This window comes from Mobula birostris, chromosome 5 (assembly GCF_030028105.1).
Source record: "Mobula birostris isolate sMobBir1 chromosome 5, sMobBir1.hap1, whole genome shotgun sequence".
NCBI classification, from domain to species: Eukaryota; Metazoa; Chordata; class Chondrichthyes; order Myliobatiformes; family Myliobatidae; genus Mobula; species Mobula birostris.
In genome coordinates, this window is record NC_092374.1 from 204,242,483 (window position 1) to 204,314,571 (window position 72,089).

The window sequence follows — 72,089 nt, forward strand, 5'->3', positions numbered from 1 at the left end:
CAGGAGAGGCGCTAAGGTAGTGCTAGGTGGGGCTATAGCCCCAGCAGAAATTGCAATAGCACCAGCGTAGCACTACCAAGAAATTAACTGAAATTTCACATACAATTTGCAGCTGCTTTGCTTTCTCTGTATAGTTTTGAATACAGCTTGTTTCTCCAGTTGATCTAGTGAAACAGCGCCGCCAATTACCATAGCACCCACGCAGCAATAAAGTTATAAACTCTGTCAGATCCACTCTACACTTCTGCTTATTCGTTCGTTGTTAATGTCTCGCCGTTGCTGTCCTCACATCAGTTAAGCTGATCTCAGATCACTTAAATTGGTGATCTCACTCACTCTCACTCACGCAAGAGATTGATAGTGTACATCCAGATGCAGATCCATGGTCTCGCGAGGCTAACCGATGCCCCCCCCCCGCCCCCACACACACACACACGTTGTGCTTTTACACGCTGACATCGGCCTGGCACGTGCATTATTTGGGCGGCGTGAAAAATGGATCGATTTTTAGTGAGAAAACGACCTCATCCAGAGGAATTTAAAAAAGGAGGGAGAGAGAAACCGGGGAATTATAGACCGGTTAGCCTAACGTCGGTGGTGGGGAAACTGCTGGAGTCAGTTATCAAGGATGTGATAACAGCACATTTGGAAAGTGGTGAAATGATCGGACAAAGTCAGCATGGATTTGTGAAAGGAAAATCATGTCTGACGAATCTCATTGAATTTTTTGAGGATGTAATTAGTAGAGTGGATAGGGGAGAACCAGTGGATGTGGTACATTTGGATTTTCAGAAGGCTTTTGACAAGGTCCCACACAGGAGATTAGTGTCCAAACTTAAAGCACACGGTATTGGGGGTAAGGTATTGATGTGGGTGGAGAGTTGGTTAGCAGACAGGAAGCAAAGAGTGGGAATAAACGGGACCTTTTCAGAATGGCAGGCGGTGACTAGTGGGGTACCGCAAGGCTCAGTGCTGGGACCCCAGTTGTTTACAATATATATTAATGACTTGCATGAGGGAATTAAATGCAGCATCTCCAAGTTTGCGGATGACACGAAGCTGGGTGGCAGTGTTAGCTGTGAGGAGGATGCTAAGAGGATGCAGGGTGACTTGGATAGGTTGGGTGAGTGGGCAAATTCATGGCAGATGCAATTTAATGTGGATAAATGTGAAGTTATCCACTTTGGTGGCAAAAATAGGAAAACAGATTATTATCTGAATGGTGGCCGATTAGGAAAAGGGGAGGTGCAACGTGACCTGGGTGTCATTATACACCAGTCATTGAAAGTGGGCATGCAGGTACAGCAGGCGGTGAAAAAGACGAATGGTATGCTGGCATTTATAGCGAGAGGATTTGAGTACAGGAGCAGGGAGGTACTACTGCAGTTGTACAAGGCCTTGGTGAGACCGCACCTGGAGTATTGTGTGCAGTTTTGGTCCCCTAATCTGAGGAAAGACATCCTTGCCATAGAGGGAGTACAGAGAAGGTTCACCAGATTGATTCCTGGGATGGCAGGACTTTCATATGAAGAAAGAATGGATGAACTGGGCTTGTACTCGTTGGAATTTAGAAGATTGAGGGGGGATCTGATTGAAACGTATAAGATCCTAAAGGGATTGGACAGGCTAGATGCAGGAAGATTGTTCCCGATGTTGGGGAAGTCCAGAACGAGGGGTCACAGTTTGAGGATAGAGGGGAAGCCTTTTAGGACTGAGATTAGGAAAAACTTCTTCACACAGAGAGTGGTGAATCTGTGGAATTCTCTGCCACAGGAAACAGTTGAGGCCAGTTCATTGGCTATATTTAAGAGGGAGTTAGATATGGCCCTTGTGGCTACGGGGGTCAGGGGGTATGGAGGGAAGGCTGGGGCGGTGTTCTGAGTTGGATGATCAGCCATGATCATAATAAATGGCGGTGCAGGTTCGACGGGCCGAATGGCCTACTCCTGCACCTATTTTCTATGTTTCTATGTTTCTATGTAATCAGTGGTGTCTCAGCCTGAGCCTATCTTAATTGAAAGCGACATGCAGAAAGGAGTAAGTGGGGATGAGGACGACAGCAGTTCATCGAAGGAGTGTGAGGGCGAAGTAGAGGAACAAGGAATGGAGCAGGATTCGGAAGAGAACGTTCATGAAGCTGCTCTTAGTGCTAGTGGGAATACTGTTAGCGATGTTAGCCAGCAGCCTGAGGAAGGACCCCGTCGGCCAGCATTGAAAAAGTACCCTTCGCTGCTCGCAACAAGTTTGGCAATTAGCAAAGGAGGCTGGTTTGACTGGCTGGAATATTCGATCACGAAAGATATTATGTTCTGCTTTGCATGCAGGCATTTCCTGTGTGGAGGACATGGGTTCCATTCTGCGTCTACCTTCACTGTCACCGGTTACCGCAACTGGCGGAAAGCTACAACAGCTTTCAAAACCCACCATGTAAGTGCAGCTCAGAAGTTTGCTTTGGAGGCATGGCCCGAATTCAGATTGAGAAAACAAAACGGTTCAAGATTGGGAAATATGCTTGACAAAGGACATGCAAAGATTGTCCAAGAAAATCGTGAGTATATGAGAGCTGTGGTTGAGTCTCTAGCAAGGACAGAGAGTGAATGACACGGTGGAATTTCTAGCTCCAATGAGACCCTACCGCGATGCATTTATAGATTTATACAAACTAATCTGCATATCACTGACTCTACCTGTGACATCTGCTTCATGCAAACGGAGTTTCTCTTGCTTCAGACGCCTCAAAACCTACCTAAGAAATAGCAGTGGCGATGCTCGGAACAGCAACTTGGCCCTGTTGCCATAAACAGCCGGAGGACCAAAGCACTTGACATCCAGAAAATCATTGATGCTTTCGCCACCAATCACAACAACAGACAGATTCTGCTTCTCTGAAAACATCAGTGGTGAGTGCAGTTGATTTTGTTAAAATTTGGGCCAAGGCTAATGCTTATTATTATTATTATTATTTTGTACTGGATATCCCATAGTCCTTATGTTTCCTGCAAATCCTAAACTATTACATTTACTGCTATTAAGCCTACTGGTTTTGCTTAGACTTCCAAGCAGTGATTCTGTTGATTTTTGTTTTAAATTCAGTAGCCGAATTAATTGAGGTATTGCATGGTCAGACTACGATTTGTCCAACTCCAGATAAAGCCTTGCATCAGTTGTTTGCCTTATTTGACTTTAATAACGGTGTATCTTTTGGCATTGTCTGTCTATGTAATGCGAATAGCAGTGGATATTGTGGGTTAGTGTTGTGTTTTTCAGTTGAAAAGTACACATTTGACGCTGATTGCGGGATTGGTGCATGATTCACGTTGTGTGCTGTGGGTCGGATGCTCCGTTGGTTTGTTCGTTTGTGCTCTGTGTAGCCCGGGTTGTCTCCGATGATGTTGACACTGTCACAGTTCACTTCTATATTAGATCTATCAATTGCCGCTGCTTGTGAATCAACAGAGGCATTTATAGTAGGCACATAATGCTTGAAACTGACTTTTGAACGCCACGCGTCTGGCCTTGCGAATACATATTACCATAGGGTAAATCCCTCAGCACCAACACTGAATACTTCTGCCCCACTGTAGCACCAGCAAGAAAAAACCTCTGGCGCCGCCACTGTAGGAACATCCAGGAGCAGGTTTGGACAATAGGCCAACAGTCTGTCTCGCTTTTCAGGAATTGTCCCTGTCAGTTTTGCCTTACACTGAACCAGACTCCGCGCTCCGGGTTCATTTATATTCAGACCTCTTTAATGTGTTTCTGATCCCATCCTGCCGGGGAAATTGCCGTGATTACTTCCCGGAAAACACTTGAAACAACGTTATGTTCATTCCGTGAGCCTGCAGCGCGCCTAGTGAACAATCGCGGTACTGCAGGGGTTCAGCAGCTTCCGAAAGTGAAAGGATCCTGAACCAGGAAGTGCCGGGAGTTAACATGGCTTCGAAACGACAGGTCGAGAGTTTAACCGAGGAGGCAATTTGTCCCATCTGCCTGGATTTCTTCACCGATCCGGTGTCACTGGACTGCGGACACAACTTTTGCCGCTCCTGTATCACACGGTGTTGGGAAAGGAAGGAGAGAAACTCCTGCCCGCAATGTAGAGAGGAGTTTACGGACCGCACCCTCAGGGCCAGTCGGGCCTTGGCAAATCTGTCTGAGAAAGCTCGAAAACTAAACCTGAATCCGAAAGAGAAGGAAAGTAAACTTCACTGCGAGGAACATGAGGAAGAACTGAAGCTGTTTTGTGAGACGGACAGGAAACTGATCTGTCTGATCTGTAGAGATGCACTGGAACACAAGTCTCACAACTTCATGCCGATTAAAGAAGCCGTTAAAACTTACAAGGTAAAAATAACCCGCTCTCGACCGTCTTTTTGTCTAATCCAAAAGTGTCATCTTTTTGTCTAACCCATTCGCTGTTTGATTCCCAGGATCGGGTTAAATCTTCCTTAGACTCTCTCACAAAAAAGAAATCGGACTTTCGGGAAATGGAGCAGCAACAGAAAGAGAAGATTTCTGGAGTTCGGGTGAGGCTCCCTGAGCAGAATTTCCAATATCGTTGTGTAGTTTTGTTCCCTTTAATGCAGAATAGCAGAATATCGCAGCTCCAGTGCCCGGGGTTCGATCCTGACCTCTGGTGCTGTCTGCGTGGAGTTTGCACGTTCTCCCGGTAACCAGTACCTTCTTTTAGCCAACATTCCATGGTTGAACGGTAAATTGGCTACTGTAATTAACCCTGTGAAGGGGGGTTGTGTGTGAATCAGGTGGGAGTTAATGGGTCAGTGAGGAAGACTGAGTTCCAGGGAAATGTCATCGAAGATCTGAGAGCCACTTACTTACTGCCTGTTATGCCACTGGCGTTTAGGACTGCAATGAAGGCCCTCCATCTCTGGCAGTGTTCATGTCTTCATTGAACACGTCAGCAGCTACTTTTCAGTTTTCACTCCTGTCAGTCATGCAGGTCCTGAGTGGAGACTCAGGAATAACATGGCACTCAGATGTAGAAAGACTCTTCATTGTTTCCATAACAATTTTGTTTTACCAGTCAGTATTGTTAGCCCTGAGCTGAACCCATGAACCTGGAGGACCAGTAGACCACTCTTACTCTGGCACTCTGGCCTCTACCCTTTGACCTGTTTGGCATGGGTGACCTGACCAAGAGTCAAAGCATAAAGCCCACATTCCAGCCAGCAGAGTTCTTTGGGTCACTGAGGCTCACAAGCCTCCAAACCCAACGGCAAGGATGTGGTCCTCTTGGATGATGATGGGCTGGATAGACCGTCCATATCATAAGGAAATACATCAGGGCCAAATAATAAACTAGCCTCTCCTTTCATTTGACAGGAACAGTCACAAAGTGTTCAGTCCCACATCACATCCCAGTTTGCTGAACTGCGCCGGATTATCACCGAGAAAGAGCAGCGCGCGCTCCGAGATCTCAGGGAAGAAGAGGAGAGGATTCTAAATCCAATGGAGAAAAATCTTCGAGACATTCAAGAGAATTTAAATTCTATTCAGGAGGAAATCTCTTGGTTACAAACACAGATGGATCAGAAAGATGATGTGATATTCCTCATGGTGAGAGATTTCAGTTTGGTTCTGTAAAAGTGCACAATCACAATATGATGAATTTTAAATCAGTGTGGTATTTACAAATACTGTCATTGTAAACTGATTTAAACCTGGCAGATGTTTTCACTGTTCCGAACTGTTGTCATTCCCCAAACCGGCCTCCCACAACATTTGTACATCACAGGACAGTCTGCAACCTTCTCGGGAATGAGTTACTCTGATCAGAGCACTGAGCTGGTGATCGTTTCTGTGACTCCCACATATTCCCCTGATACTCAGAGTAACAACCAGTTACAGTCAGAGGCTGTGAGTGTGTCTGGTGTGGTGGGTTTGGAGGGTCTCTCTGTCGATCAGTGGGAACTGAGGTTGAATCGCAGGATGTGACCCACACATCAGATTTACCAGCAATATCTGGTTTGTATCAGGTTCATTGTTTCAGAGAATTTGTACCATCTGTTTTGTTTTTCAGATATATTCTTTTTTGGATTATATCCCATTTTCCATCAAAGACAGGTCTTTCAGCCCTTCTTCCCTTATCAACTTCCCTGCTTCACAAGCAACCTCCCACACAGAGCAACAGTGCCCCGAACTCTATGGTCCCTCATGTGTTTATGCAGCTTCCCCATTACATTCAATCTCTGCTGTTCCACTTCAGCCACTCCTGTGACAGTGAGTCCACGTTCTCTTCACCACATTTCTTGTGGCATTTGTTTTTTTTTTCTGTCATTTATTTTTTATTGAAGTTCATCATCAAACAAATATTTCCATAAGATGTATTTCAGATACTGTACATAAATATGATATAATCATGTTTGTCACAAATCTCCACATAATATTTATAGAAACATAGAAACATAGAAAATAGGTGCAGGAGTAGGCCATTCGGCCCTTCGAGCCTGCACCGCCATTTATTATGATCATGGCTGATCATCCAACTCAGAACACCGCCCCAGCCTTCCCTCCATACCCCCTGACCCTCGTAGCCACAAGGGCCATATCTAACTCCCTCTTAAATATAGCCAATGAACTGGCCTCAATTGTTTCCTGTGGCAGAGAATTCCACAGATTCACCACTCTCTGTGTGAAGAAGTTTTCCCTCAACTCGGTCCTAAAAGGCTTCCCCTCTATCCTCAAACTGTGACTCTGAGGTATACACTTATAGAAAGGAGAGGAAAGAAAGAACAATCGAAAGAAGAAAACTATGTACAGAGTAGAGAGTGATCATTTTTTACAACATATTCATTGACTTGTGAGAATAAAATCAGGCCTATGAGGTTTTGTATAGTTAAACCATTTTCCCAGTATGAATAAAATTGTTCCAACTTATGATCAGCAGATGCTGTTATTTTCTCCGTTTTGTAAACGTCCATTGTAATTTCCATCCATACATTTAAAGTTGGGCTCTCCTGTGCTAACCATTTCCTGGTAAGGGTCTTTTTACCAACCACCAGCAGTATATTCATTAGATATTTATCTTTTTTCAAGCATTCTTGAGGTACATACCCAAAATATATGGTCTTACTTTCTAAGGGTATTTCACATTTAAAGATGTCTTGTAGGGCATTACGAAACCCACTCCAACAGTCTTTGATAATGGGGCATTCCCAGAACATATAATAATAGCTTGCATTTTGATTTCCACAATTTTTCCAGCAAATGGGGGGGGGGGTGGGGTTGGTGCAGTACCTACCTACCATAAACGGATTTCTGAGAGGGTGTAATAAAGTATCTTATCAAGTTTTTCCACCCAAACTCCCTCCATTTCTGTGAACTGGTACACTTCCATTGATACCTCCATATTATTGTCCAGTCTCCCTCACTCATTATTATCCCTCCTTCCTTCTCCCATTTGTTTTAATGTATGAAGTCGAATGTGTTTTAAGAATTGACAAACCCTTAAACACGCTTGAAATGATTCTATTACCATTGTCTGAATTATATGCTTTTCTAAATAGCTCTATCAGACATGTACTTGCCTTGGTTACATTTTTAACCGTCCTATTAACATAGTGTCACATCTATAAATACCGGTAAAAGTCTTGTTTTTCTAATAAGTGTTTCTCTTTGAGCATTTCAAAACTGAACAGTGTTCCTTCTTTCATTATATTGCAAATAACTGTTTTTCCTTTTCCTGTCCAGTCTTTAATTCTAGCACCCAGTTTAGCCGGCGTAAAATCCGAGTCACATGCACACCATTTAAGAATTACAATGACTCTCTCTAGTTTATGTTCTTTTATAATAGTTTTCCATATTTTAAGAGCCCATTTCACCCACGGGTTATCAGTAGCATTTATGTAACTTTGTAGGTTGTTATCAGGCAAAATTGCCTGTATGGGGATGGAAAGTATCCTCTTCTCAATGTTTTTCCATTGAGCGTCATATGATGGGTTGCACCAGCATATCACAGCTCTCAACTGGGCTGCAAAATAATAATCTCTAAGAGAAGGTAGGCCCCATTCCCCCCCGCCCCCACTTTTTCTTGGCCAATTGCAATGTTTTGAGCCGAACCCTAGGCCTTTGACCTTGCCATATATATCTTCATAGCACCTTGTTCCGTTCATTGAATTGAGTTTGTTTAATCTCTATTGGTAGGGTCTGAAACTGATATAGTAGTCTGGGCAGTATATTCATTTTAATAGATTCAATCCTTGAACTGAGACCAAGAAAAGGAATTAGGCTCCATCTTGTTATATCTTCCTTAATTTTTTATATATAGGCTGATAATTACATTCTGATAATTTTGCCAAATCTTTTGACAGACTGTTGGCCATGCCCAAGGATATCATCTTTCAATTTCTCTTGGTGGGCGATAGTTATATGAAAGAAGTTGGGTTTTATCTATGTAAACACGAGGAATTCTGCAGATGCTGGAAATTCAACACCTGCTGCGTTCACCAGCAACTTTGATGTGTGTTGCTTGGGTTTTATCTATGTTGATCTTGTATCCTGATAATTGGCCATATTGTTCAAATGATTGCATCAAATTAGGTAAAGAGTATGTTGGTTGCCCTGGACATAGATCAAGATGTCATCCGCATACCAGGCCAACTAATGCTCTGTCCCTTTAATTGTAATTCCCCTGATATATTCATTTTGTCTGATGTATTGAGGTAATGGTTCCAGATATATTCCGAAGAGTAGCGGTGACCATAGAATATAGAACATAGAATAGTACAGCACAGTAAAGGCCTTCGGCCCACAATGTTGTGCCGACCCTCAAACCCTGCCTCCCATATAACCCCCTACCTTAAATTCCTCCATATACCTGTCTAGTAGTCTCTTAAACTTCACTAGTGTATCTGCCTCCACCACTGACTCTGGCAGAGCATTCCACACACCAACCACTCTCTGAGTAAAACACCTTCTTCTAATATCCCCCGTGAACTTCCCACCCCTTACCTTAAAGCCATGTCCTCTTGAATTGAGCAGTGGTGCCCTGGGGAAGAGGCGTTGGCTATCCACTCTATCTATTCCTCTTATTATCTTGTACACCTCTATCATGTCTCCTCTCATCCTCCTTCTCTCCAAAGAGTAAAGCCCTAGCTCCCTTAATCTCTGATCATAATGCATACTCTCTAAACCAGGCAGCATCCTGGTAAATCTCCTCTGTACCCTTTCCAATGCTTCCACATCCTTCCTATAGTGAGGCGACCAGAACTGGACACAGTACTCCAAGTGCGGCCAAACCAGAGTTTTATAGAGCTGCATCATTACATTGCGACTCTGAAACTCTATCCCCCGACTTATAAAAACTAACACCCCATAAGCTTTCTTAACTACCCTATCCACCTGTGAGGAAACTTTCAGGGATCTGTGGACATGTACCCCCAGATCACTCTGCTCCTCCACACTACCAAGTATCCTGCCATTTACTTTGTACTCTGCCTTGGAGTTTGTCCTTTCAAAGTGTACCACCTCACACTTCTCCAGGTTGAACTCCATCTGCCACTTCTCAGCCCACTTCTGCATTCTATCAATGTCTCCCTGCAATCTTTGACAATCCCCTACACTATCTACAACATCACCAACCTTTGTGTCGTCTGCAAACTTGCCAACCACCCTTCTACCCCCACAATCAGGTCGTTAATAAAAATTACGAAAAGTAGAGGTCCCAGAACAGATCCTTGTGGGACACCACTAGTCACAATCCTCCAATCCGAATGTACTCCCTCCACCATGACCCTCTGCCTTCTGCAGGCAAGCCAATTCTGAATCCACCTGGCCAAACTTCCCTGGATCCCATGCCTTCTGACTTTCTGAATAAGCCTACCGTGTGGAACCTTGTCAAATGCCTTACTAAAATCCATATAAATCACATCCACTACACTACCCTCATCTATATGCCTGGTCACCTCCTCAAAGAACTCTATCAGGCTTGTTAGACACAATCTGCCCTTCACAAAGCCATGCTGACTGTCCCTGATCAGACCATGATTCTCTAAATGCCCAGAGATCCTATCTCTAAGAATCTTTTCCAACAGCTTTCCCACCACAGACGTAAGGCTCACTGGTCTATAATTACCCGGACTATCCCTACTACCTTTTTTGAACAAAGGGACAACTTTCGCCTCCCTCCAATCCTCTGGTACCATTCCCGTGGACAACGAGGGCATAAAGATCCTAGCCGGAGGCTCAGCAATCTCTTCCCTCGCCTCATGGAGCAGCCTGGGGAATATTCCGTCAGGCCCTTGGGACTTATCCATCCTAATAGAAACTACAGCACAGAAACAGGCCTTTTGGCCCTTCTTGGCTGTGCCGAACCATTTTCTGCCTAGTCCCACTGACCTGCACACGGACCATATCCCTCCATACACCTCCCATCCATGTATCTGTCCAATTTATTCTTAAATGTTACAAAAGAACCCACATTTACCACCTCGTCTGGCAGCTCATTCCATACTCCCACCACTCTCTGTGTGAAGAAGCCCCCGCTAATGTTCCCTTTAAACTTTTCCCCCCTCACCCTTAACCCGTGTCCTCTGGTTTTTTTCTCCCCTTGCCTCAGCGGAAAAAGCCTGCTTGCATTCACTCTATCTATACCCATCATAATTTTATATACCTCTATCAAATCTCCCCTCATTCTTCTACGCTCCAGGGAATAAAGTCCTGACCTATTCAGCCTTTCTCTGTAACTAAGTTTCTCAAGTCCCAGCAACATCCTTGTAAACCTTCTCTGCACTCTTTCAACCTTATTTATATCCTTCCTGTAATTTGGTGACCAAAACTGAACACAATACTCCAGATTCGGCCTCACCAATGCCTAATACAACCTCATCATAACATTCCAGCTCTTATACTCAATACTTTGATTAATAAAGGCCAATGTACCAAAAGCTCTCTTTACGACCCTATCTACCTGTGACGACACTTTTAGGGAATTTTGTATCTGTATTCCCAGATCCCTCTGTTCCACTGCACGCCTCAGTGCCTTACCATTAACCCTGTATGTTCTACGTTGGTTTGTCCTTCCAACGTGCAATACCTCACACTTGTCAGTATTAAACTCCATCTGCCATTTTTCAGCCCATTTTTCCAGCTGGTCCAAGTCCCTCTGCAGGCTCTGAAAAACCTTCCTCACTCTCTACTACACCTCCAATCTTTGTATCATCAGCAAACTTGCTGATCCAATTTACCATATTATCATCCAGATCATTGATATAGATGACAAATAACAATGGACCCAGCACTGATCCCTGTGGCACACCATTAGTCACAGGCCTCCACTCAGAGAAGCAATTCTCTACCACCACTCTCTGGCTTCTTCCATCGAGCCAATGTCTAATCCAAATTACCACCTCTCCATGCATACCTAGCGACTGAATTTTCCTAACTAACCTCCCATGCGGGACCTTGTCAAAGGCCTTACTGAAGTCCATGTAGACAATATCCACTGCCTTCCCTTCATCCACTTTCCTGGTAACCTCCTCGAAAAACTCCAATAGATTGGTCAAACATGACCTACCACGCACAAAGCCATGTTGACTCTCCCTAATAAGCCCCTGTCTATCCAAATGCTTGTAGATTCTGTCTCTTAGTACTCCCTCCAATAACTTAACTACTACTGACATTAATCTCACCGGCCTATAATTTCCTGGATTACTTTTCGATCCTTTTTTAAACAACGGAACAACATGAGCCACTCTCCAATCCTCCGGCACTTCACCCGTAGACAGCAACATTTTAAATATTTCTGCCAGGGCCCCCGCAATTTCAACACTAGTCTCCTTCAAGGTCCGAGGGAACCAATGTATTTTAACAACTCCAACACCTTCTGTGTCACCTTATGCTGCCTTCTTCCACCTGACTAGATTTTCCACCTCACTTGTCACCCATGGTTCCTTCACCCTACCATTCTTTATCTTCCTCACCAGGACAAATTTATCCCTAACATCCTACAAGAGATCTCTAAACATCGACCACATGTCCATAGTACATTTCCCTGCAAAAACATCATCCCAATTCACACCCGCAAGTTCTAGCCTTATAGCCTCATAATTTGCCGTTCCCCAATTAAAAAATTTCCTGTCTTCTCTGATTCTATCCTTTTCCATGATAATGCTAAAGGCCAGGGAGCGGTGATCACTGTCCCCCAGATGCTCACACACTGAGAGATCTGTGACTTAATCCGGTTCATTACCTAGTACTAGATCTAGTATGGCATTCCCCCTGGTCGGCCTGTCTACATACTGTGACAGGAATCCATCCTGGACACACTTAACAAACACTGCCCCACCTAAACCCTTGGAACTAATCAGGTGCCAATCAATATTAGGGAAGTTAAAGTCACCCATGATAACAACCCTGTTATTTTTGCACCTTTCCAAAATCTGCCTCCCAATCTGTTCCTCTATATCTCTGCTGCTACCAGGGGGCCGATAGAAGACCCCCAATAGAGTAACTGCTCCCTTCCTGTTCCTGACAGGAATAGACCATGCACAACCCTATCTCATGCCACTTTCTAGGGTAAAACGATTAGATAAATATCCATTGATTTTAATCCTAGCAGTAGGATTGTCGTATAGTGCCTGCATAGTTTTAATAATTGTGTCATATAGACCAAATCTATTCTTGTGGCATTTATTAAAGACCAATTGATGTTTTACCTTTGACTTTTGGTCTCGGCCCAAGCAGAAATATTTTCTCCGCTCCCACCCCATCAAATCCATTCGCAATCTTCAATTCCTCCATCTGATCCTCCCTGACATTGTATCCAGATAAAAATGCACAACCTGTCCAGTCTCTCCTGTAAGTTCCATCCTCTCAGTTATGGTGTAATTTTCATAAACATTCCTTGTACTTTCTCCTGTGCTTCCGTGTCCCTCTTTCATGCCTTATGAAAACAGGTTGAGTGCACTCGGCCTTTTAGTCATAGTCATAGTCATAGTCATACTTTATTGATCCCGAGGAAAATTGGGTTTTGTTACAGTTGCACCAACCAAGAATGGAGTATAAATATAGCAATATAAAAACCATAAAAAATTAAATAATAATATGTAAATTATGCCAGGAAATAAGTCCAGGACCAGCTTATTGGCTCAGGGTGTCTGACCCTCCAAGGGGGGAGTTGTAAAGTTTGATGGCCACAGGCAGGAATGACTTCCTATGATGCTCTGTGTTGCATCTCGGTGGAATGAGTCTCTGGCTGTATGTACTCCTGTGCCCAACCAGTACATTATGTAGTGGATGGGAGACATTGACCAAGATGGCATGCAACTTGGACAGCATCCTCTTTTCAGACACTCTTTTCAGACTCTTTTCTCCTTGGAGTAACGGAGGATGAGAGGTGACCTGATAGATGTGTATAAGATGCTGAGAGGCATTAATCGTGTGGATAGTCAGAGGCTTTTTCCCAGGGATGAAATGGCTGCCACAAGAGGACACAGGCTTAAGGTGCTCGGGAATAGGTACAGAGGAGATGTCAGGGGTAGGTTTTTTCACTCAGAGGGTGGTGAATGCGTGGAATGGGCTGCTGGCAATGCTGGTGGAGGCGGATACGATAGGGTCTTTTAAGAGACTTTTGGATAGATACATGGAGCTTAGAAAAATAGACGGCTATGGGTAAACCTAGTAATTTCTAAGGTTGGAACATGTGCGGTACAACTTTGTGGGCCCAAGGGCCTGTATTGTGCTGTAGGTTTTCTATGTTTCTATGTTTCTTTCTCCAGGTGTGTCAGTGGGAGTAAGCAGGAATTTTCAGCAGTTTTTAATAACTTGCTTCAGATTCCTGCTGTTCGGATGCCGATGGTCAGTCTCAGTCAATTGAGATCTGTGTTTTATTTATTTCAGGAGGAAGCTCGTCGGAAGAGGAGGTAGGACATGGTCTTGACTGAAACTCTGGATGGACTTGTAAAATAGTTCAAATATCACTGATGCTCAGTTTATGACCAGTTGTATAATATTTACAGGATCAGTGATGACGCCAAGAGATTGTCAGTGACAGATGGTGCCCTACTGGTTGAAAAATTTGATCATCCCTATTTGCTCGACTTAGCGTCGGAAGAAGTGCTTGACAAATTTAAGCGAGGTAAAACATATTGATTCATTTGTCCTTGTTTATGAGACACAATTAAGTTATAATTCGACGCAAAATATGGTTGTAATAATAGGGCTGAAGGGGAACGAGAGACAATGAGACATAGGAGCAGAATTAGTCTACTTGGCCCATCTTTGAACCTCCTTTGAACCCTCTCCAATGCCATCACATCTTTTCTCAGATCAGGAGCCCTGAACTGTTCACAATACTCAAGGTGAAGCCTCACCAGTACCTTATAAAGCCTCAGCAACACATCCCTGCTCTTGTATTCTAGATCTCTTGAATCGAATGCCAACATTGCATTTGCCTTCCTCACCACTGACTCAACCAGCAAGTTAACCTTCAGGTTGTTCTGCACAAGGACTCCCAAGTCTCATTTGCATCTCTGATTTTTGGATTTTCTCCCCACTTAGAATACAGTCTGCAGATTTATTTCTACAAACAAAGTGCATGAACATGCATTTTCCAACATTGTATTTTATTTGCTCCTTTCTTGTCCATTCTCCTAATCTGTCTCAGTCCTTCTACAGCCTACCTGCTTCCTCAACACCACCTGCCTCTCCACCAATCTTCATAACATCGGCAAACTTGGCAACAAATCCATCTATTCCATCACCTTAATCATTGATATACAGCATAAAAAGAAGTTGTCCCAATACCGACCCCCGCAGAACACCACTAGTCACTGGCAACAATCAGAAAAGGATACTTTTATTCCCAGTCGCTGCCTCCTACCAATCAGCCAACTCTCTAAACATGTCAGTAACTTTCCTGTAATACCATGGGCTCTTAACTTGGTCACAGCCTCGTGTGGCACCTTGTCAAAGGCCTTCTGAAAGTCCATTTATACAATATCCCCTTCATCTATCCTATGTGTAATCTCGTCAAAGAATTCCTGCAGGTTCGTCATGCAAGATTTTCGCTGAAGGAAACCATTATGACTTTGTCCTATCTTGTCCTGTGTCACCAAGTACTCCATAACCTCAACCTTAACAATTGACTCCAACATCTTCCCAACCACTGAGGTCAGGCTAACTGGTCATAATTTCCTTTCTGCTGCCTTTCTCTTTTAAAGAATGGAGTGACATTTGCAATTTTCCAGTCGTCTGAAAGATAATTTCTAATGCCTCCACAACCTGTACCGCTATCTTTTTCAAGCCCCGAGTGTGCAGTTCATCTGCTCTGGGTGACTGATGTACCCTTGGGTCTTTCAGCTTTTTGAGCACCTTCTCCCTTGTAAAATTAACTGCACTCACTGAGTTCATCTGCCACCTCCTTCGCCTCCGTTATTATCTCTCTGGCCTCATTTTCTAGCGATCCTACATCCACACTAATCTCTCTTTTATTTTTACATACAGTACTTGAAAAAGCTTTCACTATCCACTTTGATATTGCTTGCTAGCTTGCTTTCATATTTCATCTTCTTCCTCCTAATGATTCTTTTAGTTGCGCTCTGTAGTTTTTAAAAGCTTCTCAGTCCTTTCTTCCCACTAATTTTTGCTTTGTTTTATGCCCTTTCCTTTGCTTTTACATTAGCTTTGACTTCCCTTGTATTATTTTTCCATTTGAGTATTTCTTTGTTTCTGGAATACATCCATCCTGCACCTTCTCATTTGTTCCCAGAAACTCTCTCCATTGCTGCTCTGCTGTCATCCCTGCCAGCATCTCCTTCCAAATTATTTTGTCCAACTCTTTTCACCTATCACTGTAAATACCCTTATTCCACTGTATTACTGCGATGTCAGACTTACTTTCTCCCTGTCAACTTTCAAGTTGAAGTCAATCATTTTGTGATCACTGCCTCCTAACGGTTCTTTTACCTTAAACACCCCAATTGCTCCCAGTTCATTCCATAACACCAATCCAGTATTGCTGATCTCCCAGTAGGCTCAACGACAAACTGCTCTAAAAAGCCATCTCACAAGCATTCAGCAAACTCACTCACTTGAGATCCATTTCCAACCTGATTTTCCCAATTGACCTGCATGTTGAAATCTCCCACCACTATCATAACATTGACCTTTTGACACTCCTTTTCTATATCCTGTTGTAATCTATGGTCCACATCCCAGCTATTATTGGGAGGCCTGGAAATACCCTTGCAGTTTCTTGACTCAACCCAGAAGTCTTCAACATCTTCCAATCCTATGTTACATCTTTCTTCTGATTTAGAAACATAGAAAACCTATAGCACAATACAGGCCCTTCTGCCCACAAAGCTGTGCCGAACATGTCCTTACCTTAGAAATTATATCATTCTTTACCACCAGAGCCACGCCACCCCCTCTGCCTGCCTTCCTATCCCTCCGATACAACGTGTAACCTTGCACGTTCATCTCCCAACTGCAACCATCCTTCAGCCACGATTCAGTGATGGCCACGACATCATACCCAACAATTTGTAATAGTGCAATAAGATCATCCACCTTATTTCTTATCCACTGTGCATTGAGATATAACACTTTGGGTACTGTATTTGCTACCCTTTTTGATTCTGCATTCCTAAAGTACTGATACTCACCCTGTTGGCTGAGACTATGTCCCATCACTTGCCTGCCCTTCCTGACAGTCTGACTGTAGGCTCTCTTTGGGTTTTTACCATACTTCCTATCCTGTCCCTTCACTCTGGTTCCCAACTCCTGCCAAATTAGTTTAAACCCTCCCCAACAGCTCTAACAAAGCTGCCCGTGAGAATATTGGTCCCCCTCGGTTCCAGGTGCAACCTGCCCCGTTTGAACAGGTCATACCTCCCCCAGAAGAGATCCCAATGATCCAAGAACCTGAAGCCCTGTCCCTGCACCAGCTTCTCAGCCACACATTAATTTGCCAAATCACAAACAAGAGAAAATCTGCAGACGCTGGAAATCCGAACAACAGAAACAAAATACTGGAGGAACTCAGCAGGCCAAGCAAAATCTATCGAAAAAAGTACAGTCGACGTTCCGGTCTGAAATCCTTCGGCAGGACTGGAGGAGAAAAGCTGAGGAGTAGATTTGAAAGGTGGGCTGAGGAGAGAGAGAAACGCCAGGAGATACATGATGGAGGGATGCAGCAAAGTGCTGGGAAGTTGATTGGTGAAAGAGACAGAAGGCCATGGAAGAAAGAAGATGAAGGGGATGGGGAGGAGCACCAGAGGGAGGCGATGGGCGGGCAAGGAGATAACATAAGAGAGGGAAAGGGGATGGGAAATGGTGAAGTGGGGGAGGTAGAGGCATGACTGGAAGCTTGAGAAATCGACGTTCATGCCATCAGGTTGGAGGCTACCCAAACAGAATATAAGGTGTTGTTCCTCCAACCTAAGTGTGGCCTCATCATGACAGTGGAGGAGGCCATGGGGGGACATTTGGGAATGGGAAGTGGAAGTAAAATGGGTGGCCACTGGGAGATCCTGCTTTTTCCGGCAGACGGAGCATAGATGCCTGGTGAAGCAGTCTCCCAATCTACGTCAGGTCTCACCGACATACAAGAGGCCACACCGGGAGCACCGAACACAGCATATGACCCTAACAGACTCACAGGTGTATTGTCACCTCACCTGGAAGGACTGTTTGGGGCTCTGTATGTAAGTGAGGGAGGAGGTATAAGGGCGGGTGAAACACCTTTCTGCTTGCAAGGATGTGACAGGAGGGAGATCAGTGGGGAGGGACGGATGGATGAGGATAAGTGTCAGGAGGGAGATCAGTGGGGAGGGACGGATGGACAAGGATAAGTGACAGCAGGGAGATCAGTGGGGAGGGACGGATGGACAGGGATAAGTGTCAGGAGGGAGATCAGTGGGGAGGGACGGATGGACAGGGATAAGTGACAGGAGGGAGATCAGTGGGGATGGACGGGTGGACAAGGATAAGTGTCAGGAGGGAGATCAGTGGGCAGGGACGGATGGACAAGGATAAGTGTCAGGAGGGAAATCAGTGGGGAGGGACGGATGGACAGGGATAAGTGACAGGAGGGAGATCAGTGGGGAGGGACGGATGGACAGGGATAAGTGTCAGGAGGGAGATCAGTGGGGAGGGACGGATGGACAAGGATAAGTGACAGGAGGGAGATCAGTGGGGAGGGACGGATGGACAGGGATAAGTGTCAGGAGGGAAATCAGTGGGGAGAGGCAGATGGACAAGGACTCGTGTAGGGAGTGATCCTTGCAGAAAGCAGAAATGGCGGGGGTTGGAGGGGGAAGATGTGTTTGGAGGTGGGATCCCGTTGGAGGTGGCAGAAGTTGCAGAGAATTATGTGCTGGACACGGATACTGATGGGGTGGTAGGTGAGGACAAGAGGAACACTATCCCTGGTAGCGTGGCGGGAGGATGGGGTAAGAGTAGACGTGAGTGAAATGGAAGAGACGTGGTTGAGGGTAGCGTTGATGATGGAGGAAGGGAACCGATGTCTATTATAAACCAACAGACTCTCACAGCCCACATCACGCACTTCCCGTTTCAACCCCCTACCCAAAATCCACAAACCTGCTTGTCCAGGTAGACCCATTGTTTCAGCTTGTTCCTGCCCCACTGAACTCATATCCACCGATGTCTATTATAAATCAACAGACTCTCACAACTACCTGGACTATACCTCGTTCCACCCTGCTACTTGTAAAAACGCCATCTCCTTCTCTCAATTCCTCTGTCTTCACTGCATCTGCTCTCAGGATGAAGCTTTTCATTCCAGATTGAAGGAGATATCCTCCTTTTCCAAAGAAAGGGGCTTCCCTTCCTCCACCATCAACGCTACCCTCAACCACATCTCTTCCATTTCACACACGTCTGCTCTTACCTCATCCTCCACCACACTACCAGTGATAGGGTTCTTCTTGTCCTCACCTACCACCCCACCAACCTCTGCATCCAGCATATAATTTTCCACAACTTCCACCATGTCCAACTGGATCCCGCCACCAAACACATCTTTCCATCCCCCGCCTCTCACTTTCTGCTTTCCACAGGGATTGCTCCCTACATGATTCCCTTGTCCATTCGCCCCTCCCCACTGGTTTCCCTCCTGGCTCTTATCCTTGCAAGCAGAACAAGTGCTACACCTGCCCTTACACCTCCTCCCTCACCACCATTCAGGGCCACAAACAGTCCTTCCAGGTGAGGTGACACTCCAGGTGACTGGAGACCACTTCGCCGAGCATCTACGCTCCATCCGCCAGAACAAGTGTGAACTCCCAGTGCCACCCACTTTAATTCCATTTCCCGTTCCGATATGTCTGTCTGTATTGTGCTGTAGGTTTTCTATGTTTCTATGTCTCCAATTCCACTTCCCATTCTGATATGTCTGTCCTTGGCCTCCTCCACGGTCAGGATAAGGCCACACTTATGTCAGAGCAACAACACCTTATATTCCATTTGGGTAGACTCCAACATGATGGCATGAACATCGATTTCTCAAACTTCCAGTAATACCTGCACCCCCCACTCTTCACCATTTCCCATTTCCCTCTCTCATGGTATCTCCTTGCCTGCCCACTGCCTCCCTCTTGGGCTCTCCCCCTCAACCCCCAGCCTTCTTTCTTCCATGGCCTCTGTCTCTTTCACCAATCAACTCCCTAACTCTTTGCTTCATCCCTCCCCTGCCGAGTTTCACCTATCGCCTGGCATTTCTTTCTCTCCTTCCCGCACCTTCCAAATCTACTCCTCAGCATTTTTTCTCCAGTCCTGCTGAAGGGGTTCGGCCCGAAATGTTGACTGTATTTTTTTGCATAGATGCTGCCTGGCCTGCTGAATTCCTCCAGAACGTGCTGAATCATCCTGTTTCTACACTCACTGGTGCGTGACAGAGGCAGCAATCGAGAAATTGCTTCCTGGGAGGTCCTGCTTCTCAGCTTTCTACCTAGATCTCTACATTCTCTCTTCAGGACCTCTTTGCTCTGCGCTAACTGCCTATTCACATTTCCATTTCTCCTGACAGTCTCCCAGCTACTCGCCTCCTGCAGCTTCGGGGTGACTACTTCCTTGTAACTCTGATCAATTATCTCTTCACTCTCCTCTACAACCCAAAGGTCATCCAGCTGCTGCTACAGATCCCTAACATCCCCGAGGACTTGAGAGTCCTTGTGCAGAACACCTCAAGGTTAACTTGCAGGTTGAGTCGGTGATGAGGAAGCCAAATTCAATGTTAGCATTCATTTCATTCAATACAAGAGCAAACGATGTGATGCTAAGGATTTATAAGGCACTGGTGAGGCCTCACTTTGAGTATTGTGAACAGTTTTGGGCCCCTCATAGAAAAGTTGTGCTGGCATTGGAGATGGTCCAGAGGAGGTTCACATGAATGATTCAGGGAATGAAAAAGTTATCACACGAGTAACACTTGATGGCTCTGGGTCTGTACTCGCTGGAATTCAGAACGATGCGGGTGGATCTCATTGAAACCTTTTGAATGTTGAAAGGCCTAGACAGAGAAGATGCAGAACAGATGTTTCTCATAGTGGGAGAATCTGAGACTTGAGGGCACAGCCTCAGGATAGAGGGGCACCCTTTCAAAACACAAATGAGGAGAAATTTCTTTCACCAAAGGGTGGTGAATTTGTGGAATTTGTTGCCACATGCAGCTGTGGACACCAGGTCGTTGGGTGTATTTAAGGCGGAGATTGATAGGTTCTTGATTGGACGTGGCATCAAAGATTACGGAGAGAAGGCCGGAACCTGGGGTTGAGGAGGAGAAAAAAAACTGATCAGTCATCATTGAATGGTGGAGCAGACTCGATGGGCCAGATGGCCTAATTGTGCTCCTCTGTCTTATGGTCTTGTGCTCTAATATGGTCTTCAGGGAGCTGGAGCCAGATGTACTTCACACAGATGGTGTTCACTGGGAGACTCTGGGTCTCCCAGGACTCCAACATCCAGCATGAAGAACACACAACAGCCAGTTACTACGCGAGGTACACTAAGAGGAAAGAAAAGGGAACTTTAACAGAAGCTTACCCAGAGCCAACGCCTCTTTGGAGTTGAAGTTTCCTTTGAGCCAAAGCCAGACATTCCTACTCTCACCACTGACCTATTTCCAACACTGGTCACCCCAACAATGGCCGCTCCACTTGTCCCTTCTGTACCTGTAAACAAGTGTCGCCAACCTGCTGGAACCTCGTCACTGTGGCCTGTTCCTGCCTCTAATTGGGTCATTGGAATTGAAGTTCATTCCGGCACCAACCCCACCTGTCGGGAAGCATCACTGTCACATGGTCAGCTGGAAATGTCAAATCCCTGAACAGACTGACACAGGGGTAACATATAACCAACACACGGCACTGTTATGTGAACCACTGCATCCTGATCCCATTCACACTAGACAAATACGCCAATGCATGAGTTTGAATCCCAACACAGTCGCTCTGGAATTAACATTCAATGGATGACATTAAAGGGGATAAAATCTGGTATCACTGTGGTGACAGGGATTGTCAGAAAAATTCACAAGTCCTTCGAGCCACTCACCGTGTCTGACCTGTCCGTGACCGCGGTCTGACTGACTCAGCTCTGCCCCCTGCTGGACTCGCGAGTCTCACTGTTGTTATCAAACCACCACATTGAAGCAACGTCAGACTGAGCCCGGACACACCGATCAGCATTGACCTCGGTGAATGATGGGAGAAGATCATGTAACCAGCCTGGCAAATCTCCCTCACACACATGCACAAGCACGATTGATAGATTGTAGTCAGAGCCTCAGCATTGCACAGCATTACACACACACACACACACACTCTCTCTCTCTCTCTCTCTCACACACACACACACTCACATACACACACTCTCTCTCACACACACACACTCTCTCTCTCTCTCTCACACACACACACACACTCTCTCTCTCTCTCTCACACACACACACACACACACCAACAACGTGATAAATACCCAAACACACCAGCAGACTGGGACACCGTCAGAGACACAGACACAAACTTACATTTAAGAATGAAATCTGCCACCTTTATCCAATCTGCCTGTTTTTGTGGCACTGAACTGCCCTCTGGACTGATGTCACACCAACAGTTCACAGACAGACTCCAGGGTGAGATTCCTCAGGAGGATGATCTGGGAAGGGGTTTGGTAGATGTTGAACCCATGGCCCAACTCATCCATCCGGGCTAAGATGTCTTCCTGTGTAAGTCCCATTTCCGTGTGTTTGTCCCATATCCCTCTAACCATTTCCTATCAGTGTTCCTGTCTAAATTTATTTGAAAATATTTTAATTATACTATAGACCATAAGACTAAGATATAGGAGCAGAATTAGGCCATTTGGCCGATCGAGTCTGCTCCATCTCATCATAGCTGATCCAATTTTCCTCTCAGCTCGAATCTCCTGCCATCTCCCCATATCCCTTCATGCCCTGACCAGTCAAGAATCTATCAACCTCTGACTTAAATATATAAACGTTTGTAGATAAGGGGCCTCCACATCAGCTTGTGGCAAAGAATTCCACAGATTCACCACTCCCTGGCTAAAGAAATTCCTCCACATCTCTGTCCTGAAAGGATGCTTCCCCATTGTGAGACTGTGTCCTCTGGTCTTAGACTCTCCCACCATAGGAAACATCCTCTCCATATCCTATCAAAGCCTTTCAATGATAGGTTTCAATGAGATCACCCCTCATTCCTCCAAATTCCAGTGAATACAGGCCCAGAGCCATCAAACACTCTTCATATGACAAGCCATTCAACCTGGAATCATTTTCATGAACCTCATTTGAACTCTCTCCAGTTTCAGCTCACCCTTCCTGAGATAAAGGGCGCAAACCTGCTCACAATACTCCAAATAAGGCCTGACCAGTGTTTTATAAAGTTTCAACAATACATCCTTGCTTTTATGTTCTAATCTTCTTGAAATGAATCCTAACATCACATTTACCTTCCTCATCACAGACTCAATCTGCAAATTAACATTTAGGGAATCCTGCACAAGGACTCCCAAGTCCCTTTGCACCTCAGTTTTCTTTATATTTTCTCTCCATTTAGAAAATAGTCAAGCCTTACATTTCTTCTACCAAAGTGCATGACCATTCACTTTCCAACACTGTATTAAATCTGCCATTTCTTTTCCCATTCTTCAAAACTGTCAAATTCCTTCTGTAGCTTCGCTACTTCCTCAAAAATGCCTGCCTTTCCACCAATCTTCAGATCGTCTGCAAACTTTTCAACGAAGCCATAAATTCTATCATCCAAATAATTGACATACAATGTAAAACGAATCCGTCCCAACACAGACCCCTGTGGAACGCCACTAGCCACTGGCAGCCAGCTAGAAAGGGCTCCCTTTATTTGCACGCTTTGCCTTCTGCCAATCAGCCACTGCTTTGTCCATGCTAGGATCTTTCCTGTAATACCGTGAGCTTGTAGCTTGTTAAGTAGCCTCATGTGTGGCATCTTGTCGAAGGCCTTCTGAAAATCCAAATATACAACATCAACTGATTTTCCTTTGTTTATCTGGCTTGTTATTTCTTCAAAGAATTCCAACAGATTTGTCAGGCAAGATTTTCCCTTGAGGAAACCATGTTGTATACGGCCTATTTTATCATGTGCCTCCAAGTACCCTGACAAGTCCGCTTTAATAATCAACTTCAACATCTCCCCAGCCACTGTCAGACTAACTGGCCCAGAGCTTCCTTTATTCTGTCTCTCTCTTCTTGAACAGTGGAGAGACATTTGCAATTTTCCAGTCTTCCAGAACCATTCCAGAATCTAGTGATTCTTGAAGGGTCATTACGAATGCCTCCACGATCTCTTCAGCCACCTCTTTCAGAACTCTGGCATGTACACCATCTGGTCCAGGTGACAGCTACCTTAAGATCTTTAAGGTTCTCAATAACTTTCTGTCTAGTAATGGCAACTTCACACACATCAATCCCCCTGACATCTGGAACTTCCACCATACTGCTCGTCTCTTCCACAGTGAAGACTGATGCAAAATATTTCTTTAGTTTGGCCACCCTTTCATTGTCCCCCATTACTACCTCTCCAGCCTTGTTTCCCAGCAGTCTGATATCCACTCTTGCCTCTCTCTAATCCAGAAATTAGGACCTCCCGGGTACTAATTTCTGGATTGCTGTCTGTGGATTGCTGCCAGTGAGGGTAGAAACAGGATGATTTGACGGATAGATGTGTGGCTGAGAAGCTGGTGCAGGCACAGGGCTTCAGGTTCTTGGATCATTGGGATCTCTTCTGGGGGAGGTATGACCTGTTCAAAAGTGACGGGTTGCACCTGAACCCGAGGGGGACCAATATTCTCGCGGGCAGCTCTGTTAGAGCTGTTGGGGAGGGTTTAAACTAATTTGGCAGAGGGGTGGGAACTGGAGTGAAGGGACTCAGGATAGGACGGATGGTAAAAATGTAAAGACAGCGTGCAGTCAGACTGTCAGGAAGAGCAGGCAGGTGATGAGACTCAGTTGCAGCCAACAGGCTGAGTATCAAAACATTAGGGATGCAGAATCAGAAAGGACAGCAAATACGTCCTCAAGGTGTTGTATCTAAATGCACGTAGTATAAGAAATAAAGTGGATGATCTTGTTGCACGATTGCCGGGTATGATGTTGTAGCCATCACTGAATTGTGGCTGAACCATCACTGAATTGTGGCTGAAGGATGGTTGTAGTTGGGAGCTGATTGTCCAAGGTTACACGTTATATCGGAGTGATAGGAAGGTAGGCAGAGGGGGTGGTGTGGCTCTACTGGTAAAGAATGGCATCAAATCAGTAGAAAGATGTGACACAGGATCGGACGATGTTGAATACTTGTGGGTTGAGTTAAGAAACTGCAAGGGTAAAAGGACATTGATGGAAGTTACAAACAGGCTTCCCAACAGAGCTGGGAGGTAGACCACAGATTACAACAGGAAATAGAAAAGGCGTGTCAAAAGGGCAATGTTGTGGTAGTCATGGGAGACTTTAACATGCAGGTCAATTGGGAAAATCAGGTTGGTAATGGATCTCAAGATAGTGAGTTTGTTGAAAGCCTAAGAGATGGCTTTTCAGAGCAGTATGTCATTGAGCCTACAAGGGGATCAGCTGTACTGGATTGGCTGTTATGTAATGAACCAGAGGCGATCAGGGAGCTTGAGGTAAAATAACCATCAGGAACCAGTGATCACAGTATGATTGAGTTCAACTTGAAACTGGACAGGGAGAAGGTAAAGTCTGATGTAGCAGTATTCAGTGGAGTAAGGGAAATCACAGTGGTATGAGAGAGGAGTTGGCCAAAGTAAATTGGAAAGAGCTGCTGGCAGGGATGTCAGCAGAGCAGCAATGGTGTGTGTTTCTGGGAAAAATGAGGAATGTGCAGGACATGAGTATTTCTTCATTTCTTTCAACAGTGAAGAAATACTCAAATGGTAAAATAGTCCAACCATGGCTGACAAGGAAAGTCAAAGCTATTGAAAAAGCAAAAGAGAGGGCATACAACAAAGCAAAAATTAGTGGGATGATAGTGGATTGGGAAGTTTTTAAAAACCTACAGAGAGCAACTAAAAAAATCATTGGAAGGGAAAAGATGAAATGTAAAAGCAGGCTCGTAAATAATATCAAAGTGGATGGTAAAGATTTTTTTCAAGTATGTTAAAAATAAAAGTGAAATAGGTCCTAGAGTGGATATAGGACCGCTAGAAAATGAGGCAGGAGAAATTACAACAGGGGACAAGGAGATGGCTGGTGAACTGAACGACTATTTTGCATCACTCTTCTCTGTGGAAGACACTAGCAGTATGCCTGATGTTGTTGTGTGTGAAGGAAGAGAAATGGGTGCAGTTACTATTACAAGAGAGAAGGTGCTCAAAAAGCTGAAAGACCTAAAGGTACATAAGTCACCCAGCCCAGAGGAACTGCACCCTAGGGTTCTGAGTGAGGTAGTGTTAGAGATTGCAGTGGCATTAGAAATGACCTTTCAGAAATGATTGGACTCTGGCATGGTGCCAGAGGACTGGAAAATAGCCAATGTCACTCCACTCTTTAAGAAAGGAGGAAGGCAGCAGAAAGGAAATTATAGACCAGTTAGCCTGACCTCAGTGGTTGGGAAGATGTTCAAGTCAATTGTTAAGAATAAGGTGATGGGGTACGTGATGACACAGGACAAGATAGTATAAAGTCAGCACAGTTTCCTTTTGGGAAAATCCTGCCTGACGTACCTGTTGGAATTCTTTGAGGAGATTACAAGAAGGATAGATAAAGGGGATGCAGTGGATGTTGTATATTTGGACTTTCAGAAGGCCCTTGTCAAGGTGCCACACGTGAGGCTGTTTCCCACGTTAAGAGCCTGTGGTATTACAGGAAAGTTACTAACATGGTTAGAGCATTGGCTGATTGGTAGTAGGCAGTGAGTGGGAATAAAAGGATCCTTTTCTGGTTGGCTGCCAGTGACTAGTGGTGTTCTGCAGGGGTCGGTGTTCAGCCCACTTCTTTTTATACTGTGTATCGATGATTTAGATGATGGAATAGATGGCTTTGTTGCCAAGTTTGCAGATGATACGAAAATTGGTGGATGGGCAGATAGTGTTGAGGAAACAGGTAGGATGCAGAAGGGCAGATTAGGAGAATAGGCAAGAAAGTGGCAAATGAAATACAGTGTTGGAAAATGCATGGTCATGCACATTGGTAGTAGAAATAAATGTGCAGACTATTTTCTAAACGGAGAGAAAATCCAAAAATCTGAGATGCACAAGGACTTGGGAGTTCTTGTGCAGAGCACCCTAAAAGTTAACTTGCAGGTTGAGTCAGTGGTGAGGAAGGCAAATGCCATGTTAGCATTAATTTCAAGAGGTCTAGAATACAAGAGCAAAGATGTGACGCTGAGGCTTTATAAGGCACTGGTGAGGCCTCACATTGAGTATTGTGAACAGTTTTGGACTCCTCAAGATGTATGGCATTGGAGAGGGTCCAGAGGAGGTTCACAAGGATGATTCCAGGAATGAAAGGGTTATCATACAAGGAACGCTTGATGGCTCTGGGTCTGAATTTCAGAAGGATGAGGGCGGGATCTCATTGAAACCTTTCGAATGTTGAAAGGCCTAGACAGAGTAGGTGTGGAAAGGATGTTTCCCACTCTGGGAGAGTCCAGGACTAGAAGGCACAGCCTCATGATAGAGGAGCACCCTTTCAGAACAGAGATGCGGAGAAATTTCTTTCGCCAAAGGCTGGTGAATTTGTGGAATTTGTTGCCACATGCAGCTGTGGAGGCCAGGTCGTTGGGTGTATTTAAGGCAGAGATTGCTAGGTTCTTGAATGGACATGGTTTCAAAGGTTACAGGGAGAAGGCTGGGAACTGGGGTTGAGGAGTAGATAAAAAAAAAAGGATCAGCCATGAGTGAATGTCGCAGCAGGATTGACGGGCAGATGGCCTAATTCTGCTCCTGTGTCTTATGGTCTTTCACTCTTTATGTATCTGAAGAAACATTTGTTAATCTTTTTAATATTATTGGCTAACTTAATTTTGTATTCCATCTTTACCTTCCTTATTACTTTTTAGTTGCCTTCTGTTGGTTTTAAAAGTTTCCCAATCCTCCAACTTCCCACAAAATTTTTTTGCTCTTTTATGTGCCCTTTCTTTGGCTTTTATGTTGGCTTTGACTTCTCTTGTTAGCCACAGTTATATCATCTTTCCTTTAGAATACTTCTTCTTTGGGATGTAGAAACATAGAAAGCCTACAGTACAATACAGGCCCTTCAGCCCACAAAGCTGTGCCAAACATGTCCTTATCTGAGAATTAACCGAGGGTTGCCCATAGCCCTCTATTTTTCCATGTACCTGTCCAGGATTCCCTTAAACAACCCTATCTTATCCACCTCCACCACTGTCACTGGCAGCCCATTCCATGTACTCACCACTCTCTGCTTAAAAAAAACTTAGCCCTGACATCTCCTCTGTACCTACTTCCAAGCACTTTAGAACTCTGCCCTCTCGTGTTAGCCATTTCAGCCCTGGGAAAAAGCCTCTGACTATCCACACGATCAATGCCTCTCATCATCTTATACACCTCTATCAGGTCACCTCTCATCCTCCGTCACTCCAAGGAGAAAAGGCCGACTTCACTCAATCTGTTCTCATAAGGCATGCTCCCCAATCCAGGCAACATCTTTGTAAATCTCCTCTGTAACATTACAATGGTTTCCATATCCTTCCTGTAGTGAGGCAACCAGAACTGAGCACAGTACTCCAAGTGGGATCTGACCAGGGTCCTATATAGCTACAATATTACTTCTCTAGCTCCTAAACTCAATCCCTTTGTTGATGAAGGCTAATGCACCGTATGCCTTCTTAACCACAGAGTCAACCTGCACATCAGCTTTGAGCATCCTATGGACTCGAACTCCAAGATCTCTCTGATCCTCCACACTGCCAATAGACTTACCATTAATACAGGTTTCCCCTGCCATCCGAAGGTAAAGCGTTCCCAAGAAATGGTTCGTAAGCCGAAATGTCGTAAAGCGAAGAAGCAATTACCATTTATTTATATGGGAAAACTTTTGTGAGTGTTCGCAGATCCAAAAATAACCTACCAAATCATGCCAAATAACACATAAAACCTAAAATAACAGTAACATATAGTAAAAGCGGGAATGATATGATAAATACACAGCCTATATAAAGTAGAAATACTTTTCCACAATCATTACTGAACTGTTCTCCGTAGTGAAAATCTCACGCAAGCGCCGTCGACAGAAAATCTCATGCAAGCGCTGTTGGCAAAAACACTCTCTCCAGTAACCTTTAAGCTATGAAGCTGCCAAATCATACCAAATAACATGTAAAAATACTCAGCCTATATAAAGTAGAAATAATGTATGTACAGTGTAGTATCAGAAGATAACTTGCCGAGCACACGGATGATGGTGTGTTAGACTGAGTTGTCGCAGGTTGGGTGGTGCAGTGGTCCCCACCCTCCAGGCCGCCGAGCGATACATTGCCGCGAGGCACGCAGGGGTCCAGTGGTAGCCGAGAGGTACACAGCACATATGTCAATATGAGTGGAAGTCAGGAACAGGAAGGGAGCAGTTACTCTATTGGGGGTATTCTATAGGCCCCCTGGTAGCAGCAGAGATACAGAGGAGCAGATTGGGAGGCAGATTTTGGAAAGGTGCAAAAATAACAGGGTTGTTATCATGGGTGTCTTTAACTTCCCTAATACTGATTGGCACCTGATTAGTTCCAAGGGTTCACATGGGGCAGAGTTTGTTAAGTGTGTCCAGGACGGATTCCTGTCACAGTATGTGGACAGGCCGACCAGGGGGAATGCCATACTAGATCTAGTACTAGGTAATGAACCGGGTCAGGTCACAGAACTCACAGTGGGTGAGCACCTTGGGGACAGTGACCACCGTTCCCTGGCCTTTAGCATTATCATGGAAAAGGATAGAATCAGAGTGGACAGAAAAATTTTTAATTGGGGAAAGGCAAATTATGAGGCTATAAGGCTAGAACTTGCGGGTGTGAATTGGGATGATGTTTTTGCAGGGAAATGTACTGTGGACATGTGGTCAATATTTAGAGATCTCTTGCAGGATGATAGGAATAAATTTGTCCCGGTGAGGAAGATAAAGAATGGTAGGGTGAAGGAACCATGGGTGACAAGTGAGGTGGAAAATCTAGTCAGGTGGAAGAAGGCAGCATACATGAGGTTTAGGAAGCAAGAATCAGATGGGTCTATTGAGGAATATAGGGAAGCAAGAAAGGAGCTTAAGAAGGGGCTGAGAAGAGCAAGAAGGGGGCATGAGAAGGCCTTGGCGAGTAGGGTAAAGGAAAACCCCAAGACATTCTTCAATTATGTGAAGAAAAAAAGGATGACAGGAGTGAAGGTAGGACCGATTAGAGATAAAGGTGGGAAGATGTGCCTGGAGGCTGTGGAAGTGAGTGAGGTCCTCAATGAATACTTCTCTTCGGTATTCACCAATGAGAGGGAACTTGATGATGGTGAGGACACTATGAGTGAGGTTGATGTTCTGGAGCATGTTGATATTAAGGGAGAGGAGGTGTTGGAGTTGTTAAAATACATTAGGACAGATAAGTCCCCGGGGCCTGACGGGATATTCCCCAGGCTGCTCCACGAGGCGAGAGAAGAGACTGCTGAGCCTCTGGCTAGGATCTTTATGTCCTCGTTGTCCACGGGAATGGTACCGGAGGATTGGAGGGAGGCGAATGTTGTTCCCTTGTTCAAAAAAGGTAGTAGGGATAGACCGGGTAATTATAGACCAGTGAGCCTTACGTCTGTGGTGGGAAAGCTGTTGGAAAAGATTCTTATAGATAGGATCTATAGGCATTTAGAGAATCATGGTCTGATCAGGGACAGTCAGCGTGGCTTTGTGAAGGGCAGATCGTTTCTAACAAGCCTGATAGAGTTCTTTGAGGAGGTGACCAGACATATAGATGAGGGTCGTGCAGTGGATATGATCTCTTTGGATTTTAGTAAGGCATTTGACAAGGTTCCACATGGTAGGCTTATTCAGAAAGTTAGAAGGCATGGGATCCAGGGAAGTTTGGCCAGATGGATTCAGAATTGGCTTGCCTGTAGATGGCAGAGGGTGGTGGTGGAGGGAGTACATTCAGATTGGAGGATTGTGACTAGTGGTGTCCCACAAGGATCTGTTCTGGGACCTCTACTTTTCATGATTTTTATTAACGACCTGGATGTGGGGGTAGAAGGGTGGGTTGGTAAGTTTGCAGATGACACAAAGGTTGGTGATGTTGCAGGTACTGTGGAGGATTGTCAAAGATTGCAGAGAGACATTGATAGGATGCAGAAGTGGGCTGAGAAGTGGCAGATGGAGTTCAACCGGGAGAAGTGTGAGGTGGTACACTTTGGAAGGACAAACTCCAAGGCAGAGTACAAAGTAAATGGCAGGACACTTGGTAGTGTGGAGGAGCAAAGGGATCTGGGGGTACATGTCCACAGATCCCTCAAAGTTGCCTCACAGGTGGATAGGGTAGTTAAGAAAGCTTATGGGGTGTTAGCTTTCATAAGTCGAGGGATAGAGTTTAAGAGTCACGATGTAATGATGCAGCTCTATAAAACTCTGGTTAGGCCACACTTGGAGTACTGTGTCCCGTTCTGGCCACCTCACTATAGGAAGGATGTGGAAGCATTGGAAAAGGTACAGAGGAGATTTACCAGGATGCTGCCTGGTTTAGAAAGTATGCATTATGATCAGAGATTAAGGGAGCTAGGGCTTTACTCTTTGGACAGAAGGAGGATGAGAGAAGACATGATAGAGGTGTACAAGATGATAAGAGGAATAGATAGAGTGGATAGCCAGCACCTCTTCCCCAGGGCACCACTGCTCAATACAAGAGGACATGGCTTTAATGTAAGGGGTCAGAAGTTCAAGGGGATATTAGAGGAAGGTTTTTTACTCAGAGAGTGGTTGGTGCGTGGAATGCACTGCCTGAGCCAGTGGTGGAGGCAGATACACTAGTGAAGTTTAAGAGACTACTAGACAGGTATATGGAGGAATTTAAGGTGGGGGCTTATATGGGAGGCAGGGTTTGAGGGTTGGCACAACATTGTGGGCTGAAGGGCCTGTATTGTGCTGTACTATTCTATGTTCACATCTTTAAGAAAAAAGCCGAAATAAACAAGCTAATTAATTAGGTGCCACCCGACACGTAATTGTCGGCCCAGATCAGTGTCAATTTCCAATTGCGTCATCTCTGCTTGTATAATCTCGCTTGTTCTGGCCTCACCAGCACGTGGCACAGAGAGCAATCCTGAGATCACAACCCTGGAGGTCCTGCCCTTTAACTCAGCACCTAACGCCTTAAACTCCCTTTGCAGAAACTCGTCACTCATCCTACCCATGTCAGTGGTACCAATATGGAGCACGACTTCTGGCTGTTCACCCTCACACTTAAGAATGCTGAGAACTCAATCCGAGATATCCCAGACCCTGGCACCCGGGAGGCAACATCCCATCCGGGAATCTTGTTCTCACCCACAGAGCCTCCAGTCCTTTTCCCCAACTAACAAATCCCGTCACCACAGCATGCCTCTTCTCCCCCTTCCCTTCTGAGTCACAGAGGCCGACTCAGTACCAGGGACCTGACCAGTGTGACTTTCCTCTGTTAGGTCATCCCCCACCCCAGACAGTATCCAAATTGATATACCTGTTGTTGAGGGGGATGGCCACAGGGGTACTCTGCACTGGCTCCCTAAACCCTTTCCCCTTCCTGTCACCCAGTTTCCGTGTCCTGCACCCTGGGTGTAATTACCTCTCTGTATGTCCTCTCTCTCATCCCTTCAGCCTCCTGAATTATCCAGAGTTTATCCAGTTCCAGCTACAACTCCTTAACGTGGTTTGTTAGAAGCTGCAGCTGGATGTACATCTCACAGTTGTAGTCCTCCGGGACACTGGAGGTCTCCCTGCCTTCCCACATTCAGCAAGAGGAGCATTTGTCTATCCTGCCTGGCATCTCTACCGTCCTGGCTGAGCAGATAAAAAGAAGAGAAGTAAAAAATTTGAGCTTTTCTTTCCTTTACTTTCTCTGTGCGAAGCCTCTTTTCACTGAAACCTCGAAGAGCTGAAGCCTCCAGATCACCACTCTGACGATGTCCACGATGGCTGCTGTGTTTGCCCGTCTTCCTTTAATTTGCTCTTCCTAATCAATCCCAGATGCCGATCGGTCACTGGTTGTCCTGCAGCCCCCTTAAAAAACCTTCCCCTCTCACCTTCCCTCTCTGCCCTCTGGTTTTGGACTCCCCTTTCATGGGAAAAAGACCATGACCCTGATTTTATATTCCTCGGTAAGTGGTCACCCCTCAACATCCATCGCTCCAGGGAAATGTCCCCAGCTTATCCAGTCTCTCCTTTTAACCCCAGTCCTCCAGCCATTGTTCCAGCCTCCTGAAGCTTCCTGACCAGCGTAATGACATCTTCCCACAGTCGGGCAACCAGAAATGCACACAATACTCCAAGTGTGGTCTATGATCAACATCAAAGGCCTTGGTGAAGTTCATGTGGACAATACTACCACCCTGTCCTGGCCAATCCTCTCCGTCACCTCTTCAACAAACTGGAATTCGTGAGGCGTGATTTTCCATGCACAACGCCGTGCTGACTGTCCCTGATCAACCCTTGTCTTTCCAAATGCAGCAGGCAGGATGCAGGGAGGATGTTTCCCCTATCTGAGGAGTCGAGGGTCAGGGGTCACTGTCTCAGGATGGGGTGGACCCTCAGAGGATGGTGTGTCTGGAATTCTCTGCACCGGAGGCTGTGGGGTCTCAGTCATTCAGTTCATTTAAAATCACAGGGTCATCACTGTACAATATTGAAATCAGCCCTTCGGCCCATCAGCTCTGTTCTGACCTATTTAGATCAGTCTCCTTCTGTGCCTTGTCTATTGAAGCATCTGTCTGAGTGTCTCGTAAACACAGTGATTGTATCTGATTCCATCACCTCCTCTGGCAGCAAGTTCCAACATCAAACACTCACTGTTCAAATACTCACCTTTAAACTCCTTCCTCTCACCTCAGAGCATGTGATCTGCCATCTGCTCAATCTACACCCTTCATTACATTATATATTTCTGTCAGATTACCCCTCGGCCCATCTACCTGCATTTAGCTCGTACCCTTCTAAACCTTCCCTATTATCATTTCTCTGTCGCAGGCCTCAACTTCTCTTCTGTGTCAGTTCCACAGGGCCCTCAATTCCCCCGTGTTACAGAAGCTGATCGATCTCATTTTCTACCACATTACAGAAGCGAATGTGCTGCAGGTCCTAAAATGCAGAAAGGTCGATAAATCCCCAGGTCCTGATCAAGTGTATCCCAGGACATTGTGGGAAGCTCAGGACAAAAGTGTGGAGCCCTTTTGGAGATATGTGTGTCATTGATACCTGTGGGTGGGGGGCTGAAAGACTGGAGGGTGACTAATGTAGAAACTTTATTGAAGGTAGGTGTTGGGAAAAGCCTGGGAAGTACAATGATTTACAGTACCAGTGACCCACGTTCACGTCTCATCACTGTCTGTCAGGAGTTTGTACATTCTCCCCGTGTCTGTGTGGATTTCCTCCGGGTTCTCCAGTTTCACAGTCCAAACCCGTCCCGGTTGGCAGGTTAATTGGTCATTGTAAGTTGTCCCATGGTGAGGCTCGGATTAAATCAGGGGTTGCTGTGTGGTGGGGGTCAAAGGGCCGGAAGGGCCTATTCCGTGCTGTATCTCAATAAATAAATTACAGCTGGTGAACGTGCAGTAGACATCGTCTCCATGGAGTTTAGCGAGGGATTTGACAAGGTAGCAGAGAGTTAGATCACATGGGATACAGTACGATCTGGAATAGGATACAGAATTGTCTGGGTGGAGTCCTGTGACCAGCGGTTGTGCTGCAGGGATCGGTGCTGGGTCCACTGTTTTTCATCATTCATATGAATGATTTGGAGAGAAGGTGACATGTTTAGTAGGTTTGTGAAGGACTCTAAAATTGGTGGTTTCGTGGACAGTGAAGAGGTTATTTATTTATTTAGATACAGTGTGAAACAGACTGTCCCAGACCAATGACCTGCTCCACCCAGCACCCCAACTATTTAAAACTAGCCTAATCACGGGGCAATGTACAATGACCATTTAACCTACAAACCACTATGTCTCTGTACGAGCGTCACAGAGTGATAGAAACTAACAGCACAGGCCCTTCAGCCCACCTGGTCTGTACCAAAACATTTACACTACCTGCTCCCATCGACCTGCACCGGGACCATCGTCCTCCAACTCCTGCCATCCATGTACCTGTCCAAACTTCTCTTAAATGTTTAAATCGAGCTTGCATGCACCACTTGCACTGGCAGCTCGTTCCACCTTCTCACAACCCTCGAAATGAAGAATTTTCCCCTCATGTTCCCCTTAAACTTTTCATCTTTCACCCTTAACCCATGACCTCTGGTTGTAATCCAACCCAACCTCCGTGGAAAAAGCCTGCTTGCATTTATCCTATCTATACCCCTCATAATTTTGTATACCTCTATCAAATCTCCCCTCAGTCTTCTATGTTACAGGAATAAAGTCCTAAACTATTCAATCTTTCCTTATGACTCAGGTCCTCCAGTCCCAGCTACATCCCTGTAAATTTTACCTGTAACACCACTTTCGATGTACTCTGGACCTGTGTCCCCAAATCTGCTGTAGAACAGAGTCCTCAGTGCCCGACCATTCACTGTGTAAGACCTACACTGGGGTCCTACAGAAGTGCAACAGCTCACACTTGTCTGCATTAAATTCCAGCTGCCACTTTTCAGCCCATTTTTCCAGCTGCTCCAGATCCCACTGCAAGTAATGATGGTCTTCCTCGTTGTCCACTCCTCCCCAATCTGAGGGATGAATCAAGAGGACCCAGAGGAAATGCATGACGTCACAGGGAGACCGTACAAACTCCTAACAGATGGTGTCGGAATTGATCTCTGAACTCCAGAAGGCCGCGAGCTGCAACAGTATTGTGTTATCCACTACATAACCCTGTTGCTCATGGTTTAGTCAAGGTTACAATGAGATCTTGATGAATTGGGTTTCTGGGCCATTGGATGGAAATTGATTTTCATTCAGAGAGATGTGGGTGTTGCATTTTGGAGGGTAAACCAGGACAGGATTACACAGGAATCATTGGGGCCCTGGAGAGTGTTGTGGAACAGAGAGACCAGGAGGTGATTGCCTTCATCAGTCAGAATACTGAGTACAGGAGCTGCGACGTTACGTTATGAGTGTACAAGACATTGGGAAGGCCACATTTGGAGCAGAGTAACACACACAAACTGCTGGAGGAACTCAGCAGGGCAGGCAGCATCTATGGAAATGAATAAACACTCAATGATTTGGGCCAAGGTTTTGTGTGTGTTGCTTTGGATTTCCAGCATTGTCAGACTTTCTTGTCTTTATGATTTGGATCACTCTGTACAGGTCTAGTTATCTTTCTACAGGAAGGATCTCATTAACCTGAGAGGATATAAAACGGATTTATAAGGATGTTACTGGGACTGGAGGGTTTGGGTTATAACGAGAGGCTGGACATTCTGGGTCTTTTCTCCTGGAGCTCAGGAGGCTGCCAAAGGAAACTGTAGAGGTGGATACAGTTACAATGATTTAAAAGATGTCTGGACAGGTATGGGGGGTGGGAAAGGGTTAAAGGAATGATGGATAAAAACAGGCAAATGGATCTAGTTCATTAAAGTGAGTTGGTCGGCACGAATGAATTCTGCCTGACCTCCTCTTTAAATGCCTCCAGTGTTCACTCACCCCATCCTCATCTGGATCCAGTTGTTGCTCCACCCCTTCCTCATACCCGTTTCCACTGCTCTCTCCCGTCTTTCTTTCCGATCTTGAGGTAAGGTCTCGGCTGAAACATCGACTGTACATCTCCCTTAAGACATGCTGCTTGACCCGCTGAGATCCTCCAGAATTTTGTGTGTGTTGATCGGGGAAAACTGCGCTCTCCATCACGGAGTAAAAATCTCGGAAAGATGCTGGTTGTCCATCCGCTGTGTTTGGGTAAAACCCCGGGAAAAGGGTCCTGTCGGCCACCCGACTGTGCCTGAGGCCGAGCGGCCTCTCCCCCGGTCCCGGGGCCGCGCTGCCCGAGTCTCCCCGCGATCCCCGGGGACTCTCTAATTCTCTGCTTCTCCCCCCAGTCTCTGTCACCCTGGATGTGGAAACGCGCATCCGCGGCTCCAGGTGTCTGAGGATCGGAAGAGTGTGAGATACACCGGGACCCGGAGGGATCTCCCTGACACCGGGAAGTGGTTCACATACTGGGCTTGTGTGCTGGGATCGGAGGGATTCACATCGGGGAGACATTACTGGGAGGTGGAGGTGACGGGGAATCGGCGCTGGGGTCTGGGAGTCGCCGCAGAGTCTGTGGAGAGGAAGAGATGGGTCACACTGAGTCCGGAGACCGGATTCTGGATCATCGGGCGGATTAATGACGAGATGTGGGTTTACACCTCCCCTCAGTCCCGTCTCCCTGCCGGTCCCATCCCCGGGAGGGTGGGAGTTTATCTCCGTTACCAGTCCGGGACAGTTTCATTTTACAACGCGGAGACCAAGTCCCATCTCCACACCTTCACTGGGAATAAATTCACGGAGAAACTTTATCCTTTTTTCTGGATTTGGCATGAAAACGAGTGGCTGAGAATCTGCTCCGGTTCCGCTCCGGGTCTGTAAACGGGTCGGGTCCCGGGACCGGCGTCAGGAGGAAGTCAGTGTAAATATAAATGTGCGGAGACTGAAATAAACACGATGTGAGAATTATCGATCCATTAATTTTAACTCGTTCACCGCATCCGTCAACGGGACAGAAACACCGCGGATTCAGCAGCAGCCGCGGGCGGCGGGTCCTGAGCTCCCCGGCTCCCCCGGGTGCTAAAGTCCACCCGCACCGGGACAGGTGAAGTGGGACAAGTGGCGGTGGTGCTGACTGGGAGAGGGAGGTCAGGGCGACTCTTGCGGAGCCGGGACATGTGATGGTAACAGGCTGGAGAATCTCAGCGTGTCGGGCAGCATCTATAGAGGGAAATGGATAATTGATACGTTGGTTTTGCGCCCTTCAGTTGGGCTGAAAAGAAAAGGAGAGGTGACCGGTGTGGAATGATGAAGAGAAGGGTGGGGTAAGAGCTGGCGGGTGATGGGTGGATCCATGTGAGGGGGTGATAGACAGAGGAGGGAGGGGTAGAGGGTGGACATGTGTCAGAAGCTGGGAGGTGGGAGGTGGCAGTGACAAAGATGATGGAATCTGTTAGGAGAGGAAAGTAGAGCCCAGAATAAAGGGAAGGAGGTGGGGGGAGTGTTTGGGGGATGGGCAGACAGGGAGTGTGGGGAGGAGGGGGAAGAGACAGGGTGATGGGGGTTGGTGGATCAGGAGGACAGAGAGAATTAAAAAGGAAAAGTGACAGAGAGGGTGAGGGAGTAAATACGGGAAGTTTCAGAATTTGATGTTCATGCCGCTAGGTTGCAGGCTGCCCAGATGAATGAGACAAATAGAACCAGGATCCCAGAAGGGATCAGTTAGTTGGTTCAAACCTATTTTTGTTTGAGGAAATGCAGGAAACGTGCATCACATCAGTCTGAATCCCTGGAGTTCGTATTCCATGCCAATTCCCTCTCCTGGAATCTCCACCTATCACCTGCCACCTTGTACATCTTCCTCACATTCCCCCACCTTCTCACTCTGACTTCTCCCCTCCCCTTCCAATCCTGCTGAAGGGTTTCAGCCTGAAACACTGACTGTATTCCCTTCCATAGATGCCGCATGGCCTGCTGACTTCCCCACACAAAATGCTGGAGGAACTCAGCAGTCCAGGCAGCATGGATGGGAAAAAGCACAGTCGAGGTTTTGGACCGAGACTCTTCAGCAGGACTGGAGAAAAAACAAAGCTGAGGAGTAGATATAGAAGTTTGGGGGGAGGGAAGAGAGAAACACCAGGTGACAGGTGAAATCTGCAGGGAGAGGGATGAAGTAAAGAGCTGGGAAGAGATTGGTGAAAGAGACAGAAGGCCACGGAAGAAAGAAAAAGGGGGAGGAGCACCAGAGGGAGGTGATGGGTGGGCGAGGAGATCAGCTAAGGGAGAGAAAATGGTGAAGGAGGAAGGGTGGAGGGCATTACTGGAAGTTGGAGAAATCGATATTCATGCCATCAGGTTGGAGGCTATGCAAACGTAATATAAAATGTTTAACTTAAGTGTTGCCTCATCAGGACAGTGGAGGAGGTCATTGGTGCACATGTCGGAATGGGAAGTGGAATTAAAATGAGTGGCCACTGGGAGATACCGCTTGTTCTGGTGGACGGAGTGTAGGTGCTCGCTGAAGTGGTCTCCCAATCTACGTCGGGTCTCACAGATATACAGGAGGCTACACTGGGAGCACAGAACACAGTAAATGACCCCAACAGAAGTGTCACCCATTTTAATTCCACTTCCCATTCCCATTCCAGTACGTCATCTCCCAGTGGCCACCCATTTGAATTGAGAGAGAGAGAGATATTAATTATTCTATGGTCGCCAACCAGTCGATCACAATCGACCAGTCGATCTTTGAGACTTTCCCAGTAGATCCCGAAGAAAAAAAATGAAAAATGTGCACTGGGCAGAAAAGACCAGAAATAAAACCCCACAACCCCAGAAACAACCTCTCTTTACAAACAGCGGGAGTATTGCTATATTACCAATATCCTCATTGGTGTTAACTTACCTTTATAATGCTCACATTACCACATTTCTCCCCCTTTAAATTCCAACATTCCCCAAATGTAAAAGAACTGGGAAACAAAAAGCAGTGGTGTCATTAGCTTGCGTACCCCTGAAACTTATACTAGTATCTCAGTAACAGTTTACCAATACAAAACACCTGCAAAATGTGGCAGATTCAACATTCAGTCTAACAAAGGAAACTGTCCATTGAAATATTCAGTCTGTCAGGAGGTTTGCGAGGGCGCTGTGCTGCAACAGATGAAAATTATTAAATCTTCTATTTGTAAGTACGGAGCTGTCTTACTGACAGACACCTCACAGACTGGATGTCTGTAGTTATGAGCCAAATTTCAGGGAACTAGCAGAAAGTATTCAGCCCCAGAAATCACACTGAGTGCAACAGTCAATTTTTATTGCTTTATTTTTATTCCAAGGGGGAGGGGGGGGTAAAAAACCCAGAGGATGGGTAAGGGGATTAGTCCAAGGGACAGAGGGAGAAAAATGAGAGAGAGAGAAAGAATGTGTGTATATAAATAAATAACGGATGGGGTACGAGGGGGAGGTGGGGCATTAGCGGAAGTTAGAGAAGTCAATGTTCATGCCATCCTTAGCGGAAGTTGAACATTGACTTCTCTAACTTCCGCTAATGCCCCACCTCCCCCTCGTACCCCATCCGTTATTTATTTATACACACATTCTTTCTCTCTCTCTCCTTTTTATCCCTCTGTCCCTCTGACTATACCCCTTGCCCATCCTCTGGGTTTCCCCCCGCCCTTGTCTTTCTCCCCGGACCTCCTGTCCTATGATCCTCTCATATCCCTTTTGCCAATCACCTGTCCAGCTCTTGGCTCCATCCCTCCCCCTCCTGTCTTCTCCTATCATTTTGGATCTCCCCCTCCCCCTCCTGCTTTCAAATCTCTTACTAACTCTTCCTTCAGTTAGTCCTGACGAAGGGTCTCGGCCTGAAACGGCGACTGTACCTCTTCCTGGAGATGCTGCCTGGCCTGCTGCGTTCACCAGCAACTTTGATGTGTGTTGAGGGTATATATGTGTGTGTGATTGGGTGAAGGGATTTGGAATGTAAGTCTCTCGCTTATTCCGGAGCAGGAGGTGGCGGTAATGCACCATTAAGCTGGGTGTCAACCGCCGTAAAACAAGACGGAGAAGAAAAGGAAGAAAGGGTTGTGGGATTTTACTTACAGTCTTTTCTGCCCGGTGCGCTTCCGTGAGTCGAGGTCGATCTTGCTTTTCACTAAGGCCGAGGTAGGGGATCTTGGGCTTAAAAAGGTTGGCGACCACGATGTTAATAGAATACTAACCTTAATAAACAATGTTTAACAATATTGTTAAGAACAAATTTATATGGATGACACCACACGGTATGTAGTAGCTTAAGTCGCTCATTTTTCAAGGACATTCGGTGGCAGTAAATGTTGGTCCTGCTGTTGGAGCCCACATTCCGTAAACAATAAATTCTTGCCCCTGTCCCCCACCGCCACTGAGAGTTGCCTCATTTTCTTCCCGCTCCTCCTGCTGTACCAGTTCCCGCCAGCAGGTGGGGGCCCTGCTCCGTGAAACTGCGCAGGTCTCTGGGCCGCCCGTCACCGCCACCCTGTGGTTAAATGTGGCACTGCAATGAACTGAACTCCAAACATCCATCATTAATGAAAACTATGTACAGTAATGTCATTTCCAGTACACAAGCGTAAACGAGAGCGAAATAATTGTCACTCCGGATCCGATTCAGCTAAGAAAAAGCACAAAACATAAAGAACGATTGAGCAACGGCCAATCGGAGATCCGAAGCATGAGAAATCGTTCAGTGACGTGAGGCTTCAGTCAGAGAAAGTGAAAAGCTGTAGGTAGATTTTTTTCCCTTCACAGTTTATTGATTGTTTTTCCTTTATATTTGTTCAGTTAGGATTGCTGGGCAGGATAGTACAATGCTCTTCTTGCTAGTTTGTGGGAAGGCAGGGAGATCTTTAGTGTCCCTGACAACTTCACCTGAGAGAAGTGCATCCAGCTGCAGCTTCTAGCAATCCACGGTAAGGAGTTGAACCTGGAACTGAATGAACACCGGATCATTCAGGAGGCTGAGGGGGTGACAGCTAGGACGTATAGACAGGTAGTTACACCCAGGCTGCAGAATACAGGAAACTAGGTGACTTCCCTCAAGAGTATCACCGTGGCAATCCCCCTCAAGAGTACCACTGTGGACATCCAAAATATCAACTTTGGATATCGTTCAGAGGTGGGGGGATTACCATAGAAACTACAGCACAGAAACAGGACTTTTGGCCCTTCTTGGCTGTGCCGAACCATTTTCTGCTTAGTCCCACTGACCTGCACATGGACCATATCCCTCCGTACACCTCCCATCCATGTATCTGTCCAATTTATTCTTAAATATTAAAAAAGAACCCGCATTAACCACCTCACCTGGCAGCTCATTCCACACTCCCACTACTCTCTGTGTGAAGAAGCCCCCCCAATGTTCCCTTTAAACTTCCCCCCCCTCACCCTTAACCCATGTCCTCTGTTTTATTTCTCCCCTTGCCTCAGTGGAAAACGCCTGCTTGCATTCACTCTATCTATACCCATCATAATTTTATATACCTCTATCAAACCTCCACTCATTCTTCTACACTCCAGGGAATAAATTCTAATCTATTCAACCTTTCTCTGTAACTCAGTTTCTCAAGTCCAGGCAACATCCCTGCAAACCTTCTCTGCACTCTTTCAACCTTATTTATATCCTTCCTGTAATTTGGTGACCAAAACTGAACACAATACTCCAGATTCAGCCTCACCAATGCCTTATACAACCTCATCATAACATTCCAGCTCTTATACTCAATACTTTGATTAATAAAGGCCAATATACCAAAAGCTCTCTTTATGACCCTATCTACTTGTGACGCCACTTTTAGGGAATTTTGTATCTGTATTCTCAGATCCCTCTGTTCTACTGCACTCCTCAGTGCCTTACCATTAACCCTGTATGTTCTACCTTCATTTGTCCTTCCAACATGCAATACCTCACACTTGTCTGTATTAATCTCCATCTGCCATTTTTCAGCCCATTTTTCCAGCTGGTCCAAGTCCCTCTGCAGGCTCTGAAAACCTTCCTCACTGTCTACTACACCTCCAATCTTTGTATCATCGGCAAATTTGCTGATCCAATTTACCACATTATCATCCAGATCATTGATATAGATGACAAATAACAATGGACCCAGCACTGATCCCTGTGGCACACCACTAGTCACAGGCCTCCACTCAGAGAAGCAATTCTCTACCACCACTCTTTGGCTTCTTCCATTGAGCCAATGTCTAATCCAATTTACCACCTCTCCATGTATACCTAGTGACTGAATTTTCCTAACCAACCTCCCATGCGGGACCTTGTCAAAGGCCTTACTGAAGTCCATGTAGACAATATCCACTGCCTTCCCTTCATCCACTTTCCTGGTAACCTCCTTGAAAAACTCCAATAGATTGGTCAAACATGACCTACCACGCACAAAGCCATGTTGACTCTCCCTAATAAGTCCCTGTCCATCCAAATGCTTGTAGATTCTGTCTCTTAGTACTCCCTCCAATAACTTACCTTCTACTAACGTTAAACTCACCGGCCTATCATTTCCCGGATTACTTTTCGATCCTTTTTTAAACTTCGGAACAACATGAGCTACTCTCCAATCCTCCGGCACCTCACCCGTAGACAGCGACATTTTAAATATTTCTGCCAGGGTCCCCGCAATTTCAACACTAGTCTCCTTCAAAGTCCAAGGGAACATTGTCAGGTCCCGGGGATTTATCCACCTTAATTTTCCTCAAGACAGCAAGCACCTCCTCCTTTTCAATCTGTACAGTTTCCATGATCTCACTACTTGATTCCCTCAATTCCATAGACTTCATACCAGTTTCCTTAGTAAATACAGACGCAAAAAACCTATTTAAGATCTCCCCCATTTCCTTTGGTTCCGCACATAGCCGACCACTCTGATCTTCAAGAGGACCAATTTTATCCCTTACAATCCTTTTGCTCTTAATATACCTGTAAAAGCTCTTTGGATTATCCTTCACTTTGACTGCCAAGGCAACCTCATGTCTTCTTTTAGCCCTCCTGATTACTTTCTTAAGTATTTTCGTGCACTTCTTATACTCCTCAAGCACCTGATTTACTCCCTGTTTCCTATACATTTCATACAACTCCCTCTTCTTCTTTATCAGAGTTGCAATATCCCTTGAGAACCAAGGTTCCTTATTCCTATTCAATTTGCCTTTAATCCTGACAGGAACATACAAACTCTGCACTCTCAAAATTTCCCCTTTGAAGGCTTCCCACCTACCAATCACATCTTTGCGAGAGAACAATCTGTCCCAATCCATGGTTTTTAGATCCTTTCTCATTTCTTCAAATTTGGCCTTTTTCCAGTTCAGAACCTCAACCCTAGGGCCAGATCTATCCTTGTCCATGATCAAATTGAAACTAATGGTGTTATGATCACTGGAACCAAAGTGCTCCCCTACACAGACTTCCGTCACTTGTCCTAACTCGTTTCCTAAAAGGAGATCCAATATTGCATCCCCTCTAGTTGGTCGCTCTATATATTGATTTAGAAAACTTTCCTGAACACATTTTACAAACTCTAAACCATCTAGACCCCTAACAGTATGGGAGTCCCAATCAATGTATGGAAAATTAAAATCCCCGACCACCACAACTTTATGTTTCCTGCAGTTGCCTGCTATCTCTCTGCAGATTTGTTCTTCCAAGTCTCGTTGACTATTGGGTGGTCTGTAATACAATCCCACTAATGTGGCCATACCTTTCCTGTTTGTCAGCTCCACCCATAACATAGAAACAAAGAAAATAGGTGCAGGAGTAGGCCATTCGGCCCTTCGAGCCTGCACCACCATTTATTATGATCATGGCTGATCATCCAACTCAGAACCCAGCCCCAGCCTTCCCTCCATGCCCCCTGACCCCCATAGCCACAAGGGCCATATCTAACTCCCTCTTAAATATAGCCAATGAACTGGCCTCAACTGTTTCCTGTGGCAGAGAATTCCACAGATTCACCACTCTCTGTGTGAAGAAGTTTTTCCTAATCTTGGTCCTAAAAGACTTCCCCTCTATCCTCAAACTGTGGCCCCTCGTTCTGGACTTCCCCAACATCGGGAACAATCTTCCTGCATCTAGCCTGTCCAATCTCTTTAGGATCTTATACGTTTCAATCAGATCCCCCCTCAATCTTATAAATTCCAACGAGTACAAGCCCAGTTCATCCAGTCTTTCTTCATATGAAAGTCCTGCCATCCCAGGAATCAATCTGGTGAACCTTCTTTGTACTCCCTCTATGGCAAGGATGTCTTTCCTCAGATTAGGGGACCAAAACTGCACACAATACTCCAGGTGTGGTCTCACCAAGGCCTTGTACAACTGCAGTAGTACCTCCCTGCTCCTGTACTCGAATCCTCTCGCTATAAATGCCAGCATACCATTCGCCTTTTTCACCGCCTGCTGTACCTGCATGCCCACTTTCAATGACTGGTGTATAATGACACCCAGGTCTCGTTGCACCTCCCCTTTTCCTAATTGGCCACCATTCATATAATAATCTGTTTTCCTACTTTTGCCACCAAAGTGGATAACTTCACATTTATCCACATTAAATTGCATCTGCCATGAATTTGCCCACTCACCCAACCTATCCAAGTCACCCTGCATCCTCTTAGCATCCTCCTCACAGCTAACACTGCCACCCAGCTTCGTGTCATCCGCAAACTTGGAGATGCTGCATTTAATTCCCTCATCCAAGTCATTAATATATATTGTAAACAACTGGGGTCCCAGCACCAAGCCTTGCGGTACCCCACTAGTGACCGCCTGCCATTCTGAAAAGGTCCCGTTTATTCCCACTCTTTGCTTCCTGTCTGCTAACCAATTCTCCACCCACACCAATACCTTACCCCCAATACCGTGTGCTTTAAGTTTGTACACTAATCTCCTGTGTGGGACCTTGTCAAAAGCCTTTTGAAAATCCAAATATACCACATCCACTGGTTCTCCCCTATCCACTCTACTAGTTACACCCTCAAAAATTTCTATGAGATTCGTCAGACATGATTTTCCTTTCACAAATCCATGCTGACTTTGTCCGATCATTTCACCGCTTTCCAAATGTGCTGTTATCACATCCTTGATAACAGACTCCAGCAGTTTTCCCACCACCGACGTTAGGCTAACCGGTCTATAATTCCACGGTTTCTCTCTCCCTCCTTTTTTAAAAAGTGGAGTTACATTAGCCACCCTCCAATCCTCAGGAACTAGTTCAGAATCTAAAGAGTTTTGAAAATAATCACTAATGCATCCACTATTTCTTGGGCTACTTCCTTAAGCACTCTGGGATGCAGACCATCTGGCCCTGTGGATTTATCTGCCTTCAATCCCTTCAATTTACCTAACACCACTTCCCTACTAACATGTATTTCGCTCAGTTCCTCCAAGGACTCAGTAGACAAGCCCTCTAATCTGTCCAGCCTGAGCACTGCTGTAATATTTTCCCTAACAAGCAATGCTACTCCCCCACCTTTCATTCCTCTGCCTCGATCACATCTGAAACATCAGAACCCTGGAATATTAAGCTGCCAGTCCTGCCCCTCCTGTAGCCAAGTTTCACTAATTGCTATAACGTCATAATTCCATGTGTCAATCCACGCTCTCAACTCATCCGCCTTCCCCGCAATACTCCTAGCATTGAAATATATACACCTCAGAAGATTTTTACCACCACTCACAACCTTTCTATCAGCGGATTTGCTTGAACTTTCAGCATCATTTATTTTCACCCCAGCCACACTGTCAGCTCTGGCACTCTGGTTCCCATCCCACTGCAAATCTAGTTTAAATCCTCCCCAATAGCACTAACAAACCTTCCTGAAAGGATATTGGTCCCCCTGTAGTTCAAGTGTAACCCGTCTCTCTTGTACAGGTCCCACCTGCCCCAGAAGAGGTCCCAATGATCCTGAAATCTGAAACCCTGCCCCCTACACCAGTTCCTCAGCCACTTGTTCATCCTCCAGAGCATCCTATTCCTACCCTCACTGGCACCTAGCACAGGTAGCAATCCTGAGATTACCACCCTCAGGGTCCTGCTTTTCAACTTCCTACCAAGCTCTCTATACTCACTCTCCAGGACCTCCTCACTCTTCCTTGCTATGTCATTGGTACCGATGTGCACCACGACATCTGGCTGGTCACCCTCCCACTTCAGAATGTCATGCAAGCGATCAGAGACATCCTTGACCCTGGCACCCGGGAGGCAACAAACCATCCTGGATTCTCTGTCACGACCACAGAACCTCCTATTTGCACCTCTAACTATCGAATCCCCTATCACTACCACTCTCCTCTTCTTCCACCCTCCCTGCTGCACTGCAGAGCCAGACCCAGTGCCAGAGATCCAGCTGCTGCAGTTTATCCCAGGTGAGTCATCCCCCCCAACAGTATCCAATGCGGTATACTTGTTGTTGAGGGGAATGGCCACAAGAGAACCCTGCTCTGCCCGCCCTTTCCTCTTCCCTCGCCTGACAGTGACCCAATTTCCTGTCCTCTGCTCCTTTGGCGTAACTACCTCCCTGTAGCTACGATCTATAATCTCCTCATTCTCCCGAATGATCCGCAGGTCATCCAGCTCCTGCTCCAGTTCCCTAACGCGGTTTGTCAGGAGCTGCAGCTGGATGCACTTCCTGCAGGCGTCGTTGTCAGGGACACCGGAGGGCTCCCTGACTTCCCACATCCTGCAAGAGGAGCATTCCAACATCCTGCCTGGCATTCTCTCTACTCTAAACAATCTGAACAAAAAAACTTACCGGAACCTACCCTGGCCTCTGCCTGTTCTCACTGAAGCCTGTTGAGCCAAAGCCGTCCCACTCTGACTCAGTCCACTCCGACGATGGCCGCTGTATATGGAGGTCTGCTTTTAAACCTTGGCGCGCTACGTCACGCGCCTGCGCAGTGCAGACCCTTCTCCCCGAGCAGCGTTTTAAAAGAAAATGACTTTTTCTACCCGATTTCTTCCACTCTTCTTCTCAGCTGCTTGCTTCGACTGAAACTTCGCAGAGAAACGTCAAAGCGGTCATGTCTCTGGCACAGAGTCTGGCTCTGACTCAGAAGGGAATGGGAGAGAAGAGGCAGACTGTGGTAACAGGGAATCATTAGTTAGGGGAACAGAAAGAGGTCGAAAGACAAGAACAAGGTTCCCAGGTGATATGTTGCCTCCTGGATGCCGGGGCCTGGAACATCTCAGATTGAGTGGGAGGGTGAGCAGCCAGAGGCCGTGGTCCATGTAGGTACCAGTGACATTGGCACAAGGAGTGACGAGGTTCTGCCAAGTGAGTTCAGGGAGGTAAAGGGCAGGAACTGCAGGGTTGAGATCTCAGGAATGCTACCTGTGCCATGGGCTAGAGAGGGCAGACAGGAAGATTGTACAGTTTAACATGTGGCTAAGGAGTTTGTGCAGGAGGGAGGCCATCAGGTTTTTTGATCAATGGGCACTCTTACAGGGAATGTGGGACTGTACAGAAGATACGCTTTGCTCCTGAACTGGAAGGGGACTAATATCCTCGTCGGGAAGTTTTCTCATGCTGCACGGGGTGGGGTGGGTGGGTAGTTTAAATTAGAGTTGCAGGGGAATGGGAACCAGATTATGGAGACAGATGTTCTTAAGCCCTCAGACAAGGTCAGGAATCAAAAGGTTGAGCATGGTGCGTCTGATGTCCTGAGCTGCGTATATTTCAATGCAGGAAGTACCGTAGGAAAGGCAGATGAGCTCAGGGCATGGATCAGCACATGGAATTACGATATTGTAGCCGTTAGTGAGACTTGGTTGCAGGAGGGACAGGACTGACAGCTCACTATACTGGGGTTCCATTGTTTTACACATGACAGAGCGAGATGGATTGAAGGAGGAGGAATGGTGTTATTAGTCAGGGAAATTGTCCTGCCAGTGCTCAGCCAGGACAGACTGGAGAACTGTTCGAGTGAGGCTTTGTGAGAGGAACTGAGGAATAAGAAAGATCGCAGATTGTTACAGGAAACATAAGGTTGTTAGAGTAGATTATTTTAATTTTCCACATATTGACTGTGGCTCCCATACTGTTAAAGGACTAGATGGGATAGAGTTTGTCAAATGTGTTCGGGAAAGTTTCCTTTATCAGAATAGAAGTCCCAACGAGAGAGTGTGCAATACTGGATCTGCTATTTGGGAATGAGACGGGGAAGTGATGGGTCTTTGTGCAGGGGAAGACTCTGCATCTATGACTCATAATGCCATTAGTTTCAAAGTAAATATGGAAATATATAGGCCTGGTCCTCGGATTGAGATTCTAAATTGGTGAAAGAGCAATTTTGATGCTATCAGAAAGGATAGGGCAAGTGTGGATTGGGACAGACTGTTTTCTGGCAATGGTGTACTTGGTGAGTGGTAAATCTTTAAAAGTGAAATTTTGAAAGTATAAAGCTTGTGTGTGCCTGTCAGAATAAAAGGTAAAGATAATAACCGTCGGGCAGTGAGAATCGGAGCGGGAGTGCGGAGGAAGCCATTTTTGAATTTTTCATTTCCACCGGCGTTCAGAGAGGCGGGGCTGCGCAGGCGTGTGACGTCGGGCAGTGCAGCGCGGCAGATTTAACAGAAACAGAGCCTCATACAGCGGGCAGTGTAGTTTGCGGGCGGCGAAGTGAGCCGGGAGCTGAGTGAAGGCTTAAGGGCTTCGGCTCAACGGGATTAGGTGGAAACGGGCGAGGCGAAGAGGGTTTGGTATTCATTTTTTGTTCTTATTTGAGGAGAGGGGCAGTATGAGTGTGAGGGCAGTTTGTTGTTCTTGGTGCTGGATGTGGGAAGTCCTGGCGTCTCCAAGCCTCCCGGACATCCAAATCTGTGCCAGGTGCGCTGCGATGCAGCTCCTAAGGGACCGCATTAGGGAACTGGAGCTGCAGCTCAATGACCTTTGTCTGGTCAGGGAGAGTGAGGAGTTGATAGAGAGGAGTTACAGGCAGGTGGTCACACCGGGGCCACGGGAGGCAGACAAGTAGGTCACAGTTAGCAGGGGGAAGAGGAAGAGTCAGGTAATAGAGAGTACCCCGGTGGCTGTGCCCCTTGACAATAGGTACCCGTTTGAGTACTGTTGTGGGGGGGGACAGCTTACCTGGGGGAAGCGACAGTGGCCGTGCCTCCGGCACAGAGTCCGGCCCTGTAGCTCAGAAGGGTAGGGGAAGGAAGAGGAGGGCAGTTGTGATAGGGGACTCGATAGTGAGGGGGTCAGATAGGTGATTCTGTGAACGCAGTCCAGAGACCCGGATGGTAGTTTGCCTCCCTGGTGCCAGGGTCCGGGATATTTCTGATTGCGTCCAAGATATCCTGAAGTGGGAGGGTGATGAGCCAGAGGTCGTGGTACATATAGGTACCAATGACATAGGTCGGAAAAGGGAAGGGATCCTGAAAAGAGAACATAGGGAGTTAGGAAGGGAGTTGAGAAAAAGGACTGCAAAGGTAGAAATCTCGGGATTACTGTCTGTGCCACGCGACAGTGAGAGTAGGAATGCGATGAGGTGGAGGTTAAATGCGTGGCTGAGGGATTGGAGCAGGGGGCAGGGATTCAAGTTTTTGGATCATTGGGACACCTTTTGGCGCAGGTGTGACCTGTACAAAAAGGACGGGTTACACTTGAATCCTAGGGGGACCAATATCCTGGCAGGGAGATTTACAAGGGCTACTGAGGTGACTTTAAACTAAAATGATTGGGGGGTGGGAATCAAATTAAAGAGACTAGGAGAGAGGAGGTCAGCTCACAACAGGGGGATGGGAACAAGTGCAGAGAGACAGAGGGGTGTAAAATGAGGATAGAAGCAAAAAGTAGTACGGTGAAAAGTAAAAGTGGCAGGCCGGCAAATCCAGGGCAAAAATCAAAAAGGGCCACTTTTCAACATAATTGTACAAGGGCCAAGAGTGTTGTAAAAGCAAGCCTGAAGGCTTTGTGTGTCAATGCAAGGAGCATTAGTAATAAGGTGGATGAATTAAAAGTCCAGATTGTTATTAATGAATATGATATAGTTGGGATCACAGAGACATGGCTCCAGGGTGACCAAGGATGGGAGCTCAACATTCAGGGATATTCAATATTCAGGAGGGATAGACATGAAAGAAAAGGAGGTGGGGTAGCATTGCTGGTTAGAGAGGAGATTAACGCAATAGAAAGGAAGGACATTAGCCGGGAGGATGTGGAATCGATATGGGTAGAGCTGCATAACACTAAGGGGCAGAAAACGCTGGTGGGAGTGGTGCACAGGCCACCTAACAGTAGTAGTGAGGTTGGGCATGGCATTAAACAGGAAATTAGAAATGTGTGCAATAAAGGAACAGCAGTTATAATGGCTGACTTCAATCTACATATAGATTGGGTGAACCAAATTGGTAAGGGTGCTGAGGAAGAGGATTTCTTGGAATGCATACGGGGTGGTTTTTTGAACCAACATGTCGAGGAACCAACTAGAGAACAGGCCATTCTAGACTGGGTATTGAGCAATGAGGAAGGGTTAATTCGCAATCTTATTATGAGAGGCCCCTTGGGTAAGAGTGACCATAATATGGTGGAATTCTTCATGGATGGAGAGTGACATAGTTAATTCAGAATCAAAGGTTCTGAACTTAAAGAAGGGTAACTTTGAAGGTATGAGACGTGAATTAGCTAAGATAGACAAGCAAATGATACTTAAAGGGTTGACGGTGGATTTGCGATGGCAAGCATTTAAAGATCACATGGATGAACTACAACAATTGTTCATCCCAGTCTGGCAAAAGAATAAATCAAGGAAGGTTGTGCACCCATGGCTGACAAGGGAAATTAGAGATAGTATCAATTCCAAAGAAGAAACATACAAATTAGCCAGAAAAGGCAGCTCACCTGAGGACTGTGAGAAATTCAGAGTCCAGCAGAGGAGGACAAAGGGCTTAATTAGGAAAGGGAAAGAGGTTATGAGAGAAAACTGGCAGGGAACATAAAAACTGACTGTAAAACCTTTTATAGATATGTGAAAAGAAAAAGATTGGTTAAGACAAATGTAGGTCCCTTACAGACAGAAACAGGTGAATTGATTATGGGGAACAAGGACATGGCAGACCAATTGAATAACTACTTTAGTTCTGTCTTCACCAAGGAGGACATAAATAATCTTCCGGAAATAGTAGGGGACAGAGGGTCCAGTGAGATGGAGGAACTGAAGGAAATACATGTCAGTAGGGAAGTGGTGTTAGGTAAATTGAAGGGATTAAAGGCAGATAAATCCACAGGGCCAGATGGTCTGCATCCCAGAGTGCTTAAGGAAGTAGCCCAAGAAATAGTGGATGCATTAGTGATTATTTTCAAAACTCTTTAGATTCTGAACTAGTTCCTGAGGATTGGAGGGTGGCTAATGTAACCCCACTTTTTAAAAAAAGGAGGGAGAGAGAAACCAGGGAATTATAGACCGGTTAGCCTAACATTCGGTGGTGGGGAAACTGCTAGAGTCAGTTAACAAAGATGTGATAACAGCACATTTGGAAAGCGGTGAAATCATCGGACAAAGTCAGCATGGATTTGTGAAAGGAAAATCAGGTCTGACGAATCTCAGAATTTTTTGAGGATGTAACTAGTAGAGTGGATAGGGGAGAACCAGTGGATGTGGTATATTTGGATTTTCAAAAGGCTTTTGACAAGGTCCCACACAGGAGATTAGTGTGTAAACTTAAAGCACACGGTATTGGGGGGTAAGGTATTGATGTGGATAGGGAATTGGTTGGCAGACAGGAAGCAAAGAGTGGGAATAAACAGGACCTTTTCAGAATGGCAGGCAGTGACTAGTGGGGTACCGCAAGGCTCAGTGCTGGGACCCCAGTTGTTTACAATATATATTAATGACTTAGATTAGGGAATTAAATGCAGCATCTCCAAGTTTGCGGATGACACGAAGCTGGGCGGCAGTGTTAGCTGTGAGGAGGATGCCAAGAGGATGCAGGGTGACTTGGATAGGTTGGGTGAGTGGGCAAATTCATGGCAGATGTAATTTAATGTGGATAAATGTGAAGTTATCCACTTGGGTGGCAAAAAACAGGAAAACAGATTATTATCTGAATAGTGGCCGATTAGGAAAAGGGGAGATGCAACGAGACCTGGGTGTCATTATACACCAGTCATTGAAAGTGGGCATGCAGGTACAGCAGGCGGTGAAAAAGGCGAATGGTATGCTGGCATTCACAGCAAGAGGATTCGAGTACAGGAGCAGGGAGGTACTACTGCAGTTGTACAAGGCCTTGGTGAGACCACACCTGGGGTACTGTATGCAGTTTTGGTCCCCTAATCTGAGGAAAGACATTTTTGCCAAAGAGGGAGTACAAAAGAATGTTCACCAGATTGATTTCTGGGATGGCAGGACTTTCATATGAAGAAAGACTGGATCGACTAAGCTTATACTCGTTGGAATTTAGACGATTGAGGGGGGGAGCTTATTGAAACGTATAAAATCCTAAAGGGATTGGACAGGCTAGATGCAGGAAGGTTGTTCCCGATGTTGGGGAAGTCCAGAACAAGGGGTCACAGATTGAGGATAAAGGGGAAGCCTTTTAGGACCGAGATTAGGAAAAACTTCTCACAGAGAGTGGTGAATCTGTGGAATTCTCTGCCACAGGAAACAGTTGAGGCCAGTACATTGGCTATATTTAAGAGGGAGTTAGATATGACCCTTGCAGCTAAAGGGATCAGGAGGTATGGAGGGAAGGCTGGTGCAGAGTTCTGAGTTGATCAGCCATGATCATACTGAATGCCGGTGAGGCTCAAAGGGCTGAATGGTCTACTCCTGCACCTGTTTTCGGTATTTTTATCAATGTAAATAAATCACACATGTTAGCAATTATATATATATATATATATAAAGTAAGTGTGGAATACATATATATATGAAAACCAAGCTTCTTTAAGTCTAGGGGTAAAAAGATACAGTCTTACGATGTTGAGTAAAGTTTGGGGGAGAGAGGGGGAGAGAAGAGTCTTCAGGTGAGCTGATGCCGTCGATCTCCTCGCCGTCCTCCGAAATCCTTTACAAGTCACTGACTGTGACTTTAACCAGGGGGACTGGTTTTCCTGTGGTGGAGCTATCACCCCGGCAAGGGTGGAAACATAGACAACTCCCCACCAGTCAACCCCTTCTTCACCGCTGGAATAGCAGTTTGGAATCGATCCTCCAAACCCTCTTTCTCTGCGGGCAAAACAATACTCATTCAGTGTCCAGATCATGTGTCTGAGGTCTCTATCATCTGACCGCCCATTTCACCAGGCTGAGCATCAACTGTCATTCAAAGAGTCCCTCCTTCCTTTGTCTGTGAAGAAATGCACAAGGAGGCAACAAGTCCTTGAAAAAATATCCACAACCTGCTGAAAATCATAACATCAAGTGTCCAGTAAATAACACCGCCTGCGGTCACCATATCAACTTACGAGCTGCTCGGTGCTGTCTCCAACTCCAAACTCAGTAAAAATCCAAAGTTACTTCCAATGTCTTAAAGTGACAGTCCAACCGTTAATCTTCGTCTCTCTCTCCTTTCCAAAAGGAACATATCAGTGGTAAATAACTCTCTCTCTCTCTCTCCCCTCTCCAAACAAACCATCAATGATAAATGTCTCTCTCCAAACAGTTAATAGGGGCGCTCCTGCATCCCCTAACACCCCAAAACCAGGCAAGGATATGACATGGCTTCAGGACAGGACGTGACTGGGGTCCAGAGCACTGAACTTGGAGACAAGACAATTCTCGGACTCCGAGCCCGAGACTGGACAAGGACCCAGAACCTGGGTCTTGCCTCGGGCTCGAGCCCCAGAATCAGGCAAGGACATGACATGGCTTAAGGCTGGTGTCTTGGGTCTTGAGCTCGGCTGCAGGATCCTCGAGGCTTGGGTTCTTGGAGCTCGGCTGCGGGATCCTCGAGGCTTGGGGTCTTGGAGCTTGAGCTTGGCTTGGGATCCTCGAGGCTTGGGGTCTTTGTCTTCAAATGCGGAGGCTGATAACTCAGAGGCTGGAACTGAAAGACACACTGGGAACTGAACATTAGCATAGAGCTGGGACTTATCCTTCGACAAGCCAGGACTCATCTTTAACACAACACTAACATGAAACAGGACAGAACATAGACATAGAGCCGGGACTTATCCTACAACAAGCCGGGACTCAACTTCATCTCCACACCAAGGTGGGACAGGTCCACCTCTTGGGTAATGGCAGGACAGCCAGACATCCAACAGAGGCAAAGACAAGACATGTCCCATTGCAGGGCAACAGCAAGACTTACCCCACGGGGGTGAGGACAACACATGACCACCACCCCACCCCCCAGCAGGGCAGCAGAAAAATGGCCTGACTTATCCCATGGAGGTGAGGACAAGACAAGACATGAACCCCCTTGGGACAACAGCAGAACAGCCTGACTTACCCCACAGAGGCAAGGACAAAAAGAGACAAACACAAAAGAACAACAGCCAGTTCCATCTCTGCTCTGGGGTAGCTCCAAGTCTCAGTTCAGCCAGCAACCTCAGCTGGCTACGGAAACAGCCAGATCCCTACCTAGCTCAGAGTGGCTACCAGCCACTCAGCTGGCCCAGGAAACAGCCAAATCCACACCGCAAAGACCACTCCAATGAGTGGCAACAAGGCTCCATGAAGCAGTGGTCCTCCAACCAGGCCTAGAGATCACAAATGGTTTCACTAGCCTTCCATCAGCAGGTTGCTCCAAGGGGGACTGACAAATCAGACCAGCAGCCCATACTCAATCCCAAAGCTACTTATATTGCAAGCCCAAAGATAGGAATCAAGTGCCTTTGAATTAGTCAAACAAGGGACAGCTGGAAGACTTGGAGTAGTGAGTCCATGGATCGGACCGTGAACCGGAATGCAGACTTCACGGACCGGACCATGACAAGTAGAGGCAGTGTGTAGACTGTCTGTCAGGAAGGACAGGCAGGTGTTAGGGCAAAATTACAGTCAGTGGGATAAGTAGCAGTGTAACAGGGGGACAAAACTGAAAAGGGTGATGAATACAGGACTGGAGGTGTAATAATGAATGCACTCAGTATGTATACGAAATAAGGTAGCACGGTTCGAGATTGGCAGGTCTGATGTAGGCATCACTGAATCGTGACTGAAAGAAGAGTTTACATAGAACATAGAATAGTACAGCATAGTACAGGCCCTTCTGCCCACAATGTTGTGCTGACCCTCAAACCCTGCCTCCCATATAACCCCCCACCTTAAATTCCTCCATATACCTGTCTAGTAGTCTCTTAAACTTCACTAGTGTATCTGCCTCCACCACTGACTCAGGCAGTGAATTCCATGCACCAACCACTCTCTGAGTAAAAAAATCCTTCCTCTAATATCCCCCTTGAACTTCCCACCCCTTACCTTAAAGCCATGTCCTCTTGTAATGAGCAGTGGTGCCCTGGGGAAGAGGCACTGGCTATCCACTCTGTCTGTTCCTCTTATTATCTTGTACATCTCTATCATGTGTCCTCTCATCCTCCCTCTCTCCAAAGAGTAAAGCCCTCGCTCGCTTAATCTCTGATCATAATGCATACTCTCTAAACCAGGCAGCATCCTGGTAAGTCTCCGCTGTACCCTTTCCAATGCTTCCACATCCTTCCTATAGTGAGGCGACCAGAACTGTACACAGTACTCCAAGTGTGGCCTAACCAAAGTTTTATAGAGCTGCATCATTACATCGCGACTCTTAAACTCTATCCCTCAACTTATGAAAGCTAACACCCTATAAGCTTTCTTAACTACCCTATCCACCTGTGAAGCAACTTTCAGGGATCTGTGGACATGTACCCCGAGATCCCTCTGCTCCTCCACACTACCAGGTATCCTGCCATTTACTTTGTACTCTGCCTTGGAGTTTGTCCTTCCAAAGTGTACCACCTCATACTTCTCCAGTTGATCTCCATCTGCCACTTCTCAGCCCAATTCTGCATCCTATCAATGTCTCTCTGCAATCTTTGACAATCCTCTACAGTATCTACAACACCACCAATCTTCGTGTCGTCTGCAAACTTGCCAACCCACCCTTCTACCCCCACATCCAGGTTGTTAATAAAAACCATGAAAAGTAGAGGTCCCAGAACAGATCCTTGTGGGACACCACTAGTCACAATCCTCCAATCTGAATGTACTACCTCCACTATGACCCTCTGCCTTCTGCAGGCAAGCCTATTCTGAATCCACCTGGCCAAACTTACCTGGATCCCATGCCATCTGACTTTCTGAATAAGCCTACCATGTGGAACCTTGTCAAATGCCTTACTAAAATCCATTTAGATCACATCCACTGCACTACCCTCATCTATATACCTGTCACCTCCTCAAAGAACCCTATCAGGCTTGTTAGACACGATCTGCCCTTCACAAAGGCATGCTGACTGTCCCTGATCAGACCATGATTCTCTAAATGCACAGAGATCCCATCTCTAAAAATCTTTTCCAATAACTTTCCCACCACAGACGTAAGGCTCACTGGTCTATAATTACCCGGACTATCCCTACTACCTTTTTTGAACAAGGGGAAAACATTCACCTCCCCGCAATCCTCCGGTACCATTCCCGTGGACAACGAGGACATAAAGATCCTAGCCAGAGGCTCAACAATCCATTCCCTCGCCTCATGAAGCAGCCTGGGGAATATTTCATCAGGCCCCGGGGACTTATCCGTCCTAATGTATTTTAACAACTCCAACACCTCCTCTCCCTTAATATCAACATGCTCCAGAACATCAACCTCACTCATATTGTCCTTACCATCATCAAGTTCCCTCTCATTGGTGAATACCGAAGAGAAGTATTCATTGAGGACCTCACTCACTTCCACAGCCTCCAGGCACGTCTTCCCACCTGTATCTGTAATCGGTCCTACCTTCACTCCTGTCATCCTTTTGTTCTTCACATAATTGAAGAATGCCTTGGGGTTTTCCTTTACCCTACTCGCCAAGGCCTTCTCATGCCCCCTTCTTGCTCTTCTCAGCCCCTTCTTAAGCTCTTTTCTTGCTTCCCTATATTCCTCAATAGACCCATCTGATCCTTGCTTCCTAAACCTCATGTATGCTGCCTTCTTCCACCTGACTAGATTTTCCACCTCACTTGTCACCCATGGTTCCTTCACCCTACCATTCTTCATCTTCCTCACCGGGACAAATTTATTCCTAACATCCTGCAAGAGATCTCTAAACATCAACCACATGTCCATAGTACATCTCCCTGCAAAAACATCATCCCAATTCACACCCGCAAGTTCTAGCCTTATAGCCTCATAATTTGGCCTTCCCCAATTAAAAATTTTCCTGTCCTCTCTGATTCTATCCTTCTCTTTGATAATGCTAAAGGCCAGGGAGCGGTGGTCACTGTTCCCCAGATGCTCACACACTGAGAGATCTCTGACCTGACCCGGTTCATTACCTAGTACTAGATCTAGTATGGCATTCCCCCTGGTCGGCCTGTCCACATACTGTGACAGGAATCCGTCCTGGACACACTTAACAAACTCTGCCCATCTAAACCTTTGGAACTAATCAAGTGCTAATCAGTATCAGGGAAGTTAAAGTCACCCATGATAACAACCCTGTTATTTTTGCACCTTTCCAAAATCTGCCTCCCAATCTGCTCCTCTGTATCCCTGCTGCTCCCAGGGGGCCTATAGAATACCCCCAGTAGAGTGTCTGCTCCCTTCCTCTTCCTGACTTCCACACATACTGAATAAAAAGAGGATCCTGCTACATTACCCACCCTTTCTGTAGCTGTAATAATATCCCTGACCAGTAATGCCACCCCTCCTCCCCTTTCTCCGCCCTCTCTATCCCTTTTCAAGCACTGAAATCCAGGAATATTGAGAATCCATTCCTGCCCTCCTGCTAGCCAAGTCTCTGTAATGGCCACTACATCATAATTCCATGTATGTATCCAAGCTCTCAGTTCATCACCTTTGTTCCTGATGTTTCTTGCATTGAGGTACACACATTTCAGCCCTTCTACCTTACTGTCTTTACACCGTTTATTCTGCTTCTCATTCCTCAAAGCCTCTCTATATGTTAGATCTGGCTTTACTCCATGCACTTCTTTCACTGCTCTATCGCTCTGGGTCCCATCCCCCTCACAAATTAGTTTAAACCCTCCCGAACCATGCCAGTGAACTTACCTGCAAGGACATTGCTCCCCATCAAGTTCAGGTGCAACCCATCCAATCTGTACAGGTCCCACCTTCCCCAGAAGAGATCCCAATGATCCAAAAATCTGAAACCCTGATCCCTGCACCAACTCCTCAGCCACGCATTCAACTGCCACCTCCTCCAATTCTTACCATCACTGTCACGTAGCACTGGCAGCAATCCTGAGAACGCCACCCTTGAGGTCCTGTTCTTCAGCCTTCTGCCTAATTCCCGAAACTCACACTTCAGTACCTCATCCCTCTTCCTGCCTATGTCGTTTAGTTGGGAGCCTAACATCTAAGGATACACATTGTATCAAATGGACAGGCAGGTCGGCAGGGAGGGTAGCAGGGCTCTGTTGGTGAAAAATGAAATCAAATCCTGTGACATGGTGACATGGGATCCAAAGATGTAGAATCGTTGTGGGTAGAGTTAAGGACCTGCAAGGGTAAAAAGACTTTTATGGGAGTTACATACAGGCCTCCGAATAATAGCCAGGATATGTACTACAATTTACAATGGGAAATAGAAAATACATGTCAAAAGGGCAATGGGGGATAGTCATGGAGGAATTCAATATTACATTAGATTAGATTATGAGGACACGCAGTCCCCTTTTATTGTCATTTAGTAATGTATGCATTAAGAAATGATACAATGTTTTTCCAGAATGATATCACAGAAACACATGACAAACAAAGACTGAAAAACTGACAAAACCACATAATTTTAACATAGTTACAACAGTGCAAAGCAATACCATAATTTGATAAGAACAGACCATGGGCACGGTAAAGTCTCAAAGTCACTTGGAAGTCCCATCAGCTCACACAGACGGTGAACCTCCAGCGAAGTGCGGGAAATGGAGGAGATGTGGGTGAGAGCATCATTGATGACAGCAGACGGGAAACCACGATCCTCAAAGAAAGAGGACATTTGAGATGTCCTGGAATGGAAAACCTCATCCTCGGAGCAGATGCGGCAGAGGCGGAGGAACTGGGAATAGGGAATGGCATTTTTGCATGTGGCGGGTTGGGAAGAGGTATAGTTGAGGTAGTTATGAGAGTCAGTGGGCTTGTAGAGGATGTCAGTGGACAGTCTGGCTCCAGAGATAGAGATCGAGAAAGGGGAGAGAAGAGTCCGAGATAGACCAAGTGAATTTGAGGGCTGGGTGGAAGTTAGAAGTAAAGTCGATGAAATTGACGAGTTCAGCATGGGTACAGGAAGCAGCACCAATGTAGTCGTCAATGTACCGAAGGAAAAGTTGGGGAGCAGTACCAGAATAGGTTTGGAGCACAGACAGTTCCATATAACCAACGAAGAGGCAGGCATAGCTGCACCCTTAGTCTGAAGAAAGTGGGAAGAGCCAAAAGAGAAGTTATTGAGTGTGACAACCAGTTCCGCCAACCGGGTAAGGGTAGTGGTGGTGGGGAACTGGTGAGGTCTATTATCCAGAAAGTAGCGGAGGGCTTTGAGGCCTTCTTGATGCGGAATGGAGGTGTATAGGGATTGGACATCCATAGTGAAAATGAAGTCCCAACCGCCAGCCTTACAGAGAGGCCGTTATGTTAGCGTGTTACAGTAAGACCCTTCATGAGATTCACCTGGAAACATGGGACATTCTCTGGTTCTATTCAAACGCACTCCTCCCACTGTCCTGCTCAGCAAGCAGAAAGAGGTTTATCATCACTGACATGCATTTGTCATGACATTTGTTGTTTTGTAGCAGCAGTACAGTGCAAGACATTGTGGTATGAGGTGTCTGGCGTGGGGTAGCACCTCATGTGAAGGGGCTTGTTGTGACCAGTCTGGGGCAACTGATTCACCTTTGGTCCCTACTGAACACTCAGCTCTCGCCTGTGGCTCCAAATAGCTATTTGCATGTGACAATGGCCACACCCTGAACAACAGATACGACGGGTGGGCTAAACCAGGTGAGGGTAGCTGGCGGGTCACATACCCTGATAAGATAGGAACATGCCTGTTCTGGCATGCGAAGTCGGCTCCGGTAGACTATAACTATAACTATACTACAACAATAAGCTCCAATGGCCAGGAAGGTTGTTCTGCAATGCTCAGTGGAGAGCGAAGGGCATAACAAGCCACAGAGGAAGACATGATCATGTCATGCACTGCAACCAAGGAAGTCCCCAGTTTGTGACAACTACTCATGACTGGACCCAGATTTCCGAGATCAAGAGTACAACAGCTTTTCCACTTTAAGACCTCTCCGGCACAGGTCTACTGTGTTGTTTATCTCATTCTGGTTTTTGTTCTGCATCTGATCCAGAGTAACAGTTATTTCATTCTCCTTTACACTTGTGGACTGGAAATGGCATTAAACATTAAGTCTTGAATCTTGAATCTAACCCCGAATGCCATCTGTTGTTGGCCTGTGCAGGCGATTCACCCACAGGGGCTTCTGAGCTGGCACACAAAAGTCCGACGTTCCAGTCCGAGAACGGACAATGCCTGGGGAAGCCTGGCCCAATATCAACAAGGCAGCACAAAAGGCAGTTAATAAAGAGAAAGAAAACAATAATAAAATACTTTATTTTGAAAGTTTCAGGTTCTCAGTGCTGAGTTGTCTCCCTGTCGGCAATCCTGACCAATATTTTATAAACCTGCTTGAGCTCTCAGGTCATCTTCAGCCGATCTCTTAAATTTAAACAATCTCCCAAAACAGATGATTGGCAGGTCAGCTGTTTTTGAACTACGCTCCTAAACTGTGGAATTCAATACTAAAACTATAAAGGATGCAGATACTTTCTACTTTATTGTTGCCAAATAATTGGTACTAGAACGTAGAATCATCACAGCGATATTTGATTCTGTGCTTCACACACCCTGGATTACAAATATTAAATATTAATATTAAAAATAGTTAAATTAGTAAATATTAAAAATTTAAATTATAAATCATAAATAGAAAATAGAAAAATGGGAAGTAAGGTAGTGCAAAAAAAACCGAGAGTCAGGTCTGGATATTTGGAGGGTGCGGCCCAGATCCGGGTCAGGATCCATTCAGCAGTCTTATCACAGTTGGAAAGAAGCTGTTCCCAAATCTGGCCATATGAGTCTTCAAGCTCCTGAACCTATTCCTGGAGGGAAGAGGGATGAAAAGGCTGTTGGCTGGGTGGGTCGTGTCCTTGATTATCCAGGCAGCACAACTCCGACAGCGTGCGGTGTAAAGTGAGTCCACGGACGAAAGATTGGTTTGTGTGATGTGCTGCGCCATGTTCACGATCTTCTGCAGCTTCTTTCGGTCTTGGACAGGACAACTTCCATGCCAGGTTGTGATGCACCCCGGAAAAATGCTTTCTATGGTGCATCTATAAAAAATTAGTGAGGGTTTCAGGGGGCAGGCCAAATTTCTTTAGTTTTCTCAGGAAGTAAAGGCACTGGTGGGCCTTCTTGGCAGTGAACTCTGCTTGGTTGGACCAAGTCAGGTCATTTGTGATATTGACCCCGAGGAACTTAAAGCTTTTGACCTGGTCCACTTGTGCAACACCGATGTCAATTGGGTCGTGCGGTCCGCTACTCCTTCTGAAGTCAACAACCAATTTCTTCGTCTTGCTGACGTTGAGGGATAGGTTATTGTCTTCGCACCATGCCACCAGGTTCTTAATTTCTCTTTGTACTCAAACTCATCATTACCCGAGATATGGACTACAATTGTTGTGTCATCAGCAAACTTATATATTGAGTTTGATGGAAACTTGGCTGCACAATCATGGGTGTACAGTGAGTACAGCAGGGGGCTGAGTACACAGCCTTGTGGGGCACCGGTGCTCAGAGTGATTGCAGAGGAGAGCTTGTCCCCTATTTTTACAGCCTGGGTCCTGTCTGTGAGGAAGTTGAAGATCCAGCTGCAGATACGTTGGCAGTTTTAAAGACCAGCTCAAAATCTATTTAACCTTGCATTTAAGTATCTTTTAGTTTTTTTTTATTTTCATGTGTACTTTATTTTTAGTTTTTATTTTATTTTCATATTTGTGCTTTTACCCCATTATGAGGCACTTTGAATGACATCATCTGCATGAGAAGTGCTCTGTAAATAAAGTTATCAGTATTATTATTTTTCTTCTTAGCTCAAGCTGGTAAAACCTGAGGTATGGGCATAGCTGAGTATGCTCGTTTGTGAATTGCTTGGAACTTTCAGACAATTCCCCCTCCCTCACCGGGCAAAATAAAAGCATCAGCGCAGCCATCGAGCACTCACGTGTGAGCAAAGCAACAGTAAAGACACAGACTTGCAGATACCCCAAAGACTTCATGTTTCACCCGGTATTCGACAAACCACAGACTCTCTCTCTCCCTAATAAGGGAGAAAGAGGTGTCTCCATTTTTACTTCATTCTTCCCCCTCCAGGTTTCATCTATCACCTTGTGTTTCTCTCTCCCCTTCCACCACGTTTTACTCCTGAGTTTTTTTTTTCTCCAGTCCTGCTGAAGAGTTTTGGCTCAAAACGTCAACTGTGCTTGTTTCCTAGATGCTGCCTGGCCTGCTGAGTTCCTCCAGCATTTTGAGTGTGTTGATAGGCATATATGCTGACTCTGACAGGAAATGATAAAGTCGTGGTGGTTGGGGGTGTGGAGGGGTGGGTTCATGGGTAGGTGGGTTGATCAGCCTTACTGCTTAGGGAAAGTAATTGCTTTTGAGTTTGCTGGTCCAGGCGTTGATGCCATGTCGGCTTTTTCCTGATGGGAGTGGGACAAACAGTCCATGAGCATGATGAATGGGAGCCTTCATGATGTTAAGACCATGAGGCCATAAGACATCGGAGCAGAATTAGGCCATTCGGGCCATTGTGCTTTCTTCACTATTCCATCACGGCTGATTTATTTTCCTTCTCAACCCATTCTTCTGCCTTCTCCCCATAACCTTTGAAGGCCTGACTAATCAATAATCCATCTACCTCCACTTTACGTTTACTCAATAACTTGGACTCAGCAGCCATCTGTGGTGATGAATTCCACAGATTCACCTCCTTCTGGCTGAGGAAATGCCTCCTCATATCTATTTTAAAAGGACGTCCCTCTATTCTGAGTCTGTGCCCTCTGGTCCTGGACACCCCACTACAGGAAATATCCTTTCTGCATCCGCTCTTCCAGGTCTTTCAATATTCAGCAGGATACGATCAGACAATTCACAATGACCAATTAACCTATTGATCGGTATCTCTTTGGACTGTGGGAAGAAACCAGAGTACCTGGAGAAAACCCACACATTCCACAGGGAGGACATTCAAACTCCTTTCAGGACATGTTGGAATAGAACTCTGAACTCTGACACCCTGAGCTCTATCTGCTGTGCTACCATGGTTTTGGCCCAGTGGATTGATGCTAATTCACACTCCAATGCTGATCCTTTGTAACCCTTTAGATTAACTCTCGAGAACCCCATAATTCAACTATACTCTTGACGAAGAGTCTCGGCCAGAAACACAACTGTTTACTCATTTCCATAGACGCTGTCTGGCCTGCTGATTTCCTTCAGCAGATTGTATGTGTTGCTTGGATTTCCAGCATCTGCAGATTGTCTGGTGTTTGTAACTATACACCAGGTCAGCTTGCAGCAGCAATTAACCCCGCGGGATGGCGCTAGTGAACAATCAGCTATATACAAGGACGCTGCACATAAAACCAACACTCAGATCCCCACTCTGAAATGTGATTATGAATTATCCTGTTTCTAATTCTCATCCCTTTTCCTAAAATTTTGGAATGGATTTCATACCCAAGATGATTTCAAACCCAACAATTTCCCCAAACTTATTTATTTTGGTGTCAGTCCCCAGAGTCCTGTGTTTACTGAAGACTTTGTCCAGACTTTACTCAACCAACTCTCCGTCAGTAACCAGTAAGTCAGCCTTCCACTGACCCCAGTCTGATTCTGGAATTGCTGCCTGTGTCTGCGCCAGTGCCAGTATTCCCAGATTGTTCAGTGGCTCTTTCTGGTAGTCCCAGCAAATCAGACAGTAAGAACTCATCCTGGGTGTGGGAATGGTGTTATCATTTCAGTGGTTCTGTTCTGGGTAACTCACCTGAGTATTTTACAAAGAATGCATGGCTCTACTTTCTTAGATGTTTGTATAGATTACAGATATAATCTAAAACTTTGGCAAACTTCTATAGATGTGCGATGGAGGGTATATTTAATGGTTGAATCAATGCCTGGTATGGAAACACCAATGACTTTCAATGAAAAACCAACAAAAAGCAGTGAATACCGCCTCGAACATCATGGGTAAAGATCTTCCTATCACCAAGTGCATCTAAACAGAGCTTTGTCACAGGAAAATAGCATCCATTTTTAAGGACTTTCTCCCAGCAAACCATGCTCTTTTCTTGCTGCTGCCAATGAAATGGAGGTACAAGAGCCTGGAGTCCCACACCACCAGGTTCAGGAACAGTTATTACCCCTCAGCCATCAGGCTCTTGAACCAGAGGGGATAACTTCACTTGCCCCATCACTGAACTGGACTGACTTGCAAAGGATCACAGGGGATTTCAATATGTAAGTAGTTTGGGAAAATCAGGTTGGTGCTAGAACCCAAGAGAGGGAATTTCTAGAATGCGCATGAGATTGCTTTTCAAAACAACTCGTAGTTGAGCCCACTGGGGGGATCACATACTCTGGATTGGGCATTGTGCAATGAACTGGAATTGATTAGAGTGCTTAAGGTAAAGTAAACCTGAGGGGTAAGTGATCATAATATGATAGAATTCACCCTGAAATTTGAGCAGGAGAAGCTAAAGTAAGATGTATCAGTATTCCAGTGGAGTAAAAGGAATTACAGAGGCATGAGAAAGGATCTGACCAAAACTAATTGGAAAAGAACACTGGCAGGGATGATGGCAGAGCAGCAACGGCTGGAATTTCTGGGAGCAATATGAAAAGCACGGGATATATATATATCCCAAAGAGGAAGAAGTATTCTAAAGGCAGGATGACACAACTGTCACTGACAAGGGAAGTCAAAAACAACATAAAAGCCAAAGAGAGGGAATATAATAGAGCAAAAATCAGTAGGAAGTTAGAGGATTGGGGAGCTTTTAAAAACCAACAGAAGACAACTAGAACAGTCATAAAGCAGGAAAAGATGGAATGTGAAGGTAAGGTAGCCAATAATATTCGAGACATTTCTTCAGATTCATGAAGTGTAAAAGAGAGGCAAGAGTGGATATCGGACCACTGCAAAACAATGCTGGAGCGGTATAATGGGAACAAGGTAATGGTGGATGAACTGAGTAAGTATTTGGCATCAGTCTTCTCTGTGGAAGATACGAGCAATAAGCCAGAGTTTAGGGGGCATGGAGTGTGTGAAGTTGCTATTACTAGGGAGAAGGTGCACGTGAAACAGAAAGGTCTGATAAGTCAGCTTGACCAGATGGTGTACACCCCAGGGTTCTGAAAGAGGTGGCTGACGAGATTGTGGGGACACGAGTAATGCTCTTCAAGGAATCATTTGATGCTGGCATCGTTCCAGAGGACTGAACAATTACAAATGTCACTCTACTCTTCAAGAACTGAGAGAGGCAGAAGAAAGGAAATATAGACCAGTTAGTCTGACTTCAGTGGTTGGGACGATGCTGGAGTTGATTGTTAAGGATGTGCTTTCAGGGTACTGGGAGGCACATGATAAAATAGGCTGCAGTCAGTATGGTTTCCTTAAGGGAAAATCTTGCCTGACAAATCCGTTAAAATTCTTTGGGGAAATTACAAGCAGGATAGAAAAGGAGAATTGGTGGATGTCGTGTACTTGGACTTCCAGAAAGCCTTTGACAAGGTGCCACACGTGATGCTGCTTAACAAGTTAAGAGCCCGTGGTATTACATTGATAAAGCATTGGCAGGTTGGTAGGAGGCAAAGAGTGGAAATAAAGGGAATCTTTCTTAGTTGGCAGCCGGTGACTATGTGTGTTCCACAGGGGTCAGTGTGGGACTGCTTCTTTTTACACTTTATGTCAATGGATGACAGAATTGATGGCTTTGTGGCCAGGTTTGCAGACAATATAAAGATAGGTGGAGGGGCAGGTAGTTTTGAGGAAGTAGAGAGGCTACAGAGGGACTTAACAGGTTAGGAGAATGGGCAAAGAGGTGGTAGCAAGTGTGTGGTCATGCACCTTGGTGGAAGAAATAAAAGGGTCGACTATTTACTAAATGGAGAGAAAATTCAAAAATACGTGGTACAAAGGGACTTGTGAGTCCTCGTGTAAGATTCCCCAAAGGCTGAGTCTGTGGTGAGGAAGGCAAATTGAATGTTAGCATTCATTTTGTGAGAACTAGAATATTAAAGCAAGGATGTAATGTTAAGGCTTTATTAAGCACTAGTGAAGCCTCACGTGGAGTATTGTGAGCAGTTTTGTACCCCTTATCTCTGAAAGGATGTGCTGATATTGGAGAGGGTTCAAAAGAAAGGCTCTGGGATTGGAAGGCTAGTCATATCAGGAGCGTTTGATGTCTTTGGGCCTCTAGTCATTGGAATGCAGAAGAATGAGTGGTGATCTCATTGAAACCTATTGAATGTTGAAGAGTGGATGTGGAAAGGATGTTTTCTATGGTGTGGGGGTCTACGTCCAGAGCACACAGCCTCAGAATAGAGGGACATCAATTTAGAATTGTCACAAGGAGATGGCTGGGAATAGAGCCAAGTGCAAGACACAGACACTGGAGTACTAGGGACAGGACTAGGATACAGAGCGAGGGCAAAGACATGGACAGGAAAACCAGGAACCTGGAACAGGACTGGACAAGAGAGCTAGGAGCCCGGGCTTGGACTCTGAGCCAGAGACTGGACAAGGACCCAGAACCTGGGTCTTGCCTCTTCCTCGGACCCCAGAACTAGGCAAGGACGAGGCTTGGCAGGAGGCAGGAGGCTGGAGTCTTCAGGCTAGAGGCTAGAGACTTGACTCGAGGCTTGGCAGGAGGCTAGAGGCTAGAGACGAGGCAAGGCTTGGCAGGAGGCTGGAGACTTGAGGCAAGGCTTGGCAGGAAGCAGGAGGCTGGAGTCTTCAGGCTAGAGACTAGAGGCAAGGTTTGGCAGGAGGCTGGAGTCTTCAGGCTTGAGTCTGGAGACTTGAGGACAGGCTTGGCAGGAGACAGGAGGCTGAAGACTAGAGGCAAGGCTTGGCAGGAGGCTGGAGACTATAGGCGAGGCTTGGCAGGAGGCAGGAGGCTGGAGTCTTCAGGCTTGAGGCTAGAGACTAGAGGCGAGGCTTGGCACGAGGCAGGAGGCTGAAGACTAGAGGCAAGGCTTGGCAGAAGGCAGGAGGCTGGAGACTTGAGGCAGGGCTTGGCAGAAGGCAGGAGGCTGGAGACGAGGCAAGGCTTGGCAGAAGGCAGGAGGCTGGAGACTTGAGGCAGGGCTTGGCAGAAGGCAGGAGGCTGGAGACTTGAGGCAAGGCTTGGCAGAAGGCAGGAGGCTGGAGACTTCTCCTGAGCAGGGCGAGGCAGGAGGCTGGAGTCTTCTCCTGAGCAGGGCACGGTACTCCTGGGCAGGGCACGGATCACCACCCGACAGAGGCAAGGGACAGGAAGGGACAGAACCAGCCACAGGTAACGGCAAGACAGCCTGACTTACCCGGCAGAGTCAAGGGACAGGAATGGAGCTAGGTACGGGATGGCTCCAGGACAAGATTGAAGGTGAGATGAGGCGAGAGTTACCAGCAAGACCAGGCAAGGCTTCAGGCAATGCAAGGCGAAACGAGAACATCAGGAGAGGTGAGAGTTACCAGCAAGACAAGGCAAAGCTTCAGGCGAGGAAACAGAAGACAGAGGAAGGGATACAAGGAGTAAGGACAAGAACAATCCAGCAGCCACACCCTGGTCTCTGAAGCTATTTATGCAACCAGCCCCAACGAGCATCAGCTGCCTTAATTAGAGCTCAACAAGAACAGAAACAGGGTAGACAGGAAAACCTGGAGCAAGGGTCGCTGGACCGGACCGTGAACCGGAATACGGAGTTCACGGACCGGACCATCACAAGAATAGAGATGAGGAGGAATTTCTTTAGACAGAGGGTGTTGAATACGTGGAATTCATTGCCACAGGCGGTTGTGGAGGTCAAGTCATTGGGTATTTTTGAGGCAGATGTTGATAGATTCTTAATTAGTCGGGGCATGAAGGGATACGGGGAGAAGACAGGAGACTGGGGCTGAGAAGTGAAATGGAATTGTTCTGCAGTGTCTTATGGTTTTATGATCTTATGAAATCTTCATCTCATGTTCTATATAGTTATTTTTTATTTATTTTTATCATTATTTTGCTTTTGTTTGTTTCTTTTCATTTACTGTGAATACTGTGAATGCCCACAAGAAAATGAAACTCAGGGTTATATATGACCATAAGATATAGGATTAGCCCATTTGGCCCATCGAGTCTGCTCTGCGATTTCATCATGGCTCATCCAATTTTCCTCTCAGTCCCAATCGCCAACATTTTCCACGTATCCTCTTCATGCCCTGACTAATCAAGAATATATCAAACTTGGTCTCCACATCTGCCTGTACCAATGAATTCCACATATTCACCACTCTCTAGTTACAGAAATTCCTCTTCATCTCTGTTCTAAAAGAACACCTGTCTGTTCTGAGGTGGTGTCCTCTGGACTTAGACTCTCATGCCATAGGAAACATCTTCTCCACATCCACTCTGTCACGGCCTTTCACCATTCAATAAGTTTCAAAGAGATCACCCTTTATTCTTCTGAATTCCAGCGAATACAGGCCCAGAGCCTTCAGAAACTCTTCATATGACAAGCCATTCAATCCTGGAAATATTCCCGTGAACCTTCTTTGAACCCTCTCAAGTTTCAGCACATCCTTTCTAAGATGAGAATAAGATAGGATGTGTTGGGCACATGGCCAAGTGGTTAAGGCATTCGTCTAGTGATCTGAAGGTCGCTAGTTTGAGCCTCAGCTGTGGCAGCGTGTTTGTGTCCATGAGCAAGGCACTTAACCACACATTGCTCTAGTGTCTGTGCGAGGAGTGGCACCCCACACAGACTTTCAATCTGCGCCTTGCAAGGCCTCTCATGGTCTGAGTCGACATTCCCTCCTCCTTCCTCCCCACTCCTTTCTAAAATAAGGGACCCAAAACTGCTCATAATACTCCAAGAGAGGCCTCACCAATGTTTTATAAAGTCTCAAAATTATATGTTTGCTTTTATATTCCAAACCTCTTGAAATGAATGCTAACATTGTATTTGCCTTCCTTACTACAGACTACACCTGAAAATTAACCTTTAGGGAATCCTGCACAAGGACTTCCAAGTCCATTTTCACCTCAGATTTTTGTGTTTTCTCTCCATTTAGGAAATATTCAACCCTTTCATTTCTTCTACTTAAGCGCATGGCCATACATTTCCTGACACTATATTCCATCTGCCATTTCTCCTAATTTGTCTGTCATTCTGTAGCCTCTTTACTTCCTTAAAACTACCAGCCTCTCCAGTTATCTTCACATTATCTGCGAAGTTTGCAACAAAGCAATTAATTCCATCATCCAAATCATTGACATATACATAACATAATATAAACAAACATAAACATTTATTAAACTCTGCTCAACAACAGTGAAAAGTAAACAAATGACTAACTTAACCGAAAGTTAACTGCTATACGGCAAATTAACAAACAGCCAAACTCTGGAACAGTTCTTAAAGTGGTAAATTCAAAGACAGTCTTAAAGTGGTAAACTTCGAAAGTCCATGTGGTTTATACAGTCAGTAAGGAAAGACTTCCCAGAAAACTGATTTCTTCGAAGACGTGACGTTACTGCTGATCCCAGCCGAGAGATGCCTTGTCCCAAAGAATTCACGACAAAGGAAATAAAACAGCTTAAAGGAACTGACCTTTTTCTGGAGGGTGAACTCTGCACAAACCTTCCTGATCTTGCAGGGGTTATATAAGATGCAGGCCACTATTCCTGAACGAAGATTCAATAAGGTCGATCCTTTATAAAACCACCGAACGACACAACTATATTCAATCCTTGGGGTTCCCGTACTTTAGTCAAGTCTTCACTCTCCAATACTAGACTGTAAAGGTAAATCAAAGGTGCAACAAACAATAACAGGCAGCGATTGGCGAAACTGCTGACACAACGTTTTTGTACCTTACACTAGAAAGTAAAAACTCCACTTTAAAACAAAACTGCGTTATGAGACAAATATGCAGCATAACAAAGTAACTAATGATTAACTGACGAATTAACTACATGACAACAGGGGTTTCCCCTTTATATATCTGTTGGAACATATAACGTGAGCTCACACCGGCGGGAAAATTATATCATGTGACCTCACACTGGTGAGAAAATTATATCACTCCACCATCACAAGACCATTACATCATGCTCACAAGATGTTCAATTACATCATGGTCATAAGACAGCCACAAAATACCCACGAGGTATGTAACAGTCCCAATACAGACCCATGTGGAACACCACTAGTCACTGGCAGCCAGTCAGAAAGGCTCCCTTTATTCTCACTCTTTGCCTCCTGCCAATCGGTCACTGCTCTATCCATGCTAGAATCTTTCCTGTAACACCATGGGCTCGTATTTTGTTAAGCAGCCTCATGTGTGGTACCTTCTCAGAAGTCATCTGAAACTTCAGGTACACAATATCAGCTGATTCTCCTTTGTTTATCCTGCTTGTTATTTCTTCAATTAATTCCAACAGATTTCTCAGGCAAGATTTTCCCTTGAGGAAACCATGCTGACTATGGCCTATTTTATCATGTGCCTCCAAGTACCCTGAGACCTCATCCTTAATAATCGATTCCAACATCTTCCCAAGCACTGAGATAAGACGAACTGACCGAAAAGTTCCTTTCTTCTGTCTCTCTCTGTTCTTGAAGACTGGAGTGACATTTGCAATCTAGTGATTCTTGAAAAATCATCACTAGTGCCTCCAGAATTTCTTCAGCCAACTCTTTCAAAACTCTGGGGTGTACACCACCTGGTCCAGGTGACTTATCCACCTTCAGACCTTTCGGTTTCCCAAGAACCTTCTCTCTAGTAATGGTAGCTCACACACTTCATGACCCCTGACACCTGGAACTTCTACCAGACTGCTACGATTTTCCACAATGAAGACTGATGTAAAATACTTCATCAGTTTGTCCGCTATTTCATTGTCCCTGTTACTACCTCTCCAACACTGTTTTCCAATGGTTTGATATCCACTTTCACCTCTCTTTTATACTTTATGAATCTGAAAAAAAACTTTTGGTATTCTCTTTAGTATTACCGGCTCACTTATGTATTCCATCTTTACCTTCCTCATGACTTTTCTAGTTATTTCTGTTGGTTTTTATAAGCTTTCCAATCCTCTAACTTCCCATTAATTTTTGCTGTATTATATGCCCTTTTATACTGGCTTTGATTTCTTTTGTTAGCCACAGTTGTGTCATCTTCCCTTTGGAATACTTCTTCCTCTTTGGGATGTATATATTCTGTGCCTTCCGAAGTGCTTCCAGAAACTCCAGCTTTTGCTGCCCTGTTGTAATCCCTGCCAGTGTTCTTTTCCAATCAATTCAGACCAACTCCT

The 72,089-nt window shown here is 45.8% G+C and overlaps 1 pseudogene; it reads left to right on the forward strand.

The window, feature by feature from the left end:
• The first annotated feature begins 3,926 nt into the window (after nucleotides 1–3,926).
• LOC140198305 (zinc-binding protein A33-like) lies at nucleotides 3,927–37,311 on the forward strand (annotated as a pseudogene).
• The last annotated feature ends 34,778 nt before the right edge of the window (nucleotides 37,312–72,089 follow it).